A 70,467-nucleotide genomic window follows, 5' to 3' on the forward strand; every position below is an offset into this window, starting at 1 on the left:
ACCTATTTATCTACTTGCACTTCGATGTGCTTTGGAACTGCTAGGTTGGCAGGAGCAGGGACCAAACAATGGGAGCTCACTATGTATATATAGAATCCTAGAATCCTAGAGTTGGAAGAGACCCCAAGGGCCATCCAGTCCAACCCCCTGCCAAGCAGGAAACACCATCAAAGCATTCCTGACAGATGGCTGTCAAGCCTCCGCTTAAAGACCTCCAAAGAAGGAGACTCCACCACACTCCTTGGCAGCAAATTCCACTGTCAAACAGCTCTCACTGTCAGGAAGTTCTTCCTAATGTTTAGGTGGAATCTTCTTTTTTGTAGTTTGAATCCATTGCCCCGTGTCCGCTTCTCTGGAGCAGCAGAAAACAACCTTTCTCCCTCCTCTATATGACATCCTTTTATATATTTGAACATGGCTGTCATATCACCCCTTAACCTTCTCTTCTCCAGGCTAAACATACCCAGCTCCGTAAGCCGTTCCTCATAAGGCATCGTTTCCAGGCCTTTGACCATATATGTGTCTACACACACACACACACACACACACACACACACATATGGGATTAACCCCAAAACAACAAAATGAAAACTGAAGCATACCCTCCAACATTTCTCTGATGAAATAGGGACGTCCCATTCCATAATGATACTTTTACTGTTTAAACCCCACACACCTGACTGGGTTGCCCCAGCCACTCTGGGCAGACTCCAACATATATAAAAACATAATTAAACATTAAAAAAAACCCTTCCTTATGCAGGATTGCCTTGAGACAGCTTGGGGGGGGGGGGGGTCGGATAACTCCATACTCTCCAGCATTTCTCCAGTGAAAACAGGGATATCCTAAGGGAAAGTGGGACATTCTGGGATCAGATCAGAAACCGGGGCAGCTTCTCCCAATCAGGGACGTCCCTGGAAAATATGGACACTGGGGGGGGGGTCTGCTGAAGTTAGGAATGAACATAAGGACTTGCTGGATCAGGCCCATGGCCAGTCTTGTCCAGCATCCTGTTCGCACAGAGGCCAGCGAGATGCCTGTTGGAAACCTGTAAACAGGATCCGAGCGCAAGAGTTTCCAGCAACTGGGATTCAGAAGCCTTGCAGTGGAGTCAGAGCAAAGCCACCCTGGCCAGGAGTCATGGACAGCCCTCTCCTCCTCCATGAATTCTACACAAACCCCGTCTTAGAGGCTCAGAAACACCTCTGACTGAGTGTGGCACGAAAGAGGCCTCCGTCTTGGAAGTTGTGCATTTGGAAGCCCAAAAATAAAACAAAAATTGGGGTGTTGCGTATGGACCATCTGCATCCTCCTTGATTTCCCACCCAGCTTCTTTTGCGCCCCTGAGTTCTTCTACATCACAGCCGTCCAAGAGCTGGGGAAGGGGATGCAGTCACCTCCTTAGAAAGGAAACGCCCCCCCCCCCTTTAAGCTTAGCTGCCCCATTGACAGGCCTCTGCGGCTGGCGGGCCCCTTTCAAAGCACAAAGAGAGAAAGAAACTGCTGCAAGGATTTGGTGAGTGCGTGTTTGTGCGCAAAAGGACGGCTGCTGGACAAAACAAGCCTGGAGGGAGGGCGATGGTTTTGCTGCCTGGCCCGTTGACCTGGCGGCTTTGATCCCAGGTGCAAAGGGCCCGTGTGACATCATGGCTGGATCCTGCACCCCCAACCCTTCCTGGGCACCCTGCAGCTGGTTCCAGGCCCGTCTAGCCACGGGGCAGGGCCTCTGCCGCTGGGCACAAAGAGGACCGCTGTTCGCTGGCTCTGGCATTGCTCTGCGAGAGCCTCTGCAGCAACGCCAGCCAGAGAAAGAGAGAGAGGCAGCTTTTTAAAGCTCAGACAGCCTTCCCCCCCCCCCGCTCTTTTCTCCTCCTTTCCACTCCTCAATCCCTCCCCTTCGCAGCTAGAGAGAGCAGGCTCCTTTTTCTTTAGCAAGACGCGAAGGATGGGATAAGTTTGGAGAGGAGCAAGCAGTGGCGCTGCTGGACTCTGGCAGGGCTGAAGCTGGAGGGTTCGCAAGCTGGCCTGAGGCCTCCCCGCTGTCTCCTTGGGGTGTGTGGAGCACATCTGGGATGTGTCTTGGTGCCCCCACCGCAGAAGACAAGTCCAGCAGCCCAGATGGCTGGGAAGGAGCTTGACGGGAGACCCAGACGCGACAGCAAGGAGTTTGCCAACAAGTGATCAACAAGGTTTCTTTTGGAGGGGGCGGCGGCTCTGGGACTTGGTGCCCCCCCTTGCTTCTCTGCCCCCTCCAGCGTCGCTTCCGAGGGAACCATGGTAATCTGAAGGGCTTCGTTTGTGGCTGTTTAGTTTCTCCCTGGCTCGGCCACACCGTGAGACCATCCTCTTTCGGCTCTCTGTCGACCTTGTGGGTGTTGCACGGAGGGGCAGCTAGGATGGGGCAGCAGGGAGGGAGGAGGGGGGGCTTCTGCTCCAGGCTCCCGGTTTGCTTCTTTAAATAAGGGGGGGGGGGAGGATTTGGGATCAGTGCAGGATACAGATGGTCCTTGTGGCCGTGGAATGGGCTTCCTGGGAAGGTGGTGGTCTCTTCTTCATTGGAGGTGTTTAAACTGAGGTTGGAGGGCCACCTGTCAGAGACGCTTTAGCTGTGATTCCTACATTCCTGGGGGTTGGGCTAGATGACCCTTGGGGGACCCCTTCTTTGAATCTATGACTCGGCATTTGGAATTATCGAGAGGTCCGCTATGACCTTTGAGTAGATGACCCTCTGGGTCCCTTCCAACTTTACAGTTCTCCGATTCTATGATTCTCTTCCTGTTCTGAGAGCTTTCCAGAGCTACAGGTGCCTGTCCTGTTGAACGAGGCTGCTCTAAATAAGGTTCCCGCAACCACATGCTCCTTCAAAAGGCAGCTGCTCTGGAGGGGTTGCAGGATCTTCTGTCACCTTAGTCAGAGGGCGCATTTCATTGGTTTCCCAGCCGCTGTCTTTGCAAAGCCTGTGGACCTTCTGTGGGAATTGACGGAGATGGGAAGCTGATGGTGAGAGAGTTTTTAAGTAGTTGTGTTCATGCCAAGGATGCCCCTGGTGGTTTGGGACAAGAGGTGGGACCAGCAAGGCCACCTTTGCTCTACTTCAGCAAAGTGGCCGTTCAAAGAGAGAGGCCATCAGCAGGCCTTTGGCTGCAACAAGATTCCCCGTGGTTGCTGGGCTGAGTCAAAGCATCATCCCTGAAGCTGTTTGACATCTTTGGACTTGGGGAAGGGCCCTGGCTCAGTGGCAGGAGGTCCCAGGCTTGCTCCTCACCACCATCTCTGGAAAGGGTTGGGAGATTTCGCTGCCTGAAACCCTGGAGAGCTACTGCTGCCAGTCAGTGTAGACAGTACTGAACTGGATGGAGCAATGGCCTGACTCAGGATAAGGCAACCTCCTGTGTTCCTTTGTACCTGTCATGGGTGAAGCATTGGGAATTCAATCAATGCAGAAGAAAGTGTGTGATTCCTTGGAGAACCTCTAGTTGCTAGGAATGTCGCCCTGGGCAAAGGGTTGGAGATGTAGGTGCTTGTGCTTCTCACGATATGCAAACTTTTGGGTGCTTTCCCCCTGGCAGAGGATTGCCTGACCTCACTTGACCTCACTCGGCCAGTTCAAGAGACACCTTTGCCTGTTGCGCATATTTATATATTGGTTCAAAAATGTTGATTTGGACCAGGATCTTGCAGACTGAGGGCGTTGGGTATGTTTAGCCTGGACAAGACACGAGAGGTAATATGACACCCACCTTCAAACATCTGAAGGTCAGAGGGAAGAAGGAGCAAGCTTTCTGTTCCGCTGCTCCAAGAGGGGAGGGCTCCAACTAATGGATTCAAATGACAAGAAAGGAGATTCTGACTCAAGATTTGGAAGAACTTTCTGAGGGTAGGAACAGTTTGACAGTGAAAAGGACCACCTTGGAAAGGGGTGGAGTTTCCTTCATTGAAGGCTCTTAAAGAGAGATGGCAGGGCCACTAGGTCAGGGATTCTGTGGCTGTAATCCTTGCATTGCTGGGGGTTGGACTAGATGACCCTTGGGGGGTCCCCTTCCAGCTCTACAATTCTATGAGTATCCTGCCATGCCCCTCCACACATATCGTCCTGCCTCGGTTTGTACCAGCAGAGGTTCCGATGTCGCATTCCTTTGCTGGAGGTTTTTAAACAGAGGTTTGGTGGTGGCCATCTGTCCAGGGTTCCTGCTTTGAAAGGGGTTGGACTACATGAGGTTTCTTCTAACTACCTACCTTTCCTCTGTGCTTTCCAGGCAGGTCAGTGCTTCACTGAGAGCCAGTGTGGTGCAGTGGTTAAGAGCGGCAGACTTGTAATCTGGGGAACCGGGTTCGCGTCTCCACTCCTCCACATGCAGCTGCTGGGTGACCTTGGGCTAGTCACACTTCTCTGAAGTCTCTCAGCCCCACTCACCTCACAGAGTGTTTGTTGTGGGGGAGGAAGGGAAAGGAGAATATGAGCCGCTTTGAGACTCCTTTGGGTAGTGAAAAGCGGGATATCAAATCCAAACTCTTCTTCTCTTCTTCTTCTTCAAAGTTCTCCATCCTAGCTCTCGTTTTTCGCCCCGGAGCTTTCACTGCGAAACCCACTCTTTACCACGGAATCGGAGCAAACGGCAGTCCGTGGAGAAGCGGAATTGTCTTGAGTTGTGCTTCAGCTTTAAAGAGCGGGTTTTTGCAGGGGGGGTGAAGAGCGCTCAGACACAGAGCTTTAAAGCACAGGACCTTTGCCTAGAAAGCACGGGGCAAAATATAAGTGTGAATATTGATTTTATGAGTGCTCCAACCCAGCTCTGTGGGACTGCAGCCTTGCAGACCCTCCAAGTGTCCCTATTTTCCAGGGTCAGCCCTGGATTTACAGAAGCCGTCCCGGTTCCTGATTTGATCCTGGAATGTCCCTCTCTTCCTTTGTTGTTATTCAGTTGTTCAGTCGTGTCCGACTCTTCGTGACCTGATGGACCAGAGCATGCCAGACCCTCCTGTCTTCCACTGCCTCCCGCAGTTTGGCCAAACTCATGCCAGTCACTTCGAGAACACTGTCCAACCATCTCATCCTCTGTCGTCCCCTTCTCCTTCTGCCCTCCATCTTTCCCAACACCAGGGTCTTTTCCAGGGAGTCTTCTCTTCTCATGAGGTGCCCAATGTATTGGAGCCTCAGCTTCAGGATCTGTCCTTCCAGTGAGCACCCAGGGTTGATTTCTCTCTTCCTTGTTGTTGTTCAGTCGTTCAGTCGTGTCCGACTCTTCATGACCCCATGGACCAGAGCACGCCAGGCACCCCTATCCTCCACTGCCTCCTGCAGTTTGGCCAAACTCATGCCAGTCGCTTCGAGAACACTTTCCAACCATCTCCTCCTCTGTCGTCCCCTTCTCCTTCTGCCCTCCATCTTTCCCAACACCAGGGTCTTTTCCAGGGAGTCTTCTCTTCTCATGAGGTGGCCAATGTATTGGAGCCTCAGCTTCAGGATCTGTCCTTCCAGTGAGCACCCAGGGTTGATTTCTCTCTTCCTTGTTGTTGTTCAGTCGTTCAGTCGTGTCCGACTCTTCATGACCCCATGGACCAGAGCACACCAGGCACCCCTATCCTCCACTGCCTCCTGCAGTTTGGCCAAACTCATGCCAGTCGCTTCGAGAACACTGTCCAACCATCTCATCCTCTGTCGTCCCCTTCTCCTTGTGCCCTCCATCTTTCCCAACATCAGGGTCTCTCTTCCTTGTTGTTGTTCAGTCGTTCAGTCGTGTCCGACTCTTCGTGACCCCATGGACCAGAGCACGCCAGGCACGCCTATCCTTCACTGCCTCTCAGTTTGGCCAAACTCATGTTAGTAGCTTCGAGAACACTGTCCAACCATCTCATCCTCTGTCGTCCCCTTCTCCTTGTGCCCTCCATCTTTCCCAACATCAGGGTCTTTTCTAGGGAGTCTTCTCTTCTCATGAGGTGGCCAAAGTACTGGAGCCTCAACTTCAGGATCTGTCCTTCTAGTGAGCACTCAGGGCCGATTTCCTTGAGAATGGATATGTTTGATCTTCTTGCAGTCCATGGGACTCTCAAGAGTCTCCTTCAGCACCATAATTCAAAAGCATCAATTCTTCGGCGATCAGCCTTCTTTATGGTCCAGCTCTCACTTCCGTACATTACTACTGGGAAAACCATAGCTTTAACTATACGGACCTTTGTCGGCAAGGTGATGTCTTTGCTTTTCTCTTCCTTAGGACGTCCCTATTTTCATCAGAGAAATGCTGGAGGGTAGGGGGTTATGCGACCTCCCCGAGCCAAGGAGATAAGTAACTATACAAGCTTTAGAAGATATCTGAAGGCAGTCCTGCTTAGGGAAGTTTTAAAATGTTTGATGTTCTTCTACGTGTTGGAAGCTCCCTATTTTCATCGGAGAACTGTTGGAGGATATGTCACCGTGGGCTGTTTCTTCTTTAACATTTGCTCAGCTCAGTCACGATTGACAAAGCTGTAGCTATTGGAGGCATCAGTTGCTGGAATCTGCTGGAGGGGAAGCTGCTCTTGTGCTCAGGTCTTGCTTGTGGGCTTCCTGTAATGGACACCTGGTTGGCCACCGGGAGAACAGGATGATGGACTAGATGGGCCATGGGCTTGATCCAGCATCCACGCTCTCCTTATGTTCTTAGGCCTGCCAGCCAGGGCTCCCACTTCTCAGTTTGCAAGATGAAGCAGGTTTCCTCCTCCTCCTTCTCCTCCTCCTCCTCCTCCTCCTCCTCCTCCTCCTCCTCCTCCTCTCCCTGCTTGGGAAGAGGATCCCCTTTCTCACGCACAGCTTGCCTAGCTCGGAACAAAAGTTTGGCACAGAGAGAGCGGCTGAGGGATGCAGAGATCATTAGCAGCTGTTTGGAAAGGGAGTTTGTGGGGCTGGGAAGCCGATGCGGTTAGGAAAACCGCCTGGCTCTGCCTCATTGCAGACAGAAGGGATCAGGTCCAGAAAACAGATGAACTAATAGATCTGTTCCCCCTCATTTCACCCACCCACCCACCACCTTTCCCCTTTCCCCTTTCAGCTCCATTGGCACAAGGGCTGCCGCCAAGGCTGCCTCTGAGTGACAGTCTGAACGCTTGGCTCAATCTTTGCAGCTGGGACCCCTCAGGCGGCTTGGCTCTCCCTCTCTCAGATTTAGAGGATTCTCTCCCCACCCCTTGAAGAAGAGAAGGAGAGAAATTGGTTTTGATAAGTGGCTTCAGAGGCAGAGCGCAAAGAGAGATTATCTGTGATGACCACCAACCTAGATGGCTTTGAAAGAAGTTTGAGACAAATTCATGCAGAAGGGGGATATAGAGGGCTCCTAGCCAGGATGGCTCTGCCCTGACTCCACATTGGAGACAGTAATGCTTCTGAATCCTAGTTTCTGGAATCCACAGGAGGATAGAGGGATCTTGTGCTCAGTTCCTGCTTGCAGGCTCCCCTAAGGGGCACCTGGTGGGCCCCGGTGGGAACAGGAGGCTGGACTAGATAGGCCCTTGGCCTCATCCAGCAGACTCTTTTATGCAGAAGAAATTTGGGGGAGAAGCAGGAAGGTTATAGGAGGCTTGTGGGCCCCACAGATCTTTTTGAGGCAGTGGGAAGCCAATGAAGAGGCAACGCCTCAAATCTCTATGAAATAATAACAACGGGAATCCTCACCAAGCCACAAAATGCCTCAAACCGTGTGTTTGAAGTGACTGGGAGGGATGTGGAGCAGAGTTTCTTCTCTGCCACCCATGTCCCACTGCATCAGAAGGTTCTGGTGTTTTAATGGTTAAGGGAAGAGCTTTCAGTGAAGCCCCCCTACCCCCACCCCAAGGTCAAGAGTGAGGAAGCAAAGCCCTCCTCTCAGATCCAAAGACCTTTTAGAATGCCTTGTGAGGAGAGAGGAGAATTTTCGTTCCATGAAGTGCATGATTCACATTTTGCTTCAAACGCAAACCCGATTTGCTAAAATTAGTGAGATTTAGCCGTTGAATTCAGTGGGACTCAGTTGCACTCTCTGATTTTTCAGCTGTGGTTTTTAACAAGCCAAAATAATGAATCTAGGCTTATTTGTAGCCCCAAACTACTTGTCAAGTGTCTAAAATCGGAAACAGTTCTCACAGCAGAGAAAGATTTCTTCCACTCCCTGCCCCTCACCCCATCACCTTCTGAATCACATTCTGTTTACAGGTTTAACAATTTAAACACAATGACCATAATTATAACACTTCACAACGTAACACAACCACAGGGGGTTGGACTGGATGACCCTTCGGGTCCCTTCCAGCTCTACAGATCTCTCAGTCCATGAACATGACCAACTCCACCGAAACCTCTGATGTTTAGATGAGTGCAAAGCATTCCAGCAGGTCAGCTAACAATATCCAGCACCGGCAATACTATCCACCGGCACGAAGCATTCCTTCAGCTGCGCAAACGCTTCCCAGAACTTTTCCATAAACAGAACGGGACGGAGAGGAGTTGCAAGTTCCTTCCAATTTAAATCCAGCTCCTCGGCGCAGCTGGGATTTCCATTTGGCCGCCTGATTCCCGAAGCCAGGGCTTTTGGCAAGGGAGCGCAAGAGAGCATCACGAGGAGGGTGATAAAATTTCCAGGGCTGGCTGGCAGCGCTGCAGCTTTTGTGAGAGGCAAGAGATGTTTTTGGGGAGAGCAACAGGCCCTCTCGCAAGATCCTCCTCTCATCACCCAGGAGAAGCTTCTCCTCCTCCTCCTTCTCCTCGGCCATCTGCCAGGAACGCCGAGTCTGGGAAGAGGTCTGGCCTGCAGGATACTTGGGGTGGTCCCTCCAAAGCGTGGGCTGCAGGAACAGAGCTCCACAAACATCTTTCATGTCAGGCTGGGCGAGAGCAGCTCCCCAGAGGCCACTCTGGGCGCAAGAGGGAACAGGGAGGGTGATCTTTGGGAGAGCCGACTCAGGTCTCCCAGGCCAGGGGCGTCAGGGCGGCCCAGCGCTCGACTTGCTTACATTGGACGGGTGATCGAGGCACCACCAAGAGCCCTCTGTGCAAACACAGAGGCCAGGGAGAGATTTCCTGGTCAGAGGTTTCCATCTCACCACAAACAGAGGCTTGCCAGAGGTTAAGATCCAGAAGGGTTTATCTCGTGTTGGAGCCAGATGAGAGCTTTTCAGAGTCTTGTGATTGGAGCCGTTGTTACCCAGGCTGTATATAGGTCTACTCATTTCGTCTCCCTTGCTATCATAGAATCATAGAGTTGGAAGGGATACCCTAGGGTCATCTAGTCCAACCCCGTGAAATGCAGGAGGTTAAACAAGAGTAACGAGCCAGTGGCAGAGTTGTGGTTGCTAGTTAGAGGGTTGGACGAAGATCTGGGAGAGACCAGGGTTCAAATCCTGCCACTCAGCCATGAAGCTCACTGGGTGAACTTGGGGGTCGGCCACTGCCTCTCAGCCTCACCTACCTCACAGGGCTGTTGTTGTGATGATAAAACAATGAGGAGAATTATGTACACCCCCTTGTGCTCCTTGGAGGAAAAGTGGGATATAAAGGTGGTAAATAAGGAAATAAATAGTTGCTGCAGGTTTTTGGGAGGCAGCAAAACCCTGCTAACCTGTTTGACCAGTGATGATAGTTGGTTATGTGTGTATTAACTGGATTTTTAAAAAAGTTTTAAATGCTGCCCAGAGAGTTCCAAGACTCAAAGTCTCCGGGCCGAAATATTTGTTGACCAGCACCATTGTCCTCCATTGTTGTGGGACGTTGGTGACCGCAAGAGAAGCCTCTTGAGACAGCCACCAGTGACACTGGCTCGTAAGCCAGCCTTCGTCTTTGCTGAGGCCTCTGGAACCCCATCCCTGCCCATCCGTGAGAAGAAGAGCTAAATTCAGACCGTGACCTATGAGGCAAATTGCGTCTGCTGTAGGTCGAAGCTGGCAAGGGCAGAGATGGAGCTCTCTGGCATGTTTGTGCCCTGAAAGCCTAGAGAGGAGTGAGAAACTCAGAGAACCATAGAACTGGGGGGCAGGAAGGGACCCCCAGGAGTCATCTAGTCCAACCCCCCTGCAATGAAGGAACCAGCATGCAAATGGGGAGATCTGAACTTGAGACTGGGGGGGGGAAAATCAAAACGGAGGGAAAGCACAATGGACGGGATCTGGTTCTGAGCTAGATGACCCCAGGGTCTGACTCAAAACAAGGTGAATTCATATGTTTGTGTGTGTCTGTGTATATGTACAGGTGAAACTAGAAAAATTAGAATATCGTGGAAAAGTCCATTTATGTAAGCAATTGATTTCATTAGCTACTGGAGTTTAATATATGAGATAGACTCGTGACATGCAAAGCGAGATATGTCAAGCCTTTGTTTGTTATAATTGTGATGATTATGGCATACAGCTGATGAGAACCCCAAATTAACCATCTCAACTTTGGGGTTTTCATCAGCTGAACATCAAAATCATCACAATTATAACAAATAAAGGCTTGACACATATCTCGCTTTGCATGTCATGAGTCTATCTCATATATTAGTTTCACCTTTTAAGTTGAATTACTGAAAGAAATGAACCTTTCCACGATATTCTAATTTTTCAAGTTTCACCTGTATGTAATTGATTGTGAAATGCTCTGACCGCTTATTGCCCCCCTTCCCTTAAAGGACCCCCAATCTCTGGATGTTGCCGTGCAGAACACGCTCTCGGGCCTCTACCCCCCGTTTGACATCACGGCCCCGACTGTCCTCAGCCAGCTTTTCCGTGTCCTGGAGGCCAAATACCACAGCGATGGGCTCTGCTGCCTTCTGGACTTCCTCATCCCTTCCAAGCGCCTTCTGGAGCACGTGCGGCAGGCGGCCTGTGTAAGTGCAAGAGGAATTGCCTGGGCTTTGGGTGGTGGGCTCTGGGTAGCTGCCCCTTAGAGCACCCTTCCCCAACCCGGTGCCCTCCAGAGGTCTTGGACTGCAACTGCCATCAGCCCCTGCCGTGGGGGCTATAGTCCTAGAATTACAGAGTTGGAAGGGACCCCGTGGGTCATCTAGTCCAACCCCCTGCAATGCAGGAATCTGAGGTGGAGCATCCCTGACAGATGGCCATCCAGCCTCTGCTTAAAAACATCCCAGGAAGGAGAGTCCACCACCACAAGACGGAGTCCATTCCTCTGTCAAAGAGCTCTTGCTCTCAGAAAGTTCTTCCTAATGTCGAGTCCGAATCTCCTCTCTCGTCATTTGAATCCGCTGGTTCTGAAGCACCAGAAAACAAGCTTGCTCCATCTTCCATGGGACACAGACAGCCCTTCTGGTATTTGAAGGTGGCAATCATGTCACCTCTCAGCTCCCTCCTTTCCATGAAAGTCCAAAACATCTGTAGGGCACCAGGTTAGAATGGGAAGGGACCCCTAGAGTCCATCTAGTCCAACCCCCTGCAAATACAGGAATCTCCATTAAAGCATGCATGACAGAACCAGGCAGAGGGCCTTCTCGGTAGTGGCACCTGCCCTGTGGAACACCCTCCTACCAGATGTCAAAGAGAAAAACAACTACCAGACTTTTAGAAGGCATCTGAAGGCAGCCCTGTTTAGGGAAGCTTTTAATGTTTAATAGACTATTGTATTTTAATATTTTGTTGGAAGCCGCCCAGAGTGGCTGGAGAAACCCAGCCAGATGGGCAGGGTATAAATAAATTATTATTATTATTATTATTATTATTATTATTATTGAGGTTGGTTGCGTTAGAGACAGCGCAGAGAGGACCAGATCCTCCCACCATGATCTTGTCTTATGCAGGCCCATGGAAGCAAGGAGAAGTTGCATCCCATAATTATATTCTCCTTTTCTCACCCATTTTCGTGCCCGTCTTCAGGCTCCTTACTCCGGCTGCGTCTTCCTCCACGAAGGGTGGCCCCTGTGCCTTCGCGAGAAAGTGGTTGTCCACCTCGGACCGCTCAACCCCCTCCTTCTTCGCCCGGGGGACTTCTACCTGCAAGCGGAGCCCTGTGGGGAGCAGTCGGCCTGCCTGGCGGTGAAGTGTCTCTCCAGGGACCTCACCACCGTGGAGAAGATCTCCATCCCCGAAGCATCCTGCTCCTTGCTGTTCACCAAAGAGTGGCTGGAGGAGGTCAACCGAGACCTGGACCGGCCAACGCTCCACACCTGCCTGGTAGCCACTGGGAATGGGATCGTCCCCCTCCCGTGGAATAAAATAGCCACCCCGGAATTTGTCGGGGTGCCCAAAACGGAAGGTTCGGTGGAGCAAGAGTCCTCAACCCACCCAGCAAATCTCCTGCGTCTGGACTGCATTTCTGACTCGGGCAGTTTGCAGTCTTCTCCGGGTAAGTATCCTGGCCTCATCAAAGTCGAAGAAGGAACCTGGAAGAAATCCACTCTGTTTGCTTTGCCGAGTTTGTGCGACATCATCGGCGAGAACCTGGAAGGTGAATACGTGAATCTCCTGGGGTTTTCCGAAGAAGGGAAGCAGGACAACTCTCCTCCTGCCAAGGCAACAGGGCCGGCCCTTGGGGAGCAGCTGCACAGAGAGGCTGCATCACCCAAGGTGGAGAAGGACCTCCTTTTGGTGAACGGGGACAACGGGGAGATGGCGGGGGGCTGGAGCTGCGGGAAGGGGCAAAACTCAGAGGAGGGTCCCTGCACGCCTTGCCTGAGGCGGCGGCTGGGCCAAGACGCCAAGGTCCATGAGCCGAGGTGCAGGTACCGCGAATCGTACGTGGCGGCCCTCAAGAACCCGGTCAGCTTCAGCTCCGGGTTGATGGCAGCTATTTTGGAAGAGATGGATACGTCGAAGCAGACCTCCTCTTCCCCCTTGGAAAGCGCAGGCGTGCGGCCTCTGGAGGGGTCAGGCCAGGGGGCTCCCCAAATCCCCTCTGAGCAGCCGAACAAGAACGAGAAAGCGGAGGACAGCTTTTCCAAGCCAGGCCACCCGAGACTCCCGAAGCCTCCGGCAGACTGTCCCGCTGCCAGCAATAAATTCTCATTCCTGAAAGGCCACCGTCAGCTGGGCTCCTCGGCGGGTGGCCTGCCTGGGACGGAGAAGGCCGGGAAGGGCCAGGAGGGGCACCGGAAAAGGACCTCGGTCGTTTGCTCTCCCCGCACGGCCAGAGCAAAGGCAGCAGTTGGGAAAGGTGAGAGTGGAATAAAGGGGAGGGTTGGGAGGAAGCCACGCAAAAGCATTCTCAGAGGGGGGGCGGTCACACTGAAGGCTGCATGATGCGCTGGCATCGCTGGCTCAGGGTTATGTGCAAAAGGTTGCAGCATTGGGGGCTTTTCTGCCGGGAGAAAAGGAGAGAAAGAGGGAGCAAGGGGGCAGGGAAAGCTTTTCTCCTTCTTTCATAAGACTGATACTCGTGGGCATCTACTGGAGGGCTGGAAGATTCAGGACGCAGCACATAGTAGTAAAACTGTGGAACTCCATTCCACAGGAGGCAGTGATAGCCACCAATATATACATACATGTATGTATGTATGTATGTATGTATGTATGTATAAAATTGAAAGCCTCTGGGAGGAAACACAATATGAACAGACTGCCTTCCTGTTCAAATGGTTATTATTATTATTATTATTATTATTATTATTATTATTATTTCATTATTTATACCAGGGGTCAGCAAACCTTTTCATCAGGGGGCCAGTCCACTGTCCCTCAGACCTTGTGGGGGGCTGGACTATATTTTGCAAAAAAATGAACGAATTCCTATGCCCCACAAATAACCCAGAGATGCATTTTAAATCAAAGCACACATTCTACTCATGTAAAAACACCAGGCAGGCCCCACAAATAACCCAGAGATGCATTTTAAATAAAAGGACACATTCTACTCATGTAAAAACATGCTGATTCCCGGACCGTCCGCGGGCCAGATTTAGAAGGCAATTGGGCTGCATCTGGCCCCTGGGCCTTAGTTTGGGGACCCCTGATTTATACCCTACCCACCTGGTTGGGTTTCCCCAGCCACTTACAACATGTCTGAAAACTTTTTTTTTTAAATCAATCCCTTAAAATTTTCTTAAACAGGGCTGCCTTCAGATGTCTACTGAAAGTCACATATCCTTGACATCTGAAGGGAGGGTGTTGCACAGGGTGGGTGCCACCACTGAGAAGGCCCTCTGCCTGGTTCCCTGTAACCTCGCTTCTCACAGGGAGGGAAACTCCAGAAGGCCTTCAGAGCTGGACCTCAGTGTCCGGGCAGAACGATGGGGGTGGAGACGCTCCTTCAGGTATACTGAGCTGAGGCAGTTTAGGGCTTTAAAGGTCAGCACCAACACTTTGAATTGTGCCCGGAAACGTACTGAGAGCCAATGTAGGTCTTTCAGGACCAGTGCTATATGGTCCTGGTGGCTGCTCCCAGTCACCAGTCTAGCTGCCGCATTCTGGATTAGTTGTAGTTTCTGGGTCACCTTCAAAGATAGCCCCACGTAGAGCACATTGCAGTAGTCCAAGCGGGAGACAACTAGCCCATGCACCACTCTGGCGAGACAGTCCGCGGGCAGGGAGGGTCTCAGCCTGAGTACCAGATGGAGCTGGTAGACAGCTGCCCTGGACACAGAATTAACCTGTGTCTCCATGGACAGCTGTGAGTCCAGAATTACTCCCAGGCTGCACACCTGGTCCTTCAGGGGCACAGTTACGCCATTCAGGACCAGGGAGTCCCCCACTCCCGCCCACCCCCTGACCCCCAAGAACAGCACTTCTGTCTTGTCAGGATTCAACCTCAATTTGTTAGCCGCCATCCATCCTCCAACCGCCTCCAACTCAGACAGGACCTTTACCGCCTTCACTGCTTCTGATTTAGAAGAGAGGTAGAGCTGGGTATCATCCGCATACTGATGGACACCCAGCCCAAACCCCCTGATGATCCCCTTAAAAGAGGATGAGACAAATTCATAGGGGGGGAGAGGGCTATTGGTGGCTCCTAGCCAGGATGGCTCTGCTCTGCTTCCGCAGTTGGAGACAGCGATGCTTTTGGATGCACAAGAGTCCCCTCCTCAGCCCTCTCTCTTCCAGCAGCTGGGATTCAGGAGCATTGCTGCCTCCGACTGCGGACTAGTCTCTCCCCTGATCTGCCTACGGGACACCTGCTCTCTGCATTTTTCCTGCTCTGGAGGGTAGGACTCGAACCCATGGCTTCAAGTTACAAGAAAGGAGATTCCGACTAAACATTCGGAAAAAACTTTCTGACCGTAAGAGCTGTTCAACAGTGGAACAGCCTCCCACAAGAGGTGGTGGACTCTCCTTCCTTGGAGGTTTTTAAGCAGAGGTTGGATGGTCATCTGTCTATGGATGCTTTAACTGAGATTCCTGCGTTGCAGGGGGTTGGACTACATGACCCTTAGATCCCTTCCCAGTCTAAGATTCTATGATTTCAGGGCACACTGTGACCTGATTTGTGGGGTCTTCTTGGGCAGTCCTGATTTGTGATGGGGGGGGGGGACAGCCCATCTTGGCCACTCTCTGACTTTCACGTCTTTCTTCTGGCCAGGTGACGTTGTGCTTTCAGAACTTCCAGCTCCCAAGAACGCAGAGAGTGTCGCCATTCCTACGTCCCCCGCAGATGTCCTGCTCAGAGAATCACCTCCTCCGGGATCTGACCCACAGGATCTGGCCCAGTGGGAGACGCTCAGTCCTGAGCTTTTGTCTTCTGGGATTGTATGTCTGCCAGGTACCGCATTAGTGCTGTCACTGTCTTCGCACGCAGTTGACCTCTTGCACAGCTCCCGTTTGTACCAAAGTCCACAAAGTGCCACTTTAAAAACTAACACATCTCATGGTGACCTGGGCTTTGCGGGGACCCCAGTTCACTGTGTGCTGCAGCAGAAAATGCAGCCAACCCTCTGGAAACTGTTGCATTTGTCTGGAAAGGCTCATACCTGAGAGCTTTCTGGTGGCTCCTGCTCCGAGGTTGCAACCTTTCTAGCTATCCCAAAAGAAAGCGGACAATAATAAATAAATTCACATTTATATTTTTATTCTGTTGAATAAAATTATGGGTGCTGTTAGACCAAGAGGGTTTCGAAAAGCAGGTGTGGGAATGCGAGAGCCAGTGGTGGTTGCAGTGTTGAACTGGGAGAGACCTGGGTTCAAATCCTCCCACTCAGCCACGAAGCTCACTGGGTTTGACCTTGGGAGCAGCCACCGCCTCTCGTCCTAACCTACCTCGCAGGGATCTTGTGAGGATAAAATGGGGGAGAACCAAGTACAGCACCTTGAACTCCTTGGGGTAAAGGTGGGATATCAATGAACCATGTCCCTCTCTCTCTCTCTTTCTCTTGCTCCGTTGGCGTCTTATCACATCTATGGTTGCATCGACTTTCCTTTGGCTCCAGGAAACGTGGATAAGCTTGGCAGACCCATCGTCCAGATCTGCAGCGGTGGCCCAGTGTGGCAAGCCCCTTGGTGTTCAGCCAGAGAAGTGGCACGGCTTCTCCTCTTCCTTTGCAACACATCTAGGTCAGTCCCCCTCCTTCAGTTCCTGTGTTGGTCAATGAGAACGATGCTCAGGTGACACTTTGGCCGGCCCCCCTCTACCCCACCCCGCCAGGCGGGCCCCGAACGGGGGCATGCCGCCTCCTTTGCCTCCCCCTTTCCCCCTTTCCACGGCTTTTTTTCGGCCCGAGGGGCGGGCCAGCGAGGAGGGAGCGTCACGCTTATCATTGGCATGACGCCCCCTCCTCGTTGGTCCACCCCTCCGGCCAGAAAAAAGCCGTGGAAAGGGGGAATTTCCCCCTTTCAGTGGCATCCACGTGCGCCGTGACGTCACGACGACGTCACGACACACACATCGTGCCCCTCACCCAGGAGGGGGGTGTGCCTCTGCGCCGCCCCCGCCCCCGGCAGCGCAGAGGCTTGCTACGCCCCTGTCTGTCCCAGCTCCTGCAAACTTAACAGTTCAGAAGCACGTCAAAGTGCAAGTAGATAAATAGGTACCGCTCCGGCGGGAAGGTAAACGGCGTTTCCGTGCGCTGCTCTGGTTCGCCAGAAGCGGCTTAGTCATGCTGGCCACATGACCCAGAAGCTGTACGCCGGCTCCCTCGGCCAGTAAAGCGAGATGAGCGCCGCAACCGCAGAGTCGTCCGCGACTGGACCTAATGGTCAGGGGTCCCTTTACCTTTACCTAGCCTTTGGACTATAATGCAACTTAAATAGAAAACAATCTTTAGAAAGATTTTTCCTCCAAAAGCATTTTATTTTAAAAATCCAATTTAAATAAAAAAATCATTGATTTCTATCCACCCTGGGTTGGGTTAGGGGAGCCTGACGCCTAGTCCCGCAACTCCCTGGCAATGCAGGGGTCGCAACTGACGCCTCGGAGAGAGCCCCAGGCCCTCCAGAGGTGAATCATAGGATTGTAGAGTTGCCCATCGCAGGCCGCAGAATAGAGAGGGGGTCTGGCCCACTCCTTGAATTTTTTTGGGGGGGCTGGCCCCCTTGGCTCCCCCTTGATGGCGCCAGCATGTGCAACTATGTCAATAATAATAATAATAATAATTTATTTATACCCCTGCCATCTAGCTGGGTTTCTATCCTCTCGCAGCATCTTGTGTAAGGACTCAAACTTGCCTTTGAGTTTGCTTCTCCCACCATGGAGTAAAAACCATCCTTTACTCCAGACTCAGTTTGTCTGCATCTCTTTCCATCCTGCAGGAAGCAGTCGAAGGACACGGGGCTGGCGCTTGTCATCGATGCCAGAAAGGAGGTGCCGCCTCCCGCCCTCTCTGCCGCCCTCGGATCCGTCCAGGTAATCTCAGGTGGGTGGGAAAAATCACGGCGAGGGGAGGGGAGTTTGCAGGGAGCGGCTGGCTTTTTTCCAGAGAGGCTTTGTCACCCTAAGTCAAAACTGCAAGGAACGGCTCCTCATGGCCCTCCTGTGGTGAAACAGAGGTACAGCAGATATTTTAAAAAATACTATAATGTTAATAATAATAATAATAATAATAATAATAATAATAATAATAATGTATTTATATCCTGCCTTTCCTCCCAGACTGGGACTCAAGGCGGCTTACACAAATTAAAAAGTAATTAAATGGGTAGAATTAAAATAATATAAAAACAGATCTGTTAAGTACAGATAATACAAGCATAACTTTCATGGGATGAGACCTGGGACTGAGTTTCTTCTTCCCTCTGTGAAGGATAATCCTTTTAAAGCCTCTTTCACGTTGAGGAATTTGTATAAAACCAGAATGTAAATGCTTGTCTTCCTTCTCCCACACACAAGCTGTAGGCAAATTGCAGGAGACTGAGGAAGACAACGCAAACCTAATTTTATTTTAGTTTTATTTATCACATCTATACCCCAGCTTTTCCTCCAAAGAGCCGAGTGTGGCATACAGGGTTCTCTTCCTCCTCATTTAACACCCACAACAACCCTGTGAGGTAGGCTGGGCTGAGAGGCTGAGCTCCGCGACTGAGCTGGGATTTGAACTCTGGTCTCTCCCAGGTCCTAGCCCAGCTCTCTAACCACTGTGCCACCCTGGCTCTAAAGGAACCAGGGACCGTATTCTGTGGGGACCGATAAAGGGCTGAATTAAGGTGGTTGGGAAACCCAGTTTGGAAAGACAGCGAATGGGAGGCTGGTGTTTGGTGAAATTTCATCCTGGGTTCCCGTCTTCCTTGCAGAAGAGCCTGCCTGGCTCCATCCACGCTGTTTTCCTGCTGGCAGAGAAGGAGGCAGCCTCACATTTGGAGAAGCTACCTGGCGTGCAGGTGAGTCCCAGAGCATCGTGTTATTTCGATGCGCTCTCGTCTCTCCTCCATCCCGCACTGCTGACATCATTTCCCCCACCAGAGCGTATCTGAAGAAGTGTGCATGCACACGAAAGCTCATACCAGGAACAAACTCAGTTGGTCTCTAAGGTGCTACTAGAAAGAATTTTCGATTTTGTTTTGACTATGGCAGACCAACACGGCTACCCACCTGTACCCACCAGAGCGACAGACCTGATCTCCTCATTCTGCTTTCTGAGCAATCCCCTCACACTTTCATGCAGTCTGCCTCATGTACCGCCTGTTCTTTGGCAAGCGAAAGAAACCAACAGGTGCAGCTTCCCCATCTGCTGCACTTCCAAGCTGCGAAACGCTTCACCTGTTGAACCTCTGTCCATCCAAGACGTTGCTGAGTGCACTCCGAGGTCCTGTAGCCTGGCGCTCTGTCAGGCCCCTAAGGAACCAGATGCAGCCTATGCCTTAAATATTGACTTCCTTCCCGTGCTGAGCTATGTGAGCATCCTGTCACTGCTTGTGCAATGGGACTCCCCCCTGGCACCACATTCCCCCCCCCGCCACCTCGAATCCACCCAGTCTTCGCCCTCCGTTCCGCTCCTGCCCTCTTCCCTCTCCCAGCCCAGATAATGACTCCGATTCTGGTTTGCCCTAATGAGTTCCCGCGGCAAATCCATCTCTCTCTCTCCCAATTATAGCTCCGCAGGCCAGACTTGGGCATTAAGATAATAATTCAGCCCTGGGAAGGTTTCGCTGCTCTTTTATGAATGCTGCTCGGTTTAATTAATGGAATAGGAAATCTCAATGAGCTTGATAAACGGCCTCTGCTGCCAGTGATTAAAATACCCTCGGCTCCCCGTGTGCATCTAGAAAGGACCCCAGGCAGACTCTTGTTTCCAGCCTGGCATGGCGGTGGATGGCGGGGGTCCCTCTCAGCCCCCTCCCCACCTCCCAGACTCTCGCCTGTTTCACACTAACTAGACTGCACAGGCTTTGCCAACCTGCTGGGAATAATGGAAATCCCTTTTTAACACAGCACATCCTTAAACTGTGGAACTCCCTGCCACTGGAGGCAGCGATGGCCAACAACCAGGAGGGCTTTGAAGGAGGATTGGACAGATTTGTGGTGGAGAGGGCTACCAGTGGCTACTAGCCAGAAGGGCTATGCTCTGCACGTGCAGATGCAGGGCTCTCCTCGTGTGCTTTGGGACCCTCCAGATGTTTTCGAACTACAACTCCCATCAGCCCATGCTCACTGTGGCTGGCGGGAGTTGTAGTAAAAACATCTGGAGGGCGCCAGGTTGGTGAAGGCTGAGCTGGACCTAAAATGGGCTGGTGGGGAAATGAGCCGAGTGTAAACACTGAAAGGGCCGGACACACTTCGGGGGGGGGGGATGAGGGGGAATCTTGATTCTACACCAGCCTTCTCCTCCTCAATTTTTTATACTGCTGGGCCTTTTACTATTGTGCCTGAAAATATATGTTGTTGTTTAATTCTGTTGCTGATAATTCTGCTCAGTCTTTTAAAAAATGTATATTTTATATATTTTGCTCTTTTGAAATTTATGTCAGCTGATTTGGTCTGCTAAACTGGACTCATTTTATAAAGAGATGCTGCAGAATATTGACGCTGTTGTGTCCCCCCTGCAGATGGAGGTGCTGAGCTCCCTGAAGGCTCTGGGGCGGCACGTGGACAGCAGCCAGCTGACCCCAGCCCTGGAGGGCCACTTCCCCTACTGCCACAGCGAGTGGGTCCAATACTTCCAGGTGCCTATTCTTGCTGTGGACGTTGTTGCCTTCCTCTTCCCCCTTTCTCCATCTGCTCCTTTTGCATCGTCCAAGATTTCAGGGCTGCTTCTGCAGCTAGCAGGGAAACGCCCCCCCCCCCCTTTAAATATTTGGAACAGTGGGAAAGGCTCTGGTGTATAGATATTAAGTTCACCGCTTGCTACACCATAAAAGAGAATTTCAAGAGAATGTTTTTCAGGCGGTACCTAACACCATCAAAGCTTGCCAAAATTTATAAACCAAAGTCTAATTTATGCTGGAAATGTAGGAAAAAATGGAAGGAACATTGTTTCATATCTGGTGGAGCTGTGAAAAAAACCCCAAGATATACTGGGGTATGATTCATGAAGAACTCAAAAAAATGTTAAAAACATCTTTACCAAAGAAAACAGTCGCCTGTTTATTAGGCTTATTGGGAAAAGACATGTCACAGAAAAAGAAAGGAATTTTCTCATATGCTACAGCAGCCGCCTGGAAGTGAAAGGAAAGTCCAATGCTGTAAAGAAAAGTATTGCATAGGAACCTGGAATGTAAGAACCATGAACCTTGGTAAGCTGGATGTGGTAAAAAATGAGATGGCAAGAATAAACATTGACATCCTAGGCATCAGTGAACTAAAATGGACAGGAATGGGCGAATTCAGTTCGGATGACTATCATATCTACTACTGTGGGCAGGAATCCCGTAAAAGAAATGGAGTGGCCCTCATAGTCAACAAAAGAGTGGCGAAAGCTGTACTGGGATGCAATTTCAAAAATGATAGAATGATCTCGATACGAATCCAAGGCAGTCCTTTTAACATCACAGTAATCCAAGTTTATGCACCAACTACCAGTGCTGAAGAAACCGAAATTGACCAATTCTATGAAGACTTACAACACCTTATAGAAATGACACCAAAGAAGGATGTTCTTCTCATTATAGGGGATTGGAATGCTAAAGTAGGGAGTCAAGAGATAAAAGGAACAACTGGCAAGTTTGGCCTTGGAGATCAAAACGAAGCAGGGCAAAGGCTAATAGAGTTCTGTCAAGAGAACAAGCTGGTCATCACAAACACTCTTTTCCAACAACACAAGAGACGACTCTACACATGGACATCACCAGATGGGCAACATCGAAATCAGATTGATTATATTCTCTGCAGCCAAAGATGGAGAAGCTCTATACACTCAGCAAAAACAAGACCTGGAGCTGACTGTGGCTCAGATCATCAGCTTCTTATAGCAAAATTCCAGCTTAAACTGAAGAAAGTAGGAAAAACCACTGGGCCAGTAAGATTCAATCTAAATCAAATTCCTTATGAATACACAGTTGAAGTGAAGAACAGGTTCAAGGATTTAGATTTGGTGGATAGAGTACCTGAAGAACTGTGGATGGAGGCTCGTAACATTATACAGGAGACAGCAACGAAAACCATCCCAATGAAAAAGAAATGCAAGAAAGCAAAGTGGCTGTCCAATGAGGCCTTACAGATAGCGGGGGAGAGAAGAGAAGCAAAATGCGAAGGAGATCGTGAAAGATACAGGAAATTGAATGCAGATTTCCAAAGAATAGGAAGGAGAGACAAGAGGGCCTTTCTAAACGAGCAATGCAAAGAAATAGAAGAAAATAACAGAATGGGAAAAACCAGAGATTTATTCAAGAAAATTGGAGATATGAAAGGAACATTTCGTACAAAGATTACCACAATTAAGGACAAAAGTGGAAAGGACCTAACAGAAGCAGAAGACATCAAGAAGAGGTGGCAAGAATACACAGAGGAATTATACCAGAAAGATATGGAGGTCTCATACACCCCAGGTAATGTGGTTGCTGACCTTGAGCCAGACATCCTGGAGAGTGAAGTCAAATGGGCCTTAGAAAGCCTTGCTAACAACAAGGCCAGTGGAAGTGATGATATTCCAGCTGAACTATTTAAAATTTTAAAAGAGGATGCTGTTAAGGTGCTACACTCAATATGCCAGCAAGTTTGGAAAACTCAGCAGTGGCCAGAGGATTGGAGAAGATCAGTCTACATCCCAATCCCAAAGAAGGGCAGTGCCAAAGAATGCTCCAACTACCGCACAATTGCACTCATTTCACACGCTAGCAAGGTTATGCTTAAAATTCTACAAGGCAGGCTTAACCAGTATGTGGACCGAGAACTCCCAGAAGTGCAAGCTGGATTTCGAAGGGGCAGAGGAACCAGAGACCAAATTGCAAACATGCGCTGGATTATGGAGAAAGCCAGAGAGTTCCAGAAAAACATCTACTTCTGCTTCATTGACTATGCAAAAGCATTTGACTGTGTCGACCACAGCAAACTATGGCAAGTTCTTAAAGAAATGGGAGTGCCGGATCACCTCATTTGTCTCCTGAGAAATCTCTATGTGGGACAAGAAGCTACAGTTAGAACTGGATATGGAACAACTGATTGGTTCAAAATTGGGAAAGGAGTACGACAAGGCTGTATATTGTCTCCCTGCTTATTTAACTTATATGCAGAATTCATCATGCGAAAGGCTGGACTGGATGAATCCCCAACCGGAATTAAGATTGCCGGAAAAAATATCAACAACCTCAGATATGCTGATGATACTACCTTGATGGCAGAAAGTGAGGAAGAATTAAAGAACCTTTTAATGAGGGTGAAAGAAGAGAGCGCAAAATATGGTCTGAAGCTCAACATCAAAAAAACTAAGATCATGGCCACTGGTCCCATCACCTCCTGGCAAATAGAAGGGGAAGAAATGGAGGCAGTGAGAGATTTCACTTTCTTGGGTTCCATGATCACTGCAGATGGTGACAGCAGTCACGAAATTAGAAGACGCCTGCTTCTTGGGAGAAAAGCAATGACAAACCTAGACAGCATCTTAAAAAGCAAAGACATCACCTTGCCAACAAAGGTCCGTATAGTTAAAGCTATGGTTTTCCCAGTAGTAATGTATGGAAGTGAGAGCTGGACCATCAAGAAGGCTGATCGCCGTAGAATTGATGCTTTTGCATTATGGTGCTGGAGGAGACTCTTGAGAGTCCCATGGACTGCAAGAAGATCAAACCTATCCATTCTCAAAGAAATCAGCCCTGAGTACTCACTAGAAGGACAGATCCTGAAGTTGAGGCTCCAGTACTTTGGTCACCTCATGAGAAGAGAAGAATCCCTAGAAAAGACCCTGATGTTGGGAAAGATGGAGGGCACAAGGAGAAGGGGACGACAGAGGATGAGATGGTTGGACAGTGTTCTCGAAGCTACTAACATGAGTTTGGCCAAACTGCGAGAGGCAGTGAAGGATAGGTGTGCCTGGCGTGCTCTGGTCCATGGGGTCACGAAGAGTCGGACACGACTGAACGACTGAACAACAACAACAACAGCAGCCGCCAGGATAGTATATGCCAGCAAAAGGAAGAGCGAACTAATACCCACAAAAGAAGACTGGCTATACAAACTAAGTCAATTTATAGAAACGGCAAAGCTAACTGCATACATAAGACAGACAGATAAACCAAAAACTCAAATCAGAATGGCAGTGTTTCAAAGAATACATGGAGAAACACTGTTCAAGAAAGAATATGTTGATATGCTTAGATTAAAGGAGTAAAGTAGAAAACATTAATTAGGGATGTCATAATGAGATCAAAATTTAAAATTTAAAAATTGCAACGATAGTATCGAATCTATAAGATAAGGAAGTCAAGATGTGGGGGGGGGGTCAAAGGGTGTGGTGCTGGGAAGATATGGGGGTGGGAAGTATTTATGTTTATGTGTATCCTTTTTTGCACTAGTCGGGTGCATTTCCTCTTCTTTTTCTGTATCACTAAAATTTAATTTAAAAATGAATGGGGGGGGGAGAATACCGATACTCCAGCCCGCAGGCCTCTGCTGCATCATCAGAGTCAAATACAAAAAAGATACCCCTGTGTTGCAAACTACAAGCAGGATATGGAAAAAGGCAACACGTGGACCAAATAATGTAGGGCAAAATGTTTCTTTATAATGTCACATAATATGCAGCGAAGACAGCATTCTGGATAAGTACACTGTTTCGGTGTAATCTTCTTCAGTTCATAACTATAAAGAATAACAAAACAGAATATATACAGAACATCTAATCAATCATATAAAGGATCATATAAAGGATAATGCTCAGCATCAACAAGAGTCCAAAATAATATTCAGAAAAATAAAAATATAGTCAGAAAAATATTATATTGTTAAGAGAAATAAAAAATGACACCTCTGTGATCCCACCCTCCTCTGTCTCCCTGCCTCAGTTTCCTGCTTCTTGCCCTCCTCTCCTAACCACGTGTCACAACTTTTCATTTGGGACAAAATCGAAAATTCTTTCTAGTAGCACCTTAGAGACCAACTGAGTTTGTTCCTGGTATGAGCTTTCGTGTGCATGCACACTTCTTCAGATATCGTATCTGAAGAAGTGTGCATGCACACGAAAGCTCATACCAGGAACAAACTCAGTTGGTCTCTAAGGTGCTACTAGAAAGAATTTTCGATTTTGTTTTGACTATGGCAGACCAACACGGCTACCCACCTGTAACTTTTCATTTGGGGTTTTTTTTATCCGACCGGCTGCCTGCCTGTGCTTCCTCCCGCTAGAAGTTGCACCAGTTTGTGAGTGACGTCAGAAAGGCCTCCGAATTGCTGCAGAACACCACCCAAGAACTGGGAAAGGGAGGCAGACTGGAGACCCTGCAGGTAACACCTCCTCCCCCTGTGCGCCCCCCCCCCCCCCGGAACTCAAGGAAGCATTGGGCTTAATTTTTTACACATGTTAGGACCTCAAGAAATGCGTCTCAATGATTTTTCCTTGCACAACAGATCGTTTCCCCCTCTCTGCTGAGTGCTTCCGAAATCTGCTCCGGAGTAGAGTTTGGGGGACAGTGCAGGGAGCACATGGGGGGGGGGGAGAGAGAAAAGGGAGAAATTCCCCATAGCATTAGCACTAACCCTTTTACTAGCACAGTGTTTTTCAACCACTGTTCCGCGGCACACTAGTGTGCCGCGAGATGTTGCCTGGTGTGCCGTGGGAAAAATTGTGTTTATTTGATTCCTATTCAAGAGAATTACTTTATATATAGTCAATATAGGCACAGAGTTAATTTTTTTAACATTTTCTAATGGTGGTGTGCCTCGTGATTTTTTTCATAAAACAAGTGTGCCCTTGCCCAAAAAAGGTTGAAAAACACTGTACTAGCACAACAAGGAGAGCCAATGGTGTGATGCAGTCCTTTGCCAGGAGAAAGTGTGAGGTGAGAGCTGTGATGGCACAATTTGTGGTCTGTCCCGGAAGGTGAGCTGCCTGTCACACAGAGCTCGCAACGGTGTAAAATAATTCCATCAATCCTGTTTTAATCTAAGAAGTGCTCTGCCGGAGTCATGCCTAGTTCAGGAATCGCCAACCTGGTGCAGGCTAGCAGGGGCTGATGGGAGTTGCAATCCAGGGGGCACCAGGTTGGCGAAGGGGGCCCCCAGCTCATTTCCATTTTGTTCTCAACAGCAATAAACCAAAAGCTTCTCCGCACCCCCCATTCTCAGTTTTTCTCCAACAGCTAGTATTCCAAGGTAGACTGCCTCTGCCTATGGAGGTTTTCTTGAGCTTTCAGGGCTAACGGCCATTGACAGACCCGAATGTGGCTAATGTGGGTCATTGTTCCGCAGGAAGTTGAGCGTCAAATGGAGAAGCATCAGCTGCTGATGCAGGAGGTCTTGCACAACGGGCAGCTGGTGAACTTGCAGAGGGAAGGTGGGGCCACGCTGGCGAAACTGAGGAAGGAGGCGGCCCGGCTCAGCTTCTCCCCCAACGTCCGGTATGAAAGCAAGGGGGAGCTCTGGCTTCTTCAAGGCCATCTCTGGGTCTGGGGAGAAAAGTCACCTCCTTGCAACTCGATTCGGGTTATTACGGTTCCTTCCGCTTCCACATTTTTCCAATCTGAAATTCAATTTCTCCACATTTCCTTTATTTGTAAGTTCTTGTTGAAATTCTTCAGCGCTTTTGTGCAAATTGCTCCCCCCCCCTTTTAAAGCACCTTCTCTTCGCTAGGAGCAGCATCGGCCGGGCTCTGACCCTCTACAACCTGGTGGAGGAGAAAGTCCACACGCTGGTCACCAAATCCAACGGCCGCCTGGAGCACCTGGAATTTCTGCTGAAGATCCGACAGCTGGAGGCGGAGTTTGGCAAGGTCAGCGAGACCCCACCCCCCTGCCAGCCAAGTGGTACCCAAGGTTGGCCAACCACGGCTGTGCCTGCCCAACCCAAATGGCTGAGAATGGTCAGTAGTCACAGAATTTCAGAGTTGGAAGGGGCCCAAAGAATCATTCACCCAACCCCCTGCAATCCAATTCCAGAGAATATTTGGCAGGATTCGATTCTGCCTTCTGTTGTCTCTGCTGGGATGGCTGAGAGTGGGAGGGAATTGTGAAGCTCAGGATTGTGAGACCGTTCCACCGTTGAACGGCTCTTACTGGCATCTCACCTGTCTGAACCCACGGAAAGCTGCTGCCGGTCAGAGCCGACAGCACACAGCTGGGTTGTCTCAAGCGAGTTTTCCTGTGTTCCTAAAATCCGGGCTCCTTGACTGGGGAGTCAGAAATTTTCCCTGGAGGAGGTTCCTGCCAAGAAGCCGCCCCCTTGCGTCCCGCTGCTAAAACCTTGGCTTCTTCACACAGCTCAGTTTGTGGTTTGATGAAGAAGGCGAGTCGGCGCTCCGCGAGGTGGGGTCTGCGGCAGAGGGCAGCTGGCAGGCCGCCCAAGAGTCCCACCAGCGGTTCAAGGAATTCTTCAAAGAAGCCTCGGTACGTTGGCCGAATCTTCCTGCTGCCTGCTTTGCACCGGAAACGCACACTGGGAAAGCTGGACAAGATCTGCGTCAGAAGTATCAGACTTCCAGTACTTTAGAAAAGCATTTACCGTATTTTTCACTCCATAAGACACACTTTTTTCCTCCTAAAAAGTAAGGGGAAATATCTGTGTGTCTTATGGAGCGAATGCATGGTCCCTGGAGCCGAATTGCCCAGGGGACAAAAGAGGATCATGCCTTTTATTTTACAAAGAGAAAAGGGGGTGTTGAAAGGACCCCGCTCAGCAGAGCTGATCAGCAAGAGATCGGGAGAGAGATAAGAGTCCCTGCTCCCTTTCAGCCCCGGCCTCCATTGTTGAATGTGCTGCAGAGGGAGGTTGTTTGTTTCCCCAGCGACATGTGACTGGTTGATTAGATTATCTGTCTGGAAACTGCAGAAAAGGCTCCCTTTCCTTTAGAAGCTGCAGAAATGTGAGTTGAACCCCATAAAAACAGAGCTTTTCCTCTTTGCTTTTCCCCATTTGCAAAAAAGCAGCAAAACCTTTAGCTGATCCTCAAAAAAAAAACGGCTTTTAGAGGAGGAAAACCAGAAAAAAAATTTTTTTCTTGTTTCCTCCTCTAAAAATGAGGTGCGCCCTATGGTCCGGTGCGCCCTGTGGGGTGAAAAATACGGTATTTATCTATTTTGCTGAAGTTATATTCCACCATTTTCTTCAAGGTGCTCAAGGTGGGTGTCTTCCTCCTCACTTAATCCCCACAAGAACCCTGCGAGGTAGGGTAGGCTGACAGGCAGCGGCTGGCCCAAGTGAGCTTCTCGGCCAAGTGGGGATTTGAACCCTGGTCTCTCCGAGGTGCTAGCCCAGCCTCTTGCCACTATACCACACTGCCTCTAAAATTTCATTTTAGGCGCATTTCATTTTAAGTTTTTAACATTTGATGTTTTACTATGTTCTGTATGTGTTGGAAGCTGCCCAGAGTAGTTGGGGCAACACAGCCAGATGGGCAGGGTATAAATAATACAACTATATTTATTTTAAAAAGAAGAATCACAAAAGATTTAAGACAATTCTGTCAACTATTCACTTGCCCACCTTAGAGATATGGGAAGAATGTGAATCAGTTTGCATTTAAAGGTAAACATTCCTAATTCACACTTTCCAAAACGATACGTAAACCAGAACACAGCCACCCTTTGAGAGCTGCACTTCTTTGAATTATGCAATGCAGTTCTTCACCCAAGTAATGTGCAGAAAATGCAGATATTAGAGGAGATGATGCATAAACAGGCATATAATAATGAAAATAAGATGCAAAAATGTGAACATAAGAACGTAAAAGGGGCTGTGCAATTTGGTGCAAATTTATCCAAATATGCACCGGTTTATATGCAATTTCTCCTTACACGCACATTTTTGCAGACCATTTCCCCCCCCCCCTTAGAATGCCTCTGCAGTTGGAGGTGCGATGCTTCTGAATCCCAGTTGCTGGAAACTGCAGGTGGGACGAGATCCTGCTTTCAGGTTGCCCCTAATGGGCACCTCGTCAGCCACAGGAGGTGGGACCAGATGAGCCACTGGCCTCATCCAGCAGACTCTCCTTATCTTCTTCAAGTCTGTCCTTCCTTTCCCTGTTAGGTCCACTACAACCGGGGTCTGTCTCTGTCGAAGGAAGCCAGCAAGGTGCAGGGGTCCAGGTTCCCAGAGACGGGGGCCTTTGAGGCAGCGAAAAGGGTTTTCCAGGCCAAGCTGACCATGTTCTACATGGAGATGGAGATGAAAGGGGCAGAGCTGGAGACACTCCTGGACCTCTACAAGTTCTGCGACAAGGTGAATGTCCCAAAAGCTGAAGGAAATGATGGAGAGAGGCTGGGGGGGAAGGGGGGTGAAGGGGACTGGAACAAGGAAGTGGGAATCTGTAAGGCAGATGGGGGCCTTTATGTTCTCCTGGGGACATGGGGCATATCTGCTACCACCACATCCCTGGTGAGAAATTATAGCAAGGATGAGAAAATGGGCCATGGAAGGAGCAAGTAAGGATGGTTGTCCTGTGTTTTTGCCCCCAAGGTCACACAGTTTAACCTTGAGTGCCAGCGCCACCAGGCCACTTGGAGCCACAGAGAGGAGGAACCAAAGAGCATCCAAGCCCAGCGAGATATGGAGGATGCCCTCCAGAAGCTCTCCAGGGAGTTCTCCACCGAGACCTTCCAGCAGATGAAGGTGCAGGCCTCTAGCGTGCGCAGCGAGAGGGGTCTCGCCGTGTGGAACGAAGCCTTGCAGAGGTGCCAGGAAGCCAGGCAGCTCCTCGGAGATGCCCTTGCCAGGTCCAAGGAGGCTCGGGAAGGAGGTGCAAAAGATCTGGATCCCGTCCCACCTACTAAACTCTCAGGGGAAGATGTCTGCTTAGACGGAGCATCGACAGAAGCCGAGAGAACAGAGGTTGGGTCAGAGCACGATAGAAGGACGCAAGATGTGGGTGGAACTGGCGTCCATGACAAGGCTTCCCAAGAGGTCCCCTCATGTGGCGGTGGGATGCTGAAGGGTGTGAAGGCCAGCGAAGAGGCCTACCTTGCTTCGTTGGATGTTATCCTGGAATGTGGGGGCCCCGAGGCTCAGGCAGACCCAGGTGAAGAAGCCCCCGGAAGCGCCCACGTGACAAGACAGGGCTGCCCTTCATTGGCCCCTGCCTGTGCCTCTTCTCCCAACACCAAGAAGGTGCCAGCCCCCTACGAGAGCCTCCCTTCCACCAAGCAGCCTGGCCTCTCCATGCCCACGAGAGGCCAACGCAGCAGGAAGAGAGAGGCAGCCCAGTACTTCCAGCTCTCCAGGCACGGGAGTTTTTCCTCCGAAGACGCAGATTCCCAAAGCTCCACTGAGGAGGCTCTGAGCTCGAGTGCCACCTTGCCCCTGGAATCGTCCAAAGGAGCCTGGACTCAGGAGAAGGCACCGGGGATTCTCTATTTGGAGAATCACAGCACAGGCAGCCTGACGGACGCGGCGGCCACCCAGTGAGACTGGGGGACCACCCTGGGTACTGACACGATGGGCCCTCTGCACCCATTTTTTTTTTTTTTTTGGATGTTGGATACATTCCTGGGTGCTCCACTGCCCCATGTCTCAAAGGGAATTCCTTTATTGTTGCCGTTTGTTGGACATTGCTAAGAGTGCTTCCTGTTGCTGGTGTGTAGCTCTGTTTGGGCAGGAGGCTACTGACCCCCAAAGCCAGCCATCATTTCCTATTGTGGTTTGCATTGAGCAGATGTGATGGAAGACGGTCGCTTTCAGGGCAGAGAGAGCCTGTCCTGTTCCCATCTCAGTCCACACTAGTCCCATTAGGAACCTGGTTAGTAACTGGCTAGCAAACCCTCCCCCTGCCCCGGGCAGGATGCCACAACTTCTGCATGGCAATACAATCCTACTGATGCTGGTCATGCATTTGAACCCTTAAGTATCTGAGGACTCTGTCCTTGCATCCAAAGGATGAGGGGTCAAGTCCCTGCAATGACTATGGCTTAAGAGTTTCACAGTGGCATTCAGGGTTGATGTTTAATACCTAGGTCCTCTGCAGAAACACAGAGCAGAATGGAAGTTCATACCAGGAAACATCTACCCTAAAAATATTCCCCCCCTCCAGCTGATTCAAGAGCAGACAGTTGTGCAAATGACTCTGCACCTGGGACCCAGCAGCTCTCCCCAAATGTTTATTTTTGCCATTGCTGTTCAAGGGACCCAAACACCCATTCTGCAATGCTTCCCCAGATGCCCGTTCAGAGTGAAAATGAGACAGCGCTTGGGCTGGTTTCTGTGCCTCACAGAAGTCCAGAGGCTGAAGAAGACCTGACAAGAAACTTCTTCTTCTTCTTCTTCTTCTTCTTCTTCTTCTTCTTCTTCTTCTTCTTCTTCTTCTTCTTCTTCTTCTTCTTCTTCTTCTTCTTCTTCTTCTTCCTCCTCCTCCTCCTCCTCCTCCTCCTCTTCTTCTTCTTCTTCCTCTCCTCCTCCTCCTCCTTCCTCTTCCTCTCCTCCTCCTCCTCCTCCTCCTCCTCCTCCTCCTCCATCATCCATCTCCTAGTGGAAAGTAGCTTCAAAACCTGCAGCCAGGAATAGAAAAGTAGCGGGGGGGGTGTGGGGGTGGAGAGAGAAGGACCATACCTTTTGCTCTGTGGCCTATTAGCACCCCCACAAAATGCACCCCCACAAAGCTCCTTTTCTGTTCCCACATCTTCTTCCATGCAGGTAAAGAAACAAGAAACGGTGAGCTTGAGATGGGGAGGGGGGGAACATCCATCACAACCAGAGCAAAGGGGGGGGGAAACCTCCCTGCACCCACAGCCCTGCTCCCCCCATCATAGCTGCAGGCTGGTTGCTGTGGGCCTGGCACACCTGGGTGCCCATGATCACCAAGGACTCCTAGAACGGAGCGGCTCCCAACGTTGGAATCCCTGGCTCAAGTTCATCTGTTTTGTTGAATTGATTAAACTCAATACTTATAATTGGATTTTGAATAAATGTGCAATTAACTGCTACTGTTTTGAATTTTATTGTGTCCTTATCATCCTTCGTGTTCTGAACAATGCTTTCCGTAGTGCTGGGTGGGGGGCTGGTGAGAGGCTTATAGAACCGAAGGGACAGTGGCTCAGAAAGGTTTGGGAACCACTGTCCCTGAATAAACATTCTTGCTTCTGGGGAATTTATCTCCCTTCCCTGAGCTTTCAGAGAGCCTACTTATTCAGCATTCATTCCTGGGTTGTTGTTTTTTGAAGGGTGAGTCTAGATGACACGGGGCCAAGCAAACGCTATCGGACACCACCCAGGGGTTTCCTCATCACTTCCCTTATCGGAGGGGGTGGGGGGGAATGCAACCTTTTGGAGAAACAGGCTTGTGCAAAACCTCCAGATTGACTTTGATTGTGCAACCTGGATTTGCCGGAATGTGACTGAATCTCTCCCCACCCCCACCCCGCCCCACCCCCGTCCCAAAGAGGAACAGCCCAGAAGGACCCAGAGCAAGGATGTCTGAGAAATCCCAGCTGCAAATAGCCAAAACCTTTAGACAGCAACCTCCAGCTGGGCTGCCAGGGCAAAGAGGGACGGGAGGTGGGTGGATTTTTCAGAAAAGGACGGGGAGGAGATCTATTAGATCATCTGTTTTTTGGGATCTGATCCCTTCTGTCTGCAACGAGGCAGAGCTGGGCAGTTTTTCTAAGCATGGGGCCTTCCCACACATTCGCTTTCCAAACAGCTGCTAATGATCCCTGCTAATGATCCCTCAGCCGCTCTTTCTCGGTGCCAAAATTTTCTTCCCACTTCTGGAGACAAGCAGGGCTCTTCGTGAGAAAGGAGATCCCCCTCCCAGGCAGGGGAAGGCGGAGGAGACTTGATTCATCCTTCAAGCTGAGAAGCAGGAGCCCAGGCAGGCAGGCAGGCAGGCTACAGCTCTGTTGCTCTGCGACACCTTGCAGGATCCAGACTGGGCGCAGGACCTCTGCCCTCTGCACACTTGTAGCTGTGCAAAAAGGCAAACTGCAGAGTGTGGGGGAAAGAGTGGGAAGGACAAAAGTCGGGAGGCTGTCTTGAAAACTCATGCTCTCTCTTAGGACTATACAGCTGCCAGTATAATGTTTTAAGTGAGTTTTAAGTGCATTATACAAATATGACACTAGATGGCGATGGTGAGCCCATGGGAAATTCAATATATTTTTCAAAACTTTTAAAAAAAGCATTTTCACAGGTTTTTTTTATATGTATCGAGATTCCACCTTAGAGCAATAGAATTGTAGATTTGGGACGGCCCACGGGGGTCATTGAGGCCAACCCCCCCCCCCCCCCGCATAGGAGCCAACTCTAAGAGGCCCAGGTCCCTTCAGCCCCACAATGAAATATTTGGGGGGCTGCCCCCTGGATGTTGAGAACAATCAGTTGTGGAGGAGGCCGAACGTGGCACAGCTTCAGTGGTTGGTGCCTCCTCCTCCTCCCGTGGAGGGGGAAGTTGCGGGGGGTGGGGGGAGCAGTTCTGGGCTGGTGGCAGTGAAGTTTGCATTGCAAAGGATAGCTGTCTTGTTTTGCATGTTGTTATATAAGTACTGAGCTTGGATCCTAGAACAATAGGCAGGGAGGATCCTAGAATGCAACAACCTGATTGGCCTGCAGGAGCAGGCCAATCAGACCCCGGGAGGGAAGCAGAATCAGCCAATCAGACGGAACCCATTGTGTAAATAATGTATATAAAGCCTGAGTTATGGGGGTGGGAACTGGACTCTCTCACTGTTTTATGAGCTGCAATAAAGAGCATAAAAATCACTACGCGACTCTGAGGATATTTCACATATTGATTTTTTTATGTGAATTGGGTGGTTTCTCATTAAACTACAAACGGAATTGAACACCCCCCATCCCTTTCCACAATGTTGCTGCTGTTTGTACTACATCAGTGTGTGCAAAGAGACCCCCGTTCACAAAGAGAAACACATTGTAAGATCTGCAGCCCCCGTGTTGCTCTGGTGTGGGGCAACCAGCGCATTCTTGCGCTGGGCAGCGGGGGGGGGGATGCATGTCAGGAAGGTGTGTCAGCTAGACTGTTCCTTTCCTGTGCATGGAATGCAACAGAGGCTTCGCTTCCCCACCAAGTTCTGGCCTTTCCCCTGCAAAGAAGAATTGAAAGTACTGTAAAAGGTGAAAGTTCTTCTCATTTATTTATTTATTTATTTTATTTAGAGGGAAGGAGGTTTTGCAAACCCTTCCCACATGACGGAAAGCAGAAGCTGCGGGTGTGTGATGCTCAGCAGCAGTGATCGAGGTGAAAGGGGTTCAGAAATCGGTGTCTTCGAAACAGCAGCTGAAATCTGAGGGTGGGGCTTCCTCCAGTTCTCAGGGGGAAATCGACTCATGCCAGGGCCTTCTCAGTTGTGGCCCCCTCTCTATGGGATGCCTGTTATGATACGTCCTGGGGGGACAAGTTGTTAGACTGACCCCCAGGTAGGGACGAAGCCTGCATGCCCTCCTGGCTACTCGAGTCCAGGGGCACATTGGTAATATGTGATTGTTCCCCAGCTTGAAGAACAACACACACAAGCCGTGAAGGCTAAAACTACTTTATTGCAGATTAAATGCAGAGTATGTCTCTGCTTGCCAGCTCATGATTTCAGAGCTGTCCATAATAGCGTCCAGCATCTCTGAGCCAGAAACGAAAGTAGAATACAACAGTACAGTACAAACATCACATGTGTGGGAAAGCTGGTAGAACTAGTGGCTTTCCCACAGGATGAAAACAGACACAGTCATGCTGACCTTGCTGCTGCAGCGTTCGCAGCTCGGCTTGTAATAATATCACAGAATTGAAAGTACTGTAAAAGGTGAAAGTTCTTCTCGTTTATTTATTTATTTTATTTAGAGGGAAGGAGGTTTTGCAATCCCTTCCCACATGATGGAAAGTAGAAGCTGCGGATGTGTGATGCTCAGCAGCGGTGATCGAGGTGAAAGGTTCAGAAATCAGTGTCTTCAAAACAGCAGCTGACATCTGAGGGTGGGGCTTCCTCCAGTTCTCAGTTGTGGCCCCCTCTCTATGGGATGCCTTGCCTCTAGAAATGCATCAACTTCAGTGTTGAAGGTTTGCTAAAAGACCCGCCTTTTTGAACCGGCTTTGGGGTCTTTGTGAGGGTGTGGACCATTTGTTTTGGGGAAGTATTTTCTGCTTGTGGCTTGGCTTTCTTTGTGAGGACATTTTTAATTTCCAATGCAAATGTATTAAGGAAAAAAAGAGCAGGAAAAAGCCACATTTGACAGCACATTTAACTACACAAGAAAAACCACATCAGTGCATCCACCTGAGCTTCCGTCGAAGGTCAATAGATGCCATCCAAATATGTATCTGGATGAAGCTGGTGTTTATAAAAAGTGTGCCTTTCAGGTCTTCAGAACATTGTATAATAGGCTCTAAGTTTCTTAAGTGACCCTAAGGGCTCAGAGAGGCTGGTGGCAGCTGCTCACAACCTTGGGGTGCCCTCCCCAGAGAAGCCAGACCGGCTCCTTCTTTGTTGTCCTTCTGCCCAGCAGGTGCTGTTACAGGTAGGTAGCCGTGTTGGTCTGCCATAGTCAAAACAAAATAAAAAATAAAAAAATTCCTTCCAGTAGCACCTTAGAGACCAACTAAGTTTGTTCTTGGTATGAGCTTTCGTGTGCATGCACACTTCTTCAGATATCTTCAGATATCCAAACTTAGTTGGTCTCTAAGTTGCTACTGGAAGGAATTTTTTTATTTTTTATTTTGTTTTGACTGGGGTGTTGTTGTTTTAACAGAAGGGGCTTTTAAATAACTCTGTGCTGTTTTTATTATCTGTATTTTAATATATTTGTTTTTTTATAATGTATTGTTTTATTTCTATTAGATTACCCTTCAACGATGATCTTTTACACATTTTTAGTAGTTTGTTTGAGACTGTTTTAATTTGTGTAAGCTGCCTTGTGTCCTTTTCTGGAGGAAAGGTAGGATATGAATGATAATTGTAAACATGCTATGTCAATGGATCATCTGAATGAGGAGCCCTTGTAAGGGTTTGGAGGGGGGGCATCTCCCCTACCGGGAGGCAGCAATCACCTCCAACTTGGATGGATTTAAAACAGGGGTAGGCAACCTAAGGCCCGTGGGCCAGATCCGGCCCAATCGCCTTCTCAATCCGGCCCACAGACGGTCTGGGAATAAGCATCTTTTTACATGAGTAGAATGTGTCCTTTTATTTAAAATGCATCTCTGGGTTATTTGTGGGGCATAGGAATTTGTTCATCCCCCCCCCCCCAAAATAGCCTATAGTCTGGCCCACCACATGGTCTGAGGGATGGTAGAGCAGCCCACAGCTGAAAAAAGTTGCTGACCCCTGATTTAAAAGTTCTATGGAGGAGCAGACAGCTCTTGTTGTTGTTCAGTTGTTCAGTTGTTTCCGACTCTTCGTGACCCCATGGACCAGAGCACACCAGGCACCCCTATCCTCCACTGCCTCCCACAGTTTGGCCAAACTCATGCCAGTCACTTCGAGAACACTGTCCAACCATCTCATCCTCTGTCGTCCCCTTCTCCTTGTGCCCTCCATCTTTCCCAACATCAGGGTCTTTTCCAGGGAGTCTTCCCTTCTCATGAGGTGGCCAAAGTACTGGAGCCTCAACTTCAGGATCTGTCCTTCCAGTGAGCACTCAGGGCTGATTTCTTTAAGGATGGATATGTTTGATCGTTTTGCAGTCCATGGGACTCTCAAGAGTCTCCTCCAGCACCAGAATTCAAAAGCATCCATTCTTCGGCGATCAGTCTTCTTTATGGTCCAGCTCTCACTTCCATACATTACTAATAGCAGACAGCTATTGATGCCTATTAGCCACAATGGCTATCATCATCTTCCTCTTTGGCGATCCCTCGTAGCCAAGTAAGATTGCCTTCCATGAACACGGTTTTAACAATGAGTCCGTGAGTGACTGTGGAGGCCAATTCTAGACCTACATATCCTTCCACGGTGGGGACATTGATTTCCAGGCGGGAGTTACGCCCAGCCCACAAAATCAACAAACCTCACCCGGGGCCTTGGCTGCAGATTGTGCAACAGGGGAAAAACCTTCTTGAGGAAATGCAAATATTTTTTTGTAAGCTTCCTGCTCCGTCTGCTTCTGTCTGCTCACTCTCACTTCCGTTTTTCTCTCAGCTAAATGCAAAGGGGTTCGTCGCTGCAGAGTCCCTGGGCAGAAGGATCTGAGGGGGTTCGGGGCTGCAGCAAGGATGTCCAAGGCGAGCAACCTCCTCCTGGCTTCTCTGCTACTCTGTCTTCACTACTGCGCTCTCTCCGGGGCCACAGGACCTGGCTTCGTGGGAAGAATCACGGACAAAGGCCTGGACTATGGTGGGTGCCTCCCCCCCCCCATTCTGAACCCCCCCCCCCCAGCCCGCAGTGTCATCTCATGGTTGAAGAGCCAGGCTGTGACCTGGAGGTCTGGAGTCTCTCAGCCTAACCTGCCTCGCAGGGTTGTTGTTGAGGATAAAATGGGGGGGTTGAGGCCCTTCTGCCCCACTCTGAGTGCCTGGAAGGAAAATCGGGGTCGAAACGTAATCAATAAAATAAACAGTGTGTACAGTTCTGGTCGCCTCGTGTCAAAATGGATATTGTCGCAGATCCTTTGCATCCCGGTCATCATCTGTGTGATTTACTTCCATCTGGACGTCGCTACAGGGCTTTATATACAAAAACGGCCAGGCACAGGAACAGTTTCTTCCCTTGCGCCATTAAGTTGTTAAATTCGTAGTTATGTAGCGGAAGGGGAGGCCAGTTATGGGTGGGGTTCCTTTGCTGTGTTACTGTATTGTGAGTGGAATAGTGTTGTATAAGGTACGTTTATATTGCAATGTAGCCGAAGCAAAATTCCAAGTGTGTTCCTATTCCTATTCCCATTCCTATTCCTATCCTATATTGCAGATTTGTAAAAGCTTCAGGAAAGGGCCACCGAAATGACCAAGGGAAGGGAGGAAAGGCTGCAGCATTTGGGACTTTTCTCTAAACTGAAGGCAAGCAAGAGTTGACTTGATAGGAGTTTATACAATGATGCCTGAAACAGAGAAAGCGGATAGAGAAAAGATTCTCTCTCTGTGTGTCTCTCTCGTAACTCTAGAACCCGTGGACATCCCATGGAGTTGAAATGTTGAAAGATTCAGGACAGTCAAATGAAAGCACTTCCATAGTTAATCCACGGAACTCCCTCCCACAGGATGCAGTGATGGGCACCAACCTGTTGTTGTGGTTGTTGTTGTTAGTCAGAGGGACTAATGCTCCTGTGGGAGGGAGTTCCATAGTTTAACTCCGTGCTGTGAGCTGCGATCTAAAACACTTTCACCAGGTTGGTGAAAGGTGGCACGTTAGGTGGGTTTGAAATAATAAATCTGTTTGTTTTCTCTATTTTGGGGGGCAGACCTACAGAGGTAGGGAGGGGCTGCTTTGCACCATCCTGGTCCCTGCCTGTTCTGCTCTCCCAGCCAGCAAGAGGGGGTGGGCTGTCCGCCTGGGTCACTGCTTGTCCTGCAAGATATTTGCCTGCAGGAATGAGAGTTTTCCGCTTACAGGGTGGGGCTCTGTTTGACTGCTGGCTGAGTGGATACATCTGGGGGTGGTCCAGGGTCCACCTTAGGCCTGCCACACTTTCTTTCTTGGGTCACTGCCCACCTGACTGCTTCGATCCGTGGAACTCATGCAGTTAAATGTGCCTCATCTCCCCCATTCCACATTTGTAAGCAGGCAATCTTTCTGTGTGGCAGCACCTAACCTTTGGAACTCCCAGCTTCTTGACGCCAGGCAGGCACTTTCACTGTAATCTTTTTGGTAATCTTTTGTTTTGTTCAGTTGTTTAGTTGTGTCCGACTCTTCGTGACCCCATGGACCAGAGCACGCCAGGCTCTCCTTTCTTCCACTGCCTCCCGCAGTTTGGCCAAACTCATGCCAGTAGCTTCAAGAGCACTGTCCAACCATCTCATCCTCTGCCGTCCCCTTCTCCTTGTGCCCTCCATCTTTCCCAACATCAGGGTCTTTTCCAGGGAGTCTTCTCTTCTCATGAGGTGGCCAAAGTATTGGAGCCTCAGCTTCAGGATCTGTCCTTCCAGGGCTGATTTCCTTCAGGATGGATAGGTTTGATCTTCTTGCAGTCCATGGGACTCTCAAGAGTCTCCTCCAGCACCAGAATTCAAAAGCATCAATTCTTCGGCGATCAGTCTTCTTTATGGTCCAGCTCTCACTTCCATACACCACTACTGGGTACTCTTTTACTGTACTCTTTTATCACTCTCTTTGGTGTGTGATAAAAATGTTTTGGTTTAGATAAGCCTGTCCAGGGATGTAGAATTTCTGATGTATGTTTTAATCCGTTTTTCGTGTACTGCTGATTTTCCTTTTCAAATGTTTGAAAGAGCTGTTTTCAGTGATAACGGTATTGTTTTATTGTCACTCGCTCTGAGGTGTTTGGCTTTTTTACACTAAATAAAGCCATTGCTTTTGACTTCGAAATATTTTTTTTTTCCAAGTAGGGAGAGAGGGCACAAAAAAGGCAAATTGGTTCCTTCGAGAGGGATGCAAACGGTCTGATGCCAACCTTCTCTCCCCTTTGCTCCAGCTCGCCAGGAAGGGGTGGCAGCCTTGCAGCAGAAACTGGCACAGCTGACTCTGCCCGACTTCTCAGGATCCTTCAGAGTGAAAGTTATTGGAAAAGTGGACTACAGACTCTACAGGTGAGGCCACCACAGGTTGGAAGAGACTACAATAATAGGTTCTGGAGAACATGGTTTCTACCCTGGGCCTGGTGCAGTTGGGGTGTCTTGTGGAGACAACTCAAATGAAGTTGGAAGGGATAAAATTTCTTTTTGGGGGGGGCAGGCAGAGACTTGAATAAGTAGATTAATAATTTGAGAATGAGCGGGGGGGGGGGGGGCTCATTTCTAAGATGGCTTAGTCCTTTCCACTCCAAAAAGCTCAGGGTCCACCATAGCTTCTCCTGCACAGCCTCATTCAACAACACATCACCCAGCTATGTAAGTGCCAAACTCCCTGGGGCCCTGGGTGCCCATGAAGGGACGGGGCACCGACAAATTTTGATGCCAGGGTCACGCATGTTGCATGGCACCCATTGGCCTATGCACCCACAGTTGCGGGGCCAAGCTGCTCAGCCAGGCCCAAGCTCATCTTGTGTGACTCACAGACCTGAACGTTCTGGGGGCCTCTTTGCTTTGGGTAAAGGGTTGTTTTGGTGCTCACATTAAGATCTAGAGTTCCAAAGCAAAGGCCACCGAATCACAGTATTGTAGAGTTGGAGGGAACCCCAGGGGTCATCTAGGCCAACCCCCTGCAAGCAGGGGCATAGGAAGGTAAATTGGTACCCGGGGGCAAAAAAAAAAATTGTGCCCCCCCCCCCCCGTTTGAGGTATGGGAAGGTCAGGTGGTACCCGGTGCGGGAAATTTCTTGTCACCCCCCATTGACCCCCCCCCACAAAAATGGTTTTACGTTATTTCATATTTTCTTACAAAGGAATAATAATAGAAAACTTTTATTTATAACCCGCCCTCCCCGGCCGAAGTCGGGCTCATGGTGGCTAACATCAGATACATAACATTGGTATAAAATCAAACAATAATTAAATTACCTCCTAAAAACATCTCAAAATCAAATTAAAGTCTAATTAGATGGCTTTCCACAGGGTTAGGGTTGGGAACAGTAAGTGCTCCACTGAACTGAAATTTCAGCCTTCATGACATAGGAAAACAGCCAAGTGAACAGCTATTTTGGTGGAGGAGGGTCAAGATATTAACCGATATGCATGAAATTTCATATATAGCTATATAATCCCTAGTATAGTAAGACAAGACCTTCGGAGCAGGCATTTTAAAAAAAATTGTTCCTTGGTAATTTGTCACCCCCTCCATTATGGAACCCGGGGTGGCCCTGTTGTGATATTATTACAAGCCGAGCTGCGAAGAGCCTCAGCAGCGAGGTCACCTGACTATGAGTCATGTTTCATCCTGTGGGAAAACCACTGGTGATACCAGCCTTCCCACACATGTGATGTTATTGTAATGTACTGTTGTATTCTTACTTTCTGTTCCGGCTCACAGATGCTGGACGCAAGTATAGACAGCTCTGAATATATGAGCTGGCTACGCAGAGTCATGTTGTTGTTGTTGTTCAGTCGTTCCGTCGTGTCCGCCTCTTCGTGACCCCATGGACCAGAGCATGCCAGGCACCCCTATCCTCCACTGCCCCCTGCAATGCAGTTTTGCCAAATTCATGCCAGTCGCTTCGAGAACACTGTCCAACCATCTCATCCTCTGTCGTCCCCTTCTCCTTGTGCCCTCCATCTTTCCCAACATCAGGGTCTTTTCTAGGGAGTCTTCTCTTCTCATGACGTGGCCAAAGTACTGGAGCCTCAACTTCAGGATCTGTCCTTCTAGTGAGCACTTCTAGTACGCAGAGTCATACTCTGCACTTTATCTACAATAAAGTAGGTTTTAGCCTTAAAGGCTTGTGTGTGTTGTTCTTGACGCTGGGAACAATCACATATTACTAATGTGCCCCTGGACTCAAGTAGCCAGGAAGGCACAGAGGCTTTGTTCCTGCCTGGGGGTCAGTCTAACAACTTGCCCCCCCCCCCGGGAAGTCTCATAACAGGCCCGCCCCCCTCTTGCTACGCCCCTGCCTGCAAGGCAGGAATCTCAACTAAAGCATCCATGGCAGGTGGTCATCCAACCTCCTGAGGGAGATTGTTCCACTGTCCAACTGCTCTTACTGCCAGAAAGCTTTTCCGAATGTTTAGTTGGAATCTCCTTTCCAGTAACTTGTCAGGAATGCTTTGCTGGTGTTTCCTGCTTGGCAGGGGGTTGGACTGGATGGCCCTTGTGGTCTCTTCCACTCTATGATTCTATGAAGACCTTGGTTCTGGTCCTTCCCTCCAGAGCAGGAGAAAACCAGCTTGCTCCATCTTCCATGGGACAGCCCTTCAGATATTTAAAAAGGCTATGATATCTCCTCTCAGTCTCCTCTTTTTCAGGCTAAAGATACCCAACTCCCTCAACCATTCCTCATAAGGCTTGCTTTCCAGACCCTTGATTTTATGATGATTATTTATTAAATGTGTACACCACCCTTCATCCATAGCTCTCAGGGCAGTTCACAAAAATGCAAGAAAACCCCCACAAAATATATAATAAAAACAAGAACAAAAGCAAACTAATAACCCCACTCTCCCCCATCCGCCCCCCCCCCCAATCTTGGTTGCCCAGCTTGTCAACATTTTGGGGCTCAGAATTGGACACAGTATTCCAGGTGTGGTCTGAGCAGGGCAGAATAGAGAGGGACTATGACTTCCCTTGTTCTGGACACTAGGCTTCAGTTGATGCAACCTAGAATTGAAGTGAGAGCTGGACCATAAAGAAGACTGATCGCCGAAGAATTGATGCATTTGAATTATGGTGCTGCAGGAGACTCTTGAGAGTCCAATGGACTGCAAAAAATCAAACTTATCCATCCTTAAAGAAATCAGCCCTGAGTGCTCACTGGAAGGACAGATCCTGAAGTTGAGGCTCCAGTACTTTGGCCACCTCATGAGAAGAGAAGACTCCCTGGAAAAGACCCTGATGCTGGGAAAGATGGAGGGCACAAGGAGAAGGGGACGACAGAGGATGAGATGGTTGGACAATGTTCTCGAAGCGACTAACATGAGTTTGGCCAAACTGCGGGAGGCTGTGGAGGATAGGGGTGCCTGGCGTGCTCTGGTCCAGCATGACTGAACAACATGACACGACTGAACGACTGAACAACAACAACAACAACAACAAAGAATTGCATTCACGTTTTTTCTGCTGCATCACACTGTTGACCCATGTGAAACCTGTGGTCTACTAAGACCCCTAGATCCTTTTCACACGTACTGCTGTCACGAGCAAGCCCCTTATTTGAATCAGGCGAATCCACCCTCTCCATCGCATCGATGATTTCCCCAAACCAATGACCTTCTCCTTCCTTTTCCTCCTGCAGCTTGAACATTCGCAGTTTCCAGTTGCCAAGCTCCGCTATAGCGCCAGTCCCAGGCATGGGCCTCAAGGTCTCCATCACCAATGCCTTTGCTGAAGTGACGGGCCAGTGGTCGGTGAAGAAGCGCTGGTTGTGAGTCCATCCTTGTCTCTTACCTTTGTGAATCACATGGGTTGCTTAGAGGCAGCGGGGAGGGATTTGATTCAGTTCACACTGGAAGGCAAATTCACCAAATCTCGCTTTCTGAAACAATACGCAGAGCGAAACAGAGCCGCCCCTCAAAATTCTCACTTTCCTGAATTGGTTCTCCTGCTCCTCATTTAATCCCCACAAGAACCCCGTAAGGTAGGCTAGACTGAGAGAAACAGTGACTGGGCAGCTCAAGGTCACCGAGTGAGGATTTGAACCCTGGTCAAATAGACTTCAAATACTCTAACCACTGCACCAACCTGCTTCTCCATGACACTGGTTATACCTTCCCCCCACCCATGGACAGCCAAGCACCTTTTTTTTAAATCGAAAGGGCAGGGTTTGTTGTTGCTCCTCCTGCTGCTGCTGCTGCAAATCCTTTGTTCTGTTGTCTTCCCAAATAGCAAGGACCACGGCTCATTTGACCTGGAGGTTGAGGGCCTCTCCATCTCTGTAGGTTTGAAGCTGGGGGCAGATGCTGCTGGGAGGCCGACGGTGAGCACAGCAGGTTGCGCCGCTCACATCTCCAACGTCAAAGTGCACTTTTCAGGCAGGTTGAGGTAGGTGGTCGTCCGTTGCCCTGCAGCTTGACCTGGAAGGCTGCCCTGCTTGCTCTCGACACAAGCCTACCCCTTCCTACCTTCCCTCTGCCTTAAGGCCTTTCGTATCTGTTTAGCACCCCTGGCAAGATTGCTGAGCATTCAGCAGCCACAACCTTTGCAACCTCCAGTCAAGGATAGAATTGTAGATCTGGAAGGGACCCCCAGAAGTCATCTAGTCCAGCCCCCTGCAGTGCATGAAGCACTTCCTCCCCTCTTGCTTCTCCAGAACACCTAAAGCTGCTCTTAGTTTCTGGGATCTTCAAGGGGGCAAGTAATGAAAGCACTTTAGGAAATAAAAGCATTTCACCTTATTGGCATTGATCCTGACATTCTTCTCTCCCCATCGCAGCTGGCTGTACAACCTCTTCCACAAAAACATCGAGTCGTCGTTCAGACATACCATGGAAGGCAAGGTAACACCTTCAGGGGATTTCCAAGGGCTCCTTCCCAGTTCCTTTCTCACTTTCCGCAGTTTCTTGAATGAGTGGGACCCCTGCATGGGTGCAGCTTTAAGCCCTGCCTTCCGGCCCAGAAGTTGCTCCCTCTAAAAAGCCTGGTTTTGCATGAGCTGGCTGCTGCTGCTGCTGCTGCTCTGCAAGAGGGAATGGCACTCTGCACGCGCTCAGGAGCAGGAGTTCACCCAGCAGTGCTCAGATTGGCGTCCTAGGAGACAAGCAGCAATTGCAAAAGCAAGCTTTTGGAAGTGCATTGCTGCTGCTTGGATACACATGGTGCCTCTCCTGCTATTGGGCCCTCAGTCCAAGTTCTGGCTTGTTCCTAGCCTGGTTCTCTAGCCCTCCTCTTGTTTCTGATTCAACGGCTTGCATGTGCACTGGGGATGGTGGAGTGGGGGGGCCAAGTACTTGGAAGGAAAGGCTGAACATGCAGAAGCCACTGCTGCAGCTCCCAAGCATGCCCCGTGTTGGCTGCAAAATTCACACATCGCATTGCAAACCTCCTGTGGCACTCACTTGGACTTGAAGGAACCGCTTCCCTCTTAAGGAAGCTTTTGTTTGTTTCTGAATTCAGTAGCCCCACAAACAGACTCAGGACTTCAGCATTCAAATGCGCTTTGAGCTGAAAAGACGTGGGGTTTTTTTATGCCTTGGGTGTTAGGAATTAGCTTCCTTCGATTTCACAGGCCTTTGCGAGCTTAATTTAGCAGAGCGTGGCCTTGGAAACAATGGGCTGTCCTGTTCTCCGCAAAAGTCGGCAGGAGGGGAGCCCTGTGCCAAGCCTTGTAGGCAAGCCGCTTTCGGTAATTGCTACATGGCCGTCTGGCACCAACTGCTGTGTCCGAGGCTGGAGAAAGGAACAACCGAGTCTCCCTGCAGGGAGAACCCTGGAAAGTCCAGCCCCATCACAGACACCTGATTTTAGTTTAGAGTCCTGCATTGCAGAGGGCTGGACCAGATGACTCTTGGGGTCCCTTCCAGCTCTACAATTCTATGATTCTGTGTCTAAGGCCTATGGAGCAGAGCCTTTGTGGAATCATCGAATGGTAGAGCTGGTAGCGAATAGAGAAGTGTTTTGATCTTCTTCTCATGGGAACATAAGCAGAGCCTTCTGCATCCATCCCCAAAAGCCCAGCAATTCATAGCACCATGGAACTGTCGAGTTGGAAGGGATCCCCAAAGGTCCTCATGCCCAACCCTCTGCAGTGCAGAAGACAATCATACCCATAATATGCCTCTGGTGTGCGTTGTCCAAAACTGCATTGATAAACTGCTGGGCCAGATGTGGGTAAACAATGGAAGGAGGAAACCAGGGGCGGCCACTTGCCCACAGGTGAGGCTCAATGGAGATCACCATTCACAGTTGTTTGTGCCCCGCATCTAGCACCAGTACTCCAAGATAGACCACACCTGGAAATGGAGGTTCTGGTAGTTTCAGAGCCAAGCAATGAGCCCATGGACACATAAGTCCTCCTTATAGCCTTTCTTCTCTCTCCCCCCCCCCCAAGGTCTGTGACGAAGTGAGCAGCTCCATTGGCTCCAAACTGCAGCCTTTCCTGCAGACTCTGCCAGGTAAGAGTAATGATGGTGGAAGCTGGTGAAGCTGGGGGAGGGGAAGAGCTCCTTCTAAGCAATGCCTGCTTTATTCCTGCATTGCAGGGGGGGGGGGACTAAATTCCCCTCGTGGCCCCTTCCAACTCTACTATTTTATGATTCTATGAAGTGAGACCCTGACTTTCTGCGACTCTGGCCCAGCCAGCGTCTCTGGCCATTAACAGAACCCACAATCTGGAGGATTTGGCAGACCAAAATGCTCTCAGCTAATATTTGGCTAATATTCATTCTGTAACACAAGTTGTCGGCAGGGCGATGGGAGATTTCTTTCTAAGCCAAACGTAGAGGAGGATGAAGACCTACATAAACCTCACATGTGCTCTTTTATATGTACAGATGCAGATAATTTTTTTAGAGATAATTACTGTAAATAGAAATACAATCCAGCTCAGTCTAGTAGGGAAGTCTGCGACCAGCTGATCAGTAGGTCTGCTCAGTCTGCATAGTGCGGGCTTATTCATTTATACACTGTTTGATTGTCCAAAGGCAAACAAACCTCAAAGCAGTTTGCAAAAAAAATAGCAGCAATAATTTAAAAGTTAAAAATAGCAATAGACTCAAACCAGTTTAAAACTCACATCAACTTTCTAAACACCCGGGTGGGCTTCTCTAAACAAATGTGTTTTTAGCAGGTGCCAAAAAGAGTAGAGGCACCTGACTGATGTCAAGAGGCAGGGAGTTCCACATACTTTAGACAAATCCATGCAGGAGGAGACGGTAGCTATGCTTCTGAAAAGCAGTTGCAGGGGGCGGGTGGAGGTATGAGTGCTGTTATGCTCACTTTCTGCTTGCTGGTTTCCTGTGGAGGAATCTAGTGGGTCCCTCTGAGAACAAGATGCTGGACTAGATGGGCCATTGGCCTGATTGTTCCGATCCACCGGCCCAAAGGTGGGCTCGTGGGAGTGGTTTGATGAAGGTATACCCAGGAAGGATTTCAAAAACACCTGAGTGATCCGTTCTAGTGATTTATTACATATGAAAAAAGAATAAGTTTGCAGTAAGTCAGCCTTCTGGGCCTCGCTGCCATTACGGACATGGGACAGACCCCACAGCAGTGAGAGGTCGCCATGACTTGTCCGCACCCAAGCAAACATTTAGGCATCCTTTATGCACAAAGCGGGACGCGGGTGGCGCTGTGGGTTAAACCACAGAGCCTAGAGCTTGCTGATCAGAAGGTCGGCAGTTTGAATCCCCACAATGGGGTGAGCTCCCGTTGCTCGGTCCCTTCTCCTGCCCACCTAGCAGTTCAAAAGCACGTCAAAGTGCAAGTAGATAAATAGGTACCGCTCTTGTGGGAAGGTAAACAGCATTTCCATGCGCTGCTCTGGTTCGCCACAAGCGGCTTAGTCATGCTGGCCACGTGACCCGGAAGCTGTATGCCGGCTCCCTAGGCCAATAAAGTGAGATGAGTGCCGCAACCCCAGAGTCGGACACGACTGGACCTAACAGTCAGGGGTCCCCTTTACCTTTATGCACAAAGCAGCAGACCCCAGTTTGCCCAGAACCTCCCATCACACCTGGCTGGTAAAGCCCTAAGTAGCAGCTGCCCAAAGCTTCTCCCCTCTCTGGGCCCAGAGCCCAGCAGTATCCCAAGGTCCACAGATAAGCCCAGCATCAAAGCAAACCCATTAGCATATATCAAAGCAAGGAAACATATCTGAGCTCATCCTGGCAACAACTACCAATTCTTTTTTGGGTGACCTTGACTACCAATATGGAGCTCGCACTTTGCTTCAACACAGCAATCCAGCAGGGTTCTGCTTATGAGTATTATAGAAATTGGCACTAAAATGCTGGTGGATTTTTCTTTCTTTCTGGGGGGTACAACAAACAAAAACAAAACCATAATCTGATGTGCAAATGCAGAGAACTGGATTCAAGATTGGGAAAATGAGAGCCTGAAATGGAGACCTTTGTCCGACTCTGCTTTGTCGTCACCTCGCCCCAGCTCCTCGATTTGTCCTGGTTTTTTTTCCTAGTCACGGCTAGAATTGACAAGGTGTCTGGGATCGATTACTCTCTGGTTGCTCCTCCTGTGGCTTCACAGAATTCCCTAGACTTGGACCTGAAGGTAGGGAAAAGGAGGGAGGGAGGGAGGGAGGGATCCAGGAGGGGAAGGTTTATGGATCATGGCCAATTTTCCCTTCCGGAGGCCTCATGTGCTGTGGGCATCTTCCTGGTGGGAAGACGCTTGCCTGTTGCTTCCCTTCCTCTCTTCCTAAAACACTTACCTGTGATTCCTGCATTGCAGGGGGTTGGACCAGGTGGAGCATGGGGCTCCCTTCCAACCCTACAGCTCTGTGATTCTAGGAAGCACAAAAGAAATGGCCGCTGGTTCCACTTCATTAGCATTCTGTCTGTCCTATGAATGACTTCCCATTTTTTTGCATTTCCTCTCCCATCAGGGCGAATTCTTCTCCCTCGCCCATCGCTCTGCTCCTCCCTTCACACCACCAGCCCTCGCTTTCCCGGTGGATCACGACCGCATGCTTTATTTTGGGATCTCCAGTTACTTCTTCAACACCGCAGGCCTTGTATACTACGGAGCAGGGGAGATGAACTTCTTCATCACGGACGACATGGTAAGGAGGGCTGGGGAGCCCAAGTCTGCAGAGCTGGCATTGCCAAGGGGTGGATCACGATGCAATCCTCTACAGCGCCTCTTGAGTAGCTCCCTTTGATAGTGAGACCAGGATGCGGAAGTAGATGGGCCATTGGCTTGATGCAGAAGGCTTTTCTCGTCTCCTTAATGCTGCCGACATGTTTTTCTACCAATAAGACAATAGGATCCTGTTGATGGTCCACAATGGAAGCCTGGCTTTGATGGGAGGTTCTGGGCCGAGTTTTCAGCTAAAACCCAGCAGGAGAGCAAGAGGAAGGTTTAGAGGGGCTGTTCTTTCTAACCTCTGCTTTTCCAAGTCATAGTATATCGTCCTGTCTCTCCATCCCCAACTTCCCTCTTCTCCCCTGCTGCAGGTTCCGAAGGAGTTTAAAATCCGCCTCAACACCACATCCTTTAAGGCCTTTGTTCCACAGGTGAGCAGCTGGGGCATCTGTTTGGTTACGGGAGAAGATGGGCTCGCTTGGGCCTGATCCAGCAGCCATGCTCTAGTGCGATCCTCATGCTGCTTTTGCTCTCCACACCCAGTTGGAAAAGCTGTACCCCAACATGCTCATGAAGCTCCAAGTCTCACCTTCTTCTGCCCCATCTCTGACCATCACACCTGACGCCATTTCGCTGTCCCCGGTGGCCGACATCAGAGCATTTGCCATCCTCCCCAACGCTTCCTTGGCCTCGCTCTTTGTGATTGGTGCGGTAAGTTCAGGACACACCTTGAGTCTTGGTGCTGCCCATGATCAGGAGGGTAGGGATTTCGTGCCCCTTCCAGTCTGCCCATTGCCTTAAGCAGGGGCATAGCAAGGGGGGGCAGGGGCAGGTTGCTCCGAGTTCCATAATGGAGGGGGTGACAAATTATCAAGGAACAATTTATTTTGAAATTTTTTGTTTGAAAATGGCTGCTCCGAAGGTCTTATCTTACTATACTAGGGATTATATAGCTATATATGAAATTTCATGCATATCGGTTAATATCTTGACCCTCCGCCACCAAAAGAGCTGTTCACTTGGCTGTTTTTCCTATGTCATGAAGGCTGAAATTTCAGTTCAGAGAACACTTTACTGTTCCCAACCCTAACCCTGTGGAAAGCCATCTAATTAGACTTTAATTTGATTTTGAGATGTTTTTAGGAGGTAATTTAATTATTGTTTGATTTTATACCAATGTTATGTATCTGATGTTAGCCACCCTGAGCCCGACTTCGGCCGGGGAGGGCGGGATATAAATAAAAGTTTATTATTATTATTACTTGTTATTATTCCTTTGTAAGAAAATATGAAATAATGTAAAACCATTTTTGTGGGGGGGGGATCAATGGGGGGGGTTGACAAGAAATTTTCCGGGTACCACCTGACCTTCCCATGCCTGGGGGGGGGGAATTTTTTTGCCTGGGGTACCAATTTACCTTGCTACGTCCCTGGCCTTAAGCCTCCTCTTCCACCTTCATCAGAGTTTGGGTCAATTGTGGGTGCTCATTTCTGCATCTTGCCTTCCTTATTCCCAGATATTTTTCTTTCTGAATGTCATACATTTCCCTCAGTTTTGCAAACAGATGCGTTTTCTCAAAGAGATCCTCCTCCTCCTTCTTCTTCCTTGCTTTCTTTCCCTTCCTTCCTTCCTTCCTTTCTCTCTCTCTCTTTTTGTAAATTTCCCAATGATTAAAAGAATTCCAAATCTTCCTATGTATAGATTTCACATGACGTAAACTTTTTTTGATCTGTTTGCAAAGCACACTCAACCTGCTTCTCTTTGATTTCAGTCAACCACCATTTCAGCCAAAGTTACTGTGAACTCCACCAAGATCTTTGGGTCCCTGAAGCTTGGCAAGTAAGAAATGACAAAGCAATTCTCTACATTTGTGCTTTACCCCCCTGTAAGGTCCGTGTGGTGGTTGCTCGCGAGTAACGAGGCAAAAGTCCAGCCTGTCTTTTAACAGGTTCCTTGTGCATACTACATACAGTGCAGAGCTACAATTCCATGTCTGTATCAGTCGCTCGCAGAATCCGGGAGTGGCCCCTTCCGGATGCGACCCCAACATAAGAATTTCGGCACCCCCGGTCTCCGCCTCCCCTCCTTGCGTTTCACCCCTCGCGGCTCGGGGGACGGAAATGGCGTGCCTAGCACAGGGTCTCTACAGCATCCCCAGAGCCCCTACGCTCATGGCCCCTGGTCTCCTGCCCTTCGGAGGTGCTGCTAGTCAAGTGGGGCCGGGGCTCCCTGTAGCCTCCCGAGAGCCCTTCCACCACCTCACGCTGAACCGGGGACAGTTCCCTCACCCCCCCCCCAAAAAAAGTTTTTTGCTTGATTAGAAGCTACCACAAAAGGTCCTAGAACAGATAATTCAGCAGTCAGTCTGTGAGCACTTGGAAAGGGATGCTGTGATTACTAAGACCCAACATGGTATTCTCAAACACAAGTCATGCCAGATGAATCTCATTTCCCTTTTTGATAGAGTTACAAGCTTGACGGATGAGGGGAATGCTGTGGACATGGCATATCTTTGTTTCAGTAAGGGGGTTGGACTAGATGACCCCGGGATCCCTTCCAACTCTACGATTCTATAATTCAAATATCATTGTTTGGCTATTATCCAGGAAAAACCTCAACTATCATAGAATCATAGAATTACAGAGTTGCAAGGGACCCTAAGGGTCATGTAGCCCAACCCCCTGCAATGCATATTTATTTATTTCATAAAATTTATACGTATATCACTTGATTGTAGGAAAAACCCCTCAAAGCAGTTTACAGAGAAGCTAAAACAAAAAAAATTTTTTTTTTAAACCCAACACTTAAAACATACGGAAAGTTAAAACCACAGTATAGATTTAAACCCACCCACACAAACTTTCTAAGCCCCTTGGAAGGCTTGTCTACACAAGAATGTTTTTAGCAGGCATTTCAAGAGGCAGGGAGTTCCAAAGGGTCAGTGCTGCCACACCGAATGCTTGCTTACCTTGCCCTGCGAACTGTGGGAGACGAGATCCGGGTTGTACTACACCTTCCAATTTATTTCTAGCAGACCTTTCGGCCAAAAAGGGGTTCCCCGGCACCAAGGCAGCCCCAAAGGGCATGCAGAAAGATGAGTGCAGGAAAGAGTGTCCAGCCATGACCCTGTGGCTTGGTTCCAGTGACTTACCTAGCTCAGCAAGTCAATAAGGTATATTGTCGTCATAAGGCATAAAACCCCCATTGCTCTCTTTCCCCCCTGTATCCTCATATAGGTTGAAGCTGTCTTTGAAGCACTCGGACGTCGGGCCTTTCTCGGTAAGAACTTTTTCATTCCCTAATTTGCTTGATCCCATGACCTTCAGTGACCCCCGAGGATTCCATGGTCACAGCTAGAGGTTCAAGCTCTCATCCTGCACGCTCCGTGGGCCAGAGGCTCCCTTGACTTCTTCTCAGAGCCCATTCTTGCCAACACCCTCGCTGAAAGACTTGGTGCCACTCTCAGTGGGCAAACCTATCAATCTCAGCTTCTCACCCTTGCAGTCTTGAGTTTAGTTCCCCCCTTTTACACATCAGTTTTGGGCGTTTATTTGTCCTCATGAAGATTTACCAACTTCTCATTGCACGTAACTCCTAATATACATATTATTGGCATTCAATTCTCTCAAACGTAATGCATTTTTTCTATTTTATTTTTTACTCAAGTACATGCAAACCTCTAAGCATGTGGTTTCTCTGTAGACATTACTTGCCTGGAGAACACCGCTGCAAAAATTTGGAATAGTCTGAATGTTGAAGGCCAGCTGAGCTTCGGTTTGTTTATTATTTCAGGAGGGGTGAATAAGGTTTGCACTAAAATGTGAACTGACCCAAATTCCACCCCCATCCCGAGGTGTCACAGACACACACCTGCTTTGTCATTCCTCTCGGTTGTTGTGCCAAGTGTGCAGCAGCTGTGAAAAAGGCAGATTCCATGCTAGAGATCATTAAGAAAGAGACTGAAGATTAGACTGGCAATAGCATAACGCCGTTTTGCAAATCTATGGTGCAACCATATTTGGAGTCCTGCATACACTTCTGGTCGCCTCACCTCACAAAGTTGCTTTGGGTTGCCCTGGGCAAGATAATACTACTAGCAAACCGAATAAATGGGAAAGATTCAGAAAAGGGTCATCAGAATGATCGAGGGGAATTCCCTGTGAGGGAAGCATGCAAGCGACCAAGGTCTTTCTAGTTTAGAGAAAAGACAAGAAAGAGTGGACATGATAGACGTTTATAAAATTATGCCTTGCATGGAGAAAGTGAACAGAGAAAAGGTTCTACCTCTTTCTCGCGACACTAGAACTTGTGGATAATCAATGAAGCTGGATGTTTGAAGATTCAAGCAGATCATAGAATTGTAGAGTTGGAAGAGACCCTGAGGTTCATCTAGCCCAACCCCCTGAAATGCAAGAATCTTTTGCCCAACATGAGACTCAAACCCACAACCCTGAGATTCATGGAAACAACAACAACAACCACCTGCCTATCTGGCTGGGTTTCACCAGCCACTCTGGGCGGCTCCCAACAGAATATTAAAAACACGATAAAACATCAAACGTTAAAAACTTCCCCAAACAGGGCTGCCTTCAGATGTCTTCTAAAAGTCAGATAGTTGTTTTGTTCCTTGACCTCTGAAGGGAGGGTGTTCCACATGGCGGGCGCCACCACCGAGAAGGCCCTCTGCCTGGTTCCTTGGAACCTCACTTCTCGCAGGGAGGGAACCGCCAGAAGGCCCTCAGAGCTGGACCTCAGTGTCCGGGCTGGAGGTGGAGACGCTCCTTCAGGTCTACTGGGCCGAGGAGGAGAAGGCTATTAATGGCCACTAGGGATGATGGCTCTGCTCTGCTTCCACAGTTGGAGGTCTTAATGCGTCCGAATACAAGTTGCTGGAAACCAAAGAAAGGGAGAGAGCTCTTGTGCTCAGGTCTTGCTCGAGGTTGGCCACGGAGAGAGCTGGACTGGATGGACCACGGGCTTAATGTTCTTTCCAATTGACTGGGAGTTGTTTGATTCACACACCTATTTATGGACAGGCCTAGGCAGATGTAGGACATCCAGGATGAAGCCAGAAGTCAGGGAGGGGATTTAGAGGACTCTTTGACCCTCTCCCCAGTGCCCCATGCAGCAATAAAACTGCTAGTGCATTTGTGAAGCTAAGCATGGTCCAGTATGGTTTCAAATTGGATGAATGACTGTGAGTTGAGATTCTTGCATTGCGGGGGGGGGGGGGGGGGGGTTGGACTAGATGACCCTTGGGGGTCCCTTCCAACTTTACAATTCTGTGATTCTATGAGCCCTTGATTTCTTTATCTTGATTTCCCATTTATGGTCTCTGTCTCTCTTTTTACAGGTACGATTAATGCAAACCCTCATGAGCCTCCTTGCTTCAAGCACCATCGTGCCTGCAGTGAACGGTAAATATTAGTCTAATTGTTGCACCGCATGCTTCGTTATGGCATTGTTTCTCATTCACCATCCCAACAGAACCAGGCCTCTGATATGGACTCTCAGGATAGAGCAAAGACCCCTCCGGTTGCGTCTCCAAGAAGGAGAACAGACTTGCAGGTGGTTCCCGCGAGGGCATCTGGCTGTGCCGTTTTGAGAAAACGCTAGGCCTGCAACGCAACCCCATGGAAAGAGCTACTTTCGGTTACTAGGGGAGGAATGACCAGCATCCCGAGTACAACATTGGGGAGCTCACAGAGCACTTCAGAGTAAGGGGACAACCAGGAGCAGCGGGGAAAACTGCAGGGCAAATTCACACTTCCCCTGTTGCAGGCAAGAGGCCAGTATGAGGGGCAGTGGTGGTGTAGTGGTTAGAGCACCAGGGAGAGACCAGGGTTCAGATCCTCACTGGGCCCTGAAACTCACTGGTTGGTGACCTTGGGCCAGTCAGTCCCTTTTGGCTTAACCTACCCTTTTTATTTGTATTGATGAGACTGTAAATATTTTTTAATGTGTGTAAATAAAACCAATAAAGACTACTTAAAATAAATAAATAAATAAAAAAATAACCTACCCTGCAGGGTTGTTGAGGAGATGAAATTAAGAGCAGAATAACCTTGAGATACTTGGAGAAAAAGATGCACAGAAATGCAATAAATGAATATATAAGAGGCTGCGCAAATGGTGAACCTCCACACTACTGGGTGAAGACCAGGTTTCTTTTTCATAGTTTAAAGCAAGTTTCTAGTTTTTATGGCTGCACACCTGAGTAAGTTCAGACGGCAGAGCAGGACTCTCAAAGAGCTGAGTAGCTGCCGGTGGCTCCTCAGGTTTGACAGAGGGGGGGAAATCTCTTATATATAGTTTTGCAATTTGCAGAACATTTTTAGACACTTTTCATAACTGGGAGGGATTCACATAGCTCTGGTGTGGGAAAGCACATAATACCGATTCGAAATGGAGACTGTGTTCACCCAATGCCCCACTCTGCTGCCATCTGTTTGGCGGTCAAACAGTCTCCCTTGGAAGGAGGTGCTGGACTGCCATTCACTGGAGGTGTTTAAGCAGAGGTTGGGTGGCCATCAGTCATGGATGCTTTGGGTGCATTGCAGGGGGCTGGACTAGAGGACCTTTGGGTGTCCCTTCAAACTCTACAATCCTTCCTTTTTTATAAAAACAGTTTTTACTGAATTTTACATTTTTATATTCAACACAATCATTATTATCACAAGGAAAATCTATAAATCCCAATCCCCACCCCACCCCCCTCCCATGACTTCCCTCAACTTCCTCTTCTGGTTCTTTAAATATTTGCTTCTCCTGCCCATCTTATTCTACCTTAATTTTGTCATCTTTTAATTAAATATTGTACTCTTGTTCTTTTTGTACCAATTTTTTTTTCAAATTACATATTTCCCTTTATTCATTCCCTATTATTACATCTTAACTTTTATGCTTGTTTTCTTAAATTGTAAATGTTTAATCAAACCCTGCCAGTGAGTTTGCTTCTAAGTACAACATAAGTTTTATCTTCCAGCACGACTGGCCGAGGGGTTCCCCCTCCCTCTCCCGGATCACGTGGAGCTCTCCAGCGCCATGCTGCAGCTTCGCCAGGTGGGTGGCGCATTAGCCCTGTTGCAGAAGCAGCTCTGGGGACTCAGGGAAGCTTCCTGCATTTCGAGGCTAAAAATGAATTGTGGGGAAAGCTCGGAGCAGGTGAAGCCCACATTGAGGTGGCCCTCACTTGGCCCAGCAGGCATCCCATAATACCCCTTCCACATTTGCAAGAACTCACTTATTTTACTTTGGAATTCCCTGCCTCTTGACACCAGGCAGGCTCTGTTACTTAACTCTTTCTTGCGCTTGCTAAAAAACATTCTTGCTTAGACAAGGCTACCCAGATGTTTAGAAATCTGAGGTGAGTTCATAACTGTTTTTAGTCTATTGTTCTTTTAACTTTTCAAAACTCTTGAATTGTGGTTGTGATTTCTTTCTCAGTGATAATTTTATTGCTTTGTCCTATTTTGCAAACTGCTTTGAAGGTGGTTGTTGTTTTACACTCAAGCAGTGTATAAATTTTAGGAAACATTAAATAAACAGCCCTGTTTGCAGAGCACATGTCGCAGGAGGTAGGCATCATGCACCGTTTGTGAGTTTGGATGTCAGGATTTTGTTGTCCTGTTGTTGGACAGAGGAAGACTCAGCTGCAAGGGCCATAGCTCAGGGGTAGGGTGTCTGTCTTGCAAGCGGAAGGTTGCAGGTTCAATCCTCGCTGGCATCTCCAGGCAGGGCTGGAGAGCCATTGCTGCCAGTCAGTGCAGACACTGCTAGGCTAGAGGCAAGCATGCCAATTCTAGGGGGCAGAGCTGTCTTCCAACCCCTCAATATTTGTTTGAAAGGGTTCCAGCCCTCCCAAAATTGAGGGGGCCCAGAGCAACATCACAGGAGGCTTCACCGGCCTGCTTGGCGTCAGGAAAACGTGTGTGACATCACACGATGCGCACATGACATCACACACACATGCTGCAGCCCCCGATCTTGGGGGCAATCCGGCAGCACTGGCTAGAGGGACCAATGGCCTGACTCTGTATAAGGCAGCTTCCTCTGTTCCTAATTCTGCCTTCTGATCTCTCCCCAGGATTTCTTGCTCTTTGGAGCAGACGTTCGCTATGGATAATGGCGATGCAGAAAGAGAAGAGAGGAGAGCCCAGACGCGATGCAGAATGTCACACTCTCTTCTGCTTCTGCTGCTGGGTCTTCCAGGCAGCAGGGTGGGGTGGGGGTTCTTCCCCAGAAACGGGTCCCTCCCTGTTTTTGGAATAATTTTCACACTGGCAAACCCTAATGACTGTTCAGATAAACAGCAGTTCAACAGGTATTTATGTTGATTTCCACTGAGATGGGACTATGGATGCGATTGAGATTAAATCTGGGTTCAGCAATGGATTCAGAAATTGTCATGGTGGACAATGGAGGTTGTTTTACACCAGTATAGATCCTAGAGCCAGTAGGAGCATCAGAATGATAGCATAGGCAGAGATAAATTCTGATAAACTGGTAGCCTGAGAAGTAACATTGCCTCACCCCAGAAATCCGTGTCCAGAAACTGCCCTCCTCAGATAGGGCACCACTGAGAGTCCCACGTGCCCCAGAGGCACGCTTTGCTTGCACTTGAAACTGTTATGATATTATTACAAGCCGAGCTGCCAAAGCCTCAGCAGCGAGGCCAGCATGACTGTGTCTGTTTTTATTCTGTGGGAAAGCCACTAGTCCTAACAGCTTTCCCACACACGTGATGTTTTTGTACTTTACTGTTGTACTTTACTTTCGTTTCTGGCTCAGAGATGCTGGACACCCTTAATGCACAGCTCTGACTTACTGAGCTTGCAAGCAGAGACATACTCTGCATTTTATCTGCAATAAAGTAGTTTTTAGCCTTAATGGCTTGTGTGTGTTGTTCTTCACTCTGGGGAACAATCGCATATTATCAATGTGCCCCTGGACTCGAGTAGCCAGGAGGGCACGCAGGCTTCGTCCCTACCTGGGGGTCAGTCTCACAACTTGCCCCCGGGGGACGTTTCCTAACAGAAACTTGCCCTCTGGAACCATTATAAGGAGAGACTGGACAGGCTTCTACCATCTTGATGTTTGAGCACTTACTAAATACTTTTTTGTTTAAGGAGGCTTCCCCAATCCTTTTGTACAATCTTAATTGCACAATTGTAGGTATGATCTAATTGGCTTTCAGAGTCCCCATTTTCTACTGTTTTGTTTCTGCTTCATTTTCTCCTTTATTGTACCTTGATTCAATAACTCTTTGCTGTGAAGTGGCTTATAAATCCATTGAATATAAATAAATCAGTATGCAGAGGAAGCAAAAGGCTTATTAACGCCAAAAGAGGACTTTATTGCAGCAAACCTTCATGAGGGGGAAATAGCAATGCTGACATTTTGGGTAGGAAGTCCTTGATGCATCACAAAGGAAGAAAGGGAGGGGGAGACAAGATAGTCAGACAAGCAGTATATTTGGCTGGACACGATCCACAGGATGATGCTTGGAATACAGGAGGAATGGGAGACGTAAACCCATTAAAGGAGAAACACAGGACTTCAGAGCCGGAAGGAGGAATCAGAAAACATGATGCCCATTTCTCTGTTTCTCATTTCCCTGCATTCAGGATCTGGGGTGGGGGCAAGTCCCCAGGAAAATTCATCCACAGTTCAGTGTACATTTCTCCAGATACCCACATCGTTGCATGCATATATTTCCTAACATGCACAGTTCGGCAAAGCAATTTCTCCTCCCATAATATGCTTTCATGTGTTATTTTCCCTTTATCTGATCTATATATCTATTTGTAGAAACTTCTTGGCCAGAGGACTTCACTGCAAAAACGGGGGGGGGGGGAGTGTAAATTTCAAAGGACGGCTGTGTATTAATATCTGCATATTCAGCCCCCCTTAATTCTAGTCCCCCCTTCCTTGAAAAGAGGACTTTCTCCACACCTGTTGACTAGATGACTCTTGGGGGTCCCAAGATACCTGCAGGTGAGAAGGAGCCCTTGGCCGAGGGGGTCCCTCTGGCACAGGCAGAGCCCCTCCCCCGTTTCATGGGCAGCCCCTTCCACTGGGATCTGTAGGGAGTTCCTGAGAGATCCCCCCCCCCATTTTGGTCTCCCCACAGCCAGCGGGTGGAAGGGCCCAGAGCCAAGGTGGCTGGGAGATACTGGGCCATATTACTAACTGATGGGGGGCTTTTAAAGGAACAGCAAGCCATCAACGTTCCTCCAAAAAGCAGCATTTGTAGAGTCATTCGGCGACGGAAGGAGCAACCTAGCAAACGAAACCGGCCAGCCTTCCCCTTCCTGCTGCTGCCAATGTCTGGGTGGCACCTTCTGGGCACCCTGTGCTGCAGTGCCTGATGTACTGAAGAAAGGTGCTCTCACTCACCTCTGAAGCTGGAAAGGCTTCTGCAAATCCTGCCTGCCAGGAGACAGTCCAGGGAGCCCTGCTCTCCTCCTCCTCCTCCTCCCCCCGCTGGCTCTGCCCAGAAGCCCCCAGAGAAGGCCCTCCCGGGTTCAAACGGCCTTGCCCGAGATGCTGAGCTGCAGGCAGCCCCCGCTCACTCCTGTTGCTGACTCTCCAGGGGATCGGTGCCATCGCACAGCAACTGGGCACCTTGGAGAAAAACTCTGCGGGGGATTTAAGAGAGCAGTGGCATCGGGCGAGTTGCCAAGGCCCAGGGCGAGGCAAGCATTGCAGCCCAGTATCGAACCCCTTTATGCCTCAGGCACGTGTATTTTAAGAAAAGACTGGTGTTGGATCAGGCCCATCTAGTCCTGCATCCTGTTCTTACGGGGGGGGAGGGGGGAGACACATACACAAGGACTCTACCTGTTGCATGCCTGCCTGTTGGAAAGCTTTTAAAGGCACAAAGAGCCCTTTGACGGAAGAAAAAGCCCAAGAAGTCATTGAAGGGCGAGGCCAGGGGGACACCACCAGAGGCAGGGCTGCTCTGCTTAATAGGCCTCATGGCTGCCCTGAGGGACACTGTTTGTCTGTCCTCCCTCCCCCCTTTACCTGTTACCTGCATCTTTCACCTTCGCTATGGCATTGTTTAACTGGGGGGGGGGGCAGGGAGGGAAATGAATGGAGGACGCGTACCCTCCAACATTTGTCAGATGAAAATATGGACCTTATAGTCTACATCACTGCCACCCCCACCCCCCCGCACCCCCTATATATGCTCACTGCTGATGGAATAAAGGGGAAAGAGCCAGGCTGGCTGAGCTGCTCTGGTGGGACTTACTTTAAAGGAAGCAAACATGTCTCAAACTGTGAGCTCCACCAACCTCAAATGCAAGGGTGTTCAGGTCTGAAATCTTATACACACGCCGTCCCACACAAGTTAGTGAGGGATCTGCCACCCTTTTAAGTGGTTAAAAGGGGGAATCTAAAGGCCGGTTCTGACCTGCCGAATTTCCGCCTGCCATGCATCTGTTAAAGGGGCACTAACTCTGCAAGCGGGGGGGGGGGGGGGAGGAGGTGTCAGTCTATATATGATATAAAGTTTACCTTTGCATATATATATATATATATATATATATATATATATATATATATGCAGAGGTAAACTTTCTATCATATACACAACACACCTGATGATGACACATGTAAGCACATGCCGTGCCCTCGTGCTCAAAGCCCTACAGTGGTTTAAAAGTCTAACAGAAAGATTTATTTGCAACATCAAAAGGTTAATGAAAAAGCTTAACACACTTACTCACAACACCATTCCAATGGAGTTCATGTAACTTTCAAAGCCCCCCCCAACTCAGGCCTTCAGCCCCCCCCCCCACAAATGGCAAATTTGCTTGCTTTGCCCCAGTACCTGAGCCTAGCAGAGGCAGTATTACGCACCTTTACTTCCAAGTAGACATGCTTGGGATTTTGCTGGGGAGGGAGACCCGTAGCTAACTTTGCAAAGCCTAGAAAAACTCTGGAAAAGTGACTTGAAATTTAGAGCATGTTATTCTTTGAAGGAGAACCAACTGAAAATGATTCACAGGTGGTATTTAACTCTGAGTAGGCTTGCTAAGATGTACAAGAAAGAATCAGATAAGTGATGGAGATACAAAGAGGTGGAGGGAATGTTCTTTCATATGTGGTGGACACATAAATGAGCAAGAGTATTGGGAAATGATCTACAATGTATTGAAAAAAATGTTTATAAGTACTTTCCTCAAAAAACCAGTCCTTTCTTTTGTGGATAATTCAGACTGAAATTCCCAGGTGTCAGAAACCATTGCTGTTTTTTCGTTAGCCCCCAAATGGAAAACAAGAAGAATGGCCACTTAAGCTGGTGGAATATGCACAACTCGCAGACTTAACATATAGAATAAGAGAACAAGAAGAACATACGTTTAAAGAAGATTGGAAGACGTTTATTGAATATATGGGAAATAATTGTGCACAGCTGAAAACACTGGCTTCATTAAGATAAATTCAACAGTGTAAATTAGTTTTGATGGATGCTATAATGGAATACTGATTGCTATAGTTTTTGTAAAATATGCAGGGATTTATGATGTGTAAAATGAACCATGGAGAGAGGATGCAAAATGATTATTTTAAATTGTAAAGCAGAATATTTACTATATACATGTGCAAAGCCTAGCAGAAGCTGCATGCACCTTTACCTGGGAGTAAATACAACTGACCTTAATGGGGCTTACGTCCAAGCAGACATGCTTGGGATTGGGCACAAATGGGTGGCGCGGGTTGGAAAAGAAAGGCTTGCAAAATGAACTTTTGCTGGTGGAAGCCACAGGGGATTGCAAAACGTGCAAAGACGCAGCACTCCAGGAAGCGACTCCCTACTAAAAAAGCGCGCGCGGCGGGTTTGTGTGGGGCTTCAAGCCTGCATATTGCACGTGCATGTACGGAACTTAAGTAGGAAAGTACTGCGAGGTGCCCCGGACTCTGCAATCGAGCAGAGAGAGAAGGAATAATTTTGGAAGAGTCGCTCTGCCTGCCGCCCCGGCTGCAAGCATTCCTGTTTCGAGCCGCCGTTTTGCAGCCCATCCCGGACCTTGAAGAGAAGGGAGGGAAGATGATGATCGCGAGAAGCGCCCTTGGATCACCTGCCCCGCCTTTCCTTCCCGCCTTTGCAAACCTCCTTTGAATCGTGGCCAATCCGGGCAGGCCAAGGGGGCGGGGCTTGGGAGCGGACCTGGGTGGAGCGGTCTCCACTCTGGTCCGACCCTTTGCTAGAAAAGGCCACGTGCCCCCCCCCCTCTCTCTCCTCGAGGCTGCAGAGCGGCAGAGAAGGGCGGCGGAGGAGGAGGGTCGTGTGGGTGCTTCTCCCCACGGCGTCCTGGACCCGATCCCAAGGTGATGTTTGCCTTCAGTCTCTGTGTGTGGGGGGCAGAGAGAGAGAGTTCATTTCCTTCTGTTTTCAGGCCAAACTGCTGAAAAGCTGCATTTTATTTCCAAGATGCATTCTATGGGGCAACAAATGAACAACAGCAAAAAATACCATTCCAATGCATAATGAAAATTAATTGGCACAGAGTCATTTATGAATGTACCTACGGGCGGCTGCTCCTCTTAATAAACTTACCGAGCAAGCAATCGGAATAGAATTGATATGTCGTTGAGTGGGGGGGGGGGATATATATAATGTTAGGAAATCGTGGAGTGGGCTTGAGACGGCTGAGTAAAATAACTGGCTTTCCTTTAAGTATATCTTCTTGAAGGGCATGAAGGAAATTCTGGGCTCTGTATGATGAAAGAAAAAGAGTAAATTGGTTGTTAAAAGGTGGAACTTGCATGTGCAGGCATTGACTATCTGAGGTTGAGTTCTGACATTGATTTATTTCAATTAAATGATCGTTAAAAGGCTACTAATATCGGTTCCCATCAGATCAGGGCAGACTGATCTGGTGACCTGCTTTGGAGCAGGGGAAATAAGGTTTAAATGACTTCAGTAGGTTTGATTTTAAATAAGTTCAGTCTAGTCCTCTCAAGGTCTGGGCCACTCCAGTGTCCGTTTTGAGGCTTTGTTTTCCTCCAAAAGGTTTTAGCTTTTGAGGCATCTGTCCACCCTGCCTTCTCAATGGGTAAATTTACTCAAGAGTAAACTTTCTTTAAAGGGGTTATTTTTCCTTTCATTTGACCAATCAATCATTTCAGTAGGTTCCATGTGAAGTGATTAGTTGCACTTTTGCAAGGCTTCATTTAGTTGGGGACCAAGTGTAAAGTAGTTGTGACTCCAAAGTCCTTATAGGATCAGGTGCTCTTTTCCCTTCTCCGTTTTTAACCCTTAAGTTGCTATTGCCATGAATTTGGTGACTCAGCCTTTGAGGTATTTGTCTTCCAGGATATGTTTAGGAAAAAACGGTTCCTTCTTTCCATTCTCTTTTAAGCTGCCTCCCTGGAGAATTTAGGGTCAGGTATGTGTTATAGGCACTTCTTGGAGTATGTATATAGTCTGAACAGGGGCGTTTCTAGCCCCTAGGCTGCCAGGGGTGGCAAGCCAAGAGGCACCCCTGGGGACGGGGCATTGTGGCATGTGCATGCGTCATGACGCACGTGCACAGCGCGATGCCATGCCCCTGGGGATGCCCCCGCAGGGGGGAAAAAGGAAAGCAAAGCGGGCGCTTGAACGCACCCACTTTGCTTCCTTTTCTCTCCCTTTTGGCACCGAAAGGGGCGGCCGAAAGGGGGGGGGGAGAAGCAAACAGGCGCGTTTAAGCGGCCGAAAGGGAGGGGGAAGCGCCCGTTTGGGGCGACGGAACGAACGGCGGCAAAAGGGAAAGGGGGGAGCAAACGGGCGCTCCCCCCCCCTTTCGGTCTCTTAAACGCGCCAGCTTTGCTTCCCCCCCCCTTTCGGCCGCCCCTTTCGGCTCCGCAGCCCAGCCAGCGCCGAAAGGGGGGGAGAAGCAAAGCTGGCGCGTTTAAGTGGCCGAAAGGGGGGGAAGCGCCCGTTTGCTCCCCCCTTTCCCTTTTGCCGCCGTTCGTTCCGTCGCCCCAGGAGCAGCAGCACCGCACACACTGTGCGCTGCTGCTCCCACGGCGATGGAGCGAGCGGCGGTGCGTGGGGGTGACAAGCGGCGGCCCCTCTCACCACTCCCCACGCACCACAGGTCACCCCGTCCGTGCAGCGCTGCTGCTCCCGGGGTGACGGAGGGAGCGGCGGCGCGTGGGAGTGGCAGGAGGGGCCGCCACTTGTCACCCCACCCGCCGCTTGTCGCCCTGTCACTGGGGGCGTACCGCCCCTCCCCAGCGACGCCCCTGAGTCTGAACAATGAGCAAAGTTGTGAAAGGAGTGAGATGCTGTTCTATCCAGCTTCTGTGAAGCCTGTAGTAAAGCTTATCATTTTGGGGTGTGCATACTTGTGTGTTGGGTGAGTGTGGGTATGTGTCAAAAAAAAAAAAAATCCTGCACCTTGGAGACCAACTAAGTTTGTTCTTGGCATGAGCTTTCGTGTGCATGCACACTTCTTCAGATACACTGAAACAGAAGTCACCAGACCCTTAAATATAGTGAGAGGGTGGGGAGGGGTATTACTCCGAAGGGTGGTGGGAATGGGTGATTGGCTGATGGGTGTGGAAAACCTGTTGACGACTGTTAACGACTGCAATTGGTCTTACAGGAAAAAGCAAGGAGTGTGATGGCTAAAAATAGCTTTGTCATGTATATTGATATAAGAATCCAATGTCTTTGTTCAGACCAGGTCTCTCCATGGTTTTAAGTTTGGTAATTTGTTGCAGTTCAGCCACTTCTCTTTCCAGTCTATTTCTGAAATTTCTTTGTATTAAGACAACTACTTTGTGATCTTGTATAGAATGTCCTGGGAGATTGAATGTCCTGGGCCAAAGCAAACAACATGAATTTTAACAGGGATAAATGTAAAGTACTGCACTTGGGCAAAAAAAATTGAAAGGCACAAATACAGGATGGGTGACATCTGGCCACCCCAAACTCGCTGTCAAATCACACATCATACCCAGGGGCACAAACTGCACCACAAAAATCTCAGATCATAATGCACTTCTAAGTATATGATTGGTAAATTCTTTATTAACTTTTACTTTCTCATAATTGACATACACATGCCATCCATACCTATTGTTAAAACTTTCAAGCTCATATATATATGTGTGTGATTTGACGGTGAGTTGGGGGGGGGCCCAATGCAAAAAGTTTCAGGATCCACCAGGATCCGTGCTCTGATACCACTTTTTGGGCCCGTGGCATCGCCAGGCAGCCGTGGATCTGAGATTTTTGTGGTGCAGTCTGATTCTGAAGTTCCTGTGTGCTCAATGTTGTTATGAAGGCAAAGGAAGACGTGCCCTTCTTGTGCAAGCCATTTTTCTGGAAGCATCTAAAGTGGCCTTGAGAACAAACGTTTAAAAATACTCAAATTTCTATTAAACCTTAGGACACGGATGCACATGGAGGGGTCTGAGTGGATATTAGTCCTCACCTAGGATTAGGAGAAGCAATTAATTGTCTAGAACAGCCAATTTGGGGCACTGGGCAACTGAATTTGATAGGGAGCAGTTTGCACTTGCGATTTACTTCATAGCTTTTAAGTCGTTATTGTCTGTTTCAAAAGGAGAAAAAGTGTCATTAAAATACCTTGAATGGATATTAGAAGTTCCCTTGTGGCAGACAAGAACTCTAGTCACACTCGAATGCACAGTCAAGAATTACTTTATGCAAGAATTTGGTTATACAAGCATTTTATAATATATAATTATTGAACATATTTCACCAAATTATACAACAAACCATCTCACAATCCATATCTTGACCCGTATAGCAAAAAGATTAAAAGAGTACAGCCAAGTCAGTTTCTGTTGCGTTTTTTCTTCTTTTGACTCTGCAGGAAGCGTACTTTAATGGGCTAGGGTGTAAGTTTTTCTTTTGCACCTTGGTTCAGTACCCAGTTATTTTTCCATTACTACTTGTGTTGATGTGTTCAGAGGGAAAGGCAAGCCATTTCCCTCTAAGCATTGAAAGTGGCCCCAAGGACAAACTTTGCAAATAATCTGACCAGGACATGGTTCCCTGGGTTTCTAAATCTTAAGAGATAGCGATAGTTAAACTAATTGTATTCCAGGTGAAATATTTCATGCCATCTATGGTTCTCGGACATCACACCTGTCAAGGATAGGGCACATCAGTGATGGGAATAGGAAACCGATAACAAATCCTGTGGTTTGAATAACCCACTAAGGAAGATAATAACACAATGAAATTCAAAACAGTAACAGTTAATTGCATATTCATTCAATATCTAATTAAAACTATTCAGTTTAATTCAACAAAATGGATGGACTTGGTCCAGTGATGCCAACATTTCAAAGTCTGATTGTTAATTACATCTCCAGGGCCCCCCTTGCCTATCAGCACCCCCTAGATATGGGGCACTAGTTTCAATTATACAGTGGTGCCTCGCAAGACGAAATTAATTCATTCTGCGAGTTTTTTCGTCTTGCGAAGCACGGTTTCCCATAGGAATGCATTGAAAATCAATTAATGCGTTCCTATGGGCAAAAAAAAGTCCAAACAAAGTCAAATTTGGTACAAAAAGAGTTTATTAAGTGCTCTTTAAAGGCACACATACTGTTAAGAGCATTTCAAAAATTTAAAGAACAATAATTTAAGTTTCTAAACATGACAGAAAAACATTTAAAAATCACCAAAGTACATACATTTTCTAAGACTCTGGGGGACAACTTGGAGAAGGTTCCTCTTCCACTCTTTGCTTCTTGCTGAAGAACCTGTCCATGGTCTGCTGCTTCATCCGCCTTTTTAGCACCTCCCTGAAAGACGACATGACCCTTGTGTCAAAAGTGTTCGCAAGGTCACGTGTCAGGTCCTTGTCAGGGTGGTGCCGTTGTGCAAAAGCCTGCACATCTTTCCACTTCTGGCAGATGTCCCTCAGTTCTTCCTCCTCTTCCAATGAGGCCTGCTCCTGCGCAGCCTCTGCCTGCAGTTCGACCAGCTCCTGGGTGGTCAGCTCGTGGTCGGGCTCCTCCACCAGCTCGCAGATGTCCTCCTCTGTGACCTCGAGGCCCATGGTCCTCCCCAAGGAAACACTGTCCTGCACCACTGTTGACTCTGGTGCATCAGAGTCACTTGTTGCCACACAGTCCGGCCACAGGCTGAGCCAAGCGCAATTCAAATTTCTCTGGCTGATCCCGTCCCAGGCCGTGGTGATCATCTTCAAGCAGATGACGATGTTGAAGTGGTCCTTCCAGAATTCCCGCAGGGTGATGTTGGTGCAATCAGTCACCTTGAAGCATCGCCTGAAAAGCTCCTTGGTGTAGTTTTTTGAAATTGGCGATGAGCTGTTGATCCATCGGCTGGAGTAGTGGCGTGGTGTTAGGCGGCAGGAACATGATGTTGATGAAGCGGAACTCCTCCAACAAGTCCTCCTCAAGGCCTTTAGGATGAGCAGGAGCATTGTCCATGAGAAGTAAAGCCTTCAGCGGCAGGTCGTTGTCCAGCAGGTACTGTTTGACAGCAGGGCCAAAAGCAAGATTGACCCAGTCCACAAACAGCACACGTGTGACCCCAGCCTTACTGTTGGATCGCCACATGACACTCAGCTGCTCCTTGTCGACCTTGTGTTTCTTGAAGGCCTGTGGGTTATCCGAGTGGTACACCAGCAGGGGCTTGATCTTCAGGTCCCCGCTTGCGTTGGCACAGAAGAGCAGGGTCAGACGGTCCTTCATGGGCTTGTGGCCAGGCAGCTTGGCCGCCTCCTGAGTGATGAAAGTCCTTTTGGGCATCCTCTTCCAGTTTGCTCAGTTTCTCCATCATCCGTGTGTTCTCTTCTTGGTATTGTTCTATTGTTCTCTCTTGCATTTGGGTCTTGTTCTCTAGAGCTTCTACTTTGGAGGTAAGAGCTTCAATTAATATCTGCATGGGAGCCATTGCATCTTTCAATTCTTTCTTCAGTTCTCTTGCTAATCTAGCCTCCATTTCTCTCAGATCCCGTCTCGTTATTGGGTGGTTGTCATCTTGGAGGGGTGTTGTGGTTTGAATGTTGTTAGCCATCTCCCTGGTTGGTGCCATTTTGTTCTCCCTGATGGTTTTGGTTTGGTGTCTGCTCAGCGTCTTCTTTGAATATGGCGTGTTGCGGTTAGGGGTTGTAGCACTGGTGATTCTTGGGTGTTCTTGGGTTGTTGAGTTGATCAGGCGTTGTTGATTGGTGGCTTTTTCAGAGCGTTTGGTTTAGGCGGCCATTTGCATCACTTCTTAGTTATGTTTTAAGAGCTTCTCTGGGGTTTCCGTGGTCACCTCAGCAGTGTTGTCAGAGTGGGGGGGGTAGATAGGTAGGTGGACAGACAGATGGGTTAGCAGATAGATAGTTCACTTTGGGGGGGGGGTTCAGTGGGCAGAGATGCGGGAGGGATTGTGACTATTATAGGGGAAGGTTTTTTGTTTTTAGGGGGGTGAGGTGGGTGGGGGAGAGGACTTCCCCCTCTAAGATTGATTGGCAAGTGAACTTAAGAAAGAAAAAAAAGAAGGAAAAAGGGGGATTTGGTTTAGAAAGGGAGAGGGAGGGACACAAAGGGAAAGGGAGAAAGGAAGAGGCGGGGGTAGAAAACAGATGGGGGTGGGAATGAGAAAGTGGGGTGGAAAAATATAAATTGGGGGTGGGGTGGATAGATATGTCTGCAGTGGCTGTGGGTTTTTTTTCTTCCCTGCTTGTTTGTTGTTGTTGTTGTTGTTGTTGTTGTTTTCCCCTTTCTTTCTTCCTTTCCCCCCCAAAAGTTAAAGAGGGGGGAGGGGGAAAAGGGGGGCAGGGGAACAGAGGGGGGAAGGGGGAAAGAGAAAGACAATAGAGGGAGGGAACTGGTTTAAGAAGAGCGGGTGAGAGGGGACTGTAGAAGAAAGGGGTGCATGGGGGGGCTGAAAGAGCAGATGGATAAACAGTGAGAGCAAAAATGAGTCTGGGAGGAGGAGGGGGAGAAATAATAATAGTAATAATAAAAAATGATGATAAAAAAACAGCACAGAGACAAAAAGTAGTGGTCTAAAAAACAAGCAGAGACACAAACAGGCGCATGAAGAGGGGGGAAAAGTCATTCTCTTCTCTCTCCCCTCTATATATCTCCCCTCTCCTCGGGCAGCTGGGGGCGACAGCTGCAGCGGCGGTAGGAGCAATGGCGGGGTTGGGGTGTCTCCTCCCGCTCTCCGGAGCACCGGCGCTCTGCTAGGCAGGCCCTCTGAGGCCGCTAGGCCTCGGGGCCCGGAGCTTCGCTTGGCCGTCGGCCGGGCTTGCCCCCTCTCGTGTCGTGTCCTTGCTGGGGGTGGGGTGGGGTCTGGCAGCCTCCCCATCGACGTCTTCTGTGTCTGCGCGGCGGCGGTCTCGGCGGCACGGGAACCGGTCGGGCAGCTCCGATTGTGCTGGTCACTCTCGGGAGCTCCGCGGTTCCGTGCCGATCGCCATCTTTCCTCGCCGGAAGTCCCAAACTAAACTTCTTTTGTCTTTAGCTTTAAAAAAATGGTTAGACTTCAGGTTTGGAATCTTCCTCGCCAAAGTCCAGCGCTCTGCACTCTCAGTGCTGCTTTTTCAGCACATTTAACAAAATCTGAGGCTGAATTGATTACTACTCTCCTTTGTTTCACTGTATTCCAAACTGCTCGCTTAGTTAATACACCAATCCCATCCACGACACCCTTGCTATGGGATGTAGCAAAAACAAACAAAAAAAACCAGCCCGTTCCCCATCAACACCAAAGTCTCCAGGCATAAAACACAGATTGGACAGTGTGTACAGTGGTGCCCCGCTAGACGAAAATAATTCGTCCTGCGAAAATTTTCGTCTAGTGGGTTTTTCGTCTAGCGAAGCGGCAATGACAGCCGCGCTCCGCTAAACGGGAAAAAAGACGAATTTTTTTGGTCTTGCGAAGCAGCCCCATAGACTTTTTCGTCTAGCAAGGCATTTGTCTAGTGAGGCATTCGTCTAGCGGGGCACCACTGTACTTATTTTTGAAGTGACCAGCACACCCTTCAGAAAAGATTTTGACCATTGTCAATCCGTTAAATTCTTAAGATCTTCAATTATGGCTTTTAGGCATGCATATACTGAGTATTTGTCGTGGGTTAAGTGATCCAAAACCACGACAAAAGAACGTGCTTTGCCTTGAGTCGAAGCGCAACCAGTAAATACAGTGATTTGGTTGTGGGTCCAGTGTGCACTTTGGATTTCGTCTTGCGATGCTGCCAAATAGTTCTCGGGTAAATCCACTTGAAGAATCACCTCATCATCAGCTACTGTGTCCTTCGTATTTTTGAAAGCTTTAGCTTGTAATCGCTTTACAAAGAAGTGCTTCTTAAATTTACTAAATTGATTTTGATGGTGTTTCCTGCTTGGCAGGGGGTTGGACTGGATGGCCCTTGTGGTCTCTTCCAACTCTAGGATTCTAGGATTTTGTAGCTCATTGACAGCTTCTTCTATGGTTCCTTTTGCTTCAAAAACCTTAGGCCGGCTAGAACAGTCATTTTTCCATTGCTTCCAGAAAATCTCAGACGACATTTTAAAGTCTTCATCAATTAGGGTGTGCAAGTTAAGTACACACTTTTGCATTCCCCATTCATACATTTTTCATTTTCCAAATCACAACAAGTAAGGCTCAAAAGATCAGAATGTGTGGAAGGGAAAAAATGTCTTTCCTAATTATGGCTTCAATTAGGAAATTGAAATTAGTGTGGTATTTGCAAACGCAAACATTTGTTTGGCATTAAGGTGCTAACCACATTATCAAATTCCTGTGACGATTGAACAACTGTCCCGCTAGTTTTCTTACTCGACTTCTGCACGAACGAGGGATTTGGCAATTCCTCCAACACCATCCACAATACCTTTCCTGTGTGATGTTGCGAAGTATTTCCACTGAAATGGTCTCTTGAATTTATGGGATAACTGTTGCATCAATTTCACCATAAACTGGTTTTTAGACTCGGATGATGGACCATCGCTCCAAATAACATTTGTTAATGTTGAATTTTCTTCGTCAAGAATTGTTTCATGTAAGATATTTAAAAATACAGCGACAGTATCCTTATCTTTATTGGTGTCCGAGCAAATGAGATATGTTGAGCAACTATTTTCTTGAAGGACGGCTTCCTTGAAGTGTAATGCTCTGACGGCTCCAGAGTGCAGACTGAACTTCATTTTGATATTCGCTAGAGTATGACATAGAAAAATCGATCTGTAACGGTCGTTTCG

At 48.8% G+C, this 70,467-nt stretch overlaps 2 protein-coding genes across 2 annotated transcripts; both read left to right on the plus strand.

The window, feature by feature from the left end:
- The first annotated feature begins 2,205 nt into the window (after positions 1 to 2,205).
- KIAA1755 (KIAA1755 ortholog) lies at positions 2,206 to 30,322 on the plus strand. Its single transcript, XM_033153893.1, has 14 exons — positions 2,206 to 2,278; positions 10,612 to 10,809; positions 11,810 to 13,085; positions 15,444 to 15,623; positions 16,288 to 16,411; positions 17,606 to 17,699; positions 18,584 to 18,670; positions 20,336 to 20,452; positions 25,065 to 25,163; positions 26,127 to 26,275; positions 26,509 to 26,647; positions 27,135 to 27,260; positions 28,900 to 29,091; positions 29,329 to 30,322. The coding sequence occupies exons 1-14, from the start codon at positions 2,276 to 2,278 to the stop codon at positions 30,271 to 30,273; spliced, it is 3,729 nt and encodes a 1,242-aa protein (XP_033009784.1). The 5' UTR covers positions 2,206 to 2,275; the 3' UTR covers positions 30,274 to 30,322.
- Positions 30,323 to 36,919: 6,597 nt separating this feature from the next.
- LOC117049181 (bactericidal permeability-increasing protein-like) lies at positions 36,920 to 56,433 on the plus strand. Its single transcript, XM_033153894.1, has 15 exons — positions 36,920 to 37,136; positions 39,388 to 39,502; positions 42,799 to 42,927; positions 43,389 to 43,544; positions 43,936 to 43,999; positions 45,550 to 45,613; positions 47,635 to 47,726; positions 48,061 to 48,237; positions 48,632 to 48,691; positions 48,804 to 48,971; positions 50,033 to 50,100; positions 51,498 to 51,540; positions 53,615 to 53,678; positions 55,247 to 55,323; positions 56,348 to 56,433. Exons 1-15 carry the CDS (start codon positions 37,016 to 37,018, stop codon positions 56,384 to 56,386), a joined length of 1,437 nt encoding a protein of 478 aa, XP_033009785.1. The 5' UTR covers positions 36,920 to 37,015; the 3' UTR covers positions 56,387 to 56,433.
- Positions 56,434 to 70,467: the final 14,034 nt, after the last annotated feature.

This window comes from Lacerta agilis, chromosome 6 (assembly GCF_009819535.1).
Source record: "Lacerta agilis isolate rLacAgi1 chromosome 6, rLacAgi1.pri, whole genome shotgun sequence".
Lineage (NCBI taxonomy): Eukaryota > Metazoa > Chordata > Lepidosauria > Squamata > Lacertidae > Lacerta > Lacerta agilis.

Coding starts and splice junctions, on each gene's coding strand:
- KIAA1755 (XM_033153893.1), top strand. Junction 25,164..26,126: donor GCAGACTGGAGACCCTGCAG/GTAACACCTCCT, acceptor ATTGTTCCGCAG/GAAGTTGAGCGTCAAATGGA. Junction 26,648..27,134: donor TGGAGGCGGAGTTTGGCAAG/GTCAGCGAGACC, acceptor TTCTTCACACAG/CTCAGTTTGTGGTTTGATGA.
- LOC117049181 (XM_033153894.1), top strand. CDS start 37,016: ATGTCCAAGGCGAGCAACCTCCTCCTGGCTTCTCTGCTACTCTGTCTT. Junction 45,614..47,634: donor TTTCCTGCAGACTCTGCCAG/GTAAGAGTAATG, acceptor TTTTTTTCCTAG/TCACGGCTAGAATTGACAAG. Junction 47,727..48,060: donor CCCTAGACTTGGACCTGAAG/GTAGGGAAAAGG, acceptor CTCTCCCATCAG/GGCGAATTCTTCTCCCTCGC.